At 48.6% G+C, this 72,089-nt stretch overlaps 1 protein-coding gene across 1 annotated transcript; it reads right to left on the bottom strand.

The window, feature by feature from the left end:
* Positions 1-42,316: 42,316 nt before the first annotated feature.
* LOC119953224 (galanin receptor 2b-like) lies at positions 42,317-71,420 on the bottom strand. The gene is made up of 2 exons (XM_038777252.1): positions 71,033-71,420; positions 42,317-43,135 (listed from the first exon to the last, which is right to left on the bottom strand). The coding sequence occupies exons 1-2, from the start codon at positions 71,383-71,385 to the stop codon at positions 42,388-42,390; spliced, it is 1,101 nt and encodes a 366-aa protein (XP_038633180.1). The 5' UTR covers positions 71,386-71,420; the 3' UTR covers positions 42,317-42,387.
* Positions 71,421-72,089: the final 669 nt, after the last annotated feature.

Genomic DNA, 72,089 nt, shown 5'->3' with positions numbered 1-72,089 from the left:
TAGACCAACCGCCTATATCCTTCTATACCCCGTCTGTTTTTGTGCCTATCCAGGTAAGTCTTAAAGATCGCTAACGTATCTGCCTCAGCTACCTCACTTGGCAGTGCATTCCAGGCACCATCACCCTCTGTGTAAAAAACTTCCCCCGCACATCTCCACGGAACCTCCCCCCCCCCCCCCCCCCCCCCCCCCCCCCCCGCCCCCCCCACCTTGAACCTGTGCGCCCTTGTAATTGTCATTTCCGCCCTGGGAAAAATCTTACAACTATTCACCCTATCTATACCCCTAATAATTTTATAAACTTCTATCAGCCCCTCAGCCTTTGTCTCTCTAGGGAGAACAATCCCAGTTTATTCAATCTTTCCTCATAGCTAATATCCTCCATACCAGACAGCATCCTGGTAAACCTTTTCTGTACTCTCTACAAAACCTCCATGTCCTTCTGGTAGTGCGGCGACCAGAATTGCTCACGGTTTTCCAAATGTGGCCTAACCAATGTTTTATATAAATGTAACATAATTTTCGAGCTTTTATACTCGATACCCCGTCCTATAAAGGCAAGCATGCCATATCTTTTCTTTGCCACCATTTCCACCTTTGCTGCCATTTTTAAGGATCTATGGACCTGCACACCCAGATCTCTCTGTGTCTCTATGCTCCTGATGGTCCTGCCATTTATTTTATAGCTCCCGCCTGAAATGGATCTACCAAAATGAATCATCTCGCATTTGTCAGGGTTAAGTTTCATCTGCCATTTCTCTGCCCAATTTTGCAGCCTATCTGTATCCTGTTATATTCTCTGACAATCTTCATCACTATCCGCAACTCCTGCAATCTTGTATTTTCCTTGCTAATCAGACTCACTACGTTTTCTTCTAAGTCATTTATATATATTACAAAGAGCAGAGGTCCCAGAATTGATCCCTGCGGAACACCACTAGTTACAGACCCTTCCACTGCTGCCCTCTGTCTTCTATGCTCAAGCCAGTTCTGGATCCATCCAGCTAGTTCACCCCTGACCCCATGTGATCTAATCTTTTGCACCAGCCTTCCATGAGGGACCTTATCAGATGCTTTACTGAAGTCCATGTAGACAACATCCACAGCCCTTCTCTCGTCAATCATTTTTGTCACCTCAGCAAAAAATTCGATCAAATTAGTGAGACATGACCTCCCTCGTACAAAACCATGCTGCCTGTCGCTATTTAAACCATTCACTTCAATATCACTGACGTCAAGCTCACTGGCCTATAACAACCCGGATTATCCTTGCAACCCTTCTTAAATAATGGTACAACATTGGCTATCCTCTGGGATCTCACCTGTGGCCAATGAGGACACAAAGATTTCTGTCGGAGGCCTGGCGATTTCATCTCCTGTGTTCCTCATTAATCTGGGATAGATGCCATCTGGACCTGGGGATTTCTCCACCTTAATGTTTTTTAACACACCTCCCTCCAAATAACGACCCATTCTAAAGTGTTTACACATCCCTCTGAGATGCCGGCCCATATCCCATCAAGAATAAGAAACAACAGGTACTCTCACCAGGCCATGTCCCTCAGGGAACTGAGAAAGCAGCTGTAATCACTAAACTGTTATTGAGATTGATCCTCTGACTATCGAGCACAACTCAATTTTGCTTCCGTTTCACTGCCAGTCTCCTGGGTTGCAGTCATCCATTCCGAATCGGCTTCCCAATTGCATGATAGCAGCCTGATTAACTTACGTTACTGACAGACTGCCTTGTCTCTCTGCAATGGGAATGTGGGACACCCCAATATCCACTACTGTAAAAACACAGTGGAGACAATGCTTGTGTCGATTTGGAGTTGTGTTTCACAGCTCTGACTGTTTAGCCATCCTCGGACCCTCTCCTGTCATTAAGGGGTTGCAATGTGACATGATAGTTAAACTCAAGATTGACAGGTTCAGTTTAGATTTGAGTCCCATTACTTTTAATAGGCTGCCTCCTCCGGGGGTGGTATCATTCACATTGTGCACTGCTCTGGGGGAGTAGTTTGCTTCCAACTAATAGCTTTAAGTATATAATTAATATGTCAAGATACTACTCAGTACATCACCTGTGAGACAGCAGCACAGAACTAAACATCAATGATAATAAATGGAGGGCACTCAGAGGGGGGAGCTTTACTTTTCTCTGCAATGATGAACTTGCTCCTTTTAAAATGTAGGAAAGAAGGAATGACCTTGACGGATTGACCCATTGGGATTATCATCAATGGCTGAGTGGCAGGAATTTACATTGTGACATTTTAAGACCACTTACACAAAAACAGCAATAACTTTCATTTCTATGGAACCTTTCACAATGTCATGGCTTTAAACGCCCTTCACAGCCAAGTACTTTGTACTCGACCCAACCATCTTCAGCTGCTTTATTAATGACCTTCCTTCATCAGAAGGTCAGAATTGGGGGTGGACACTGATGAGTGCACAATGTTCAGCGTTCAGCACCATTCGTGACTCCGCAAATACTGAAGCAGTCTATGTCCAAATGCATCAAGACCTGGACAATATCCAGGCTTGTGCTGACAAGTGGCAAGTAACATTCACATCACACATGTGCCAGGCAGTGACTATCTTCAACAAGAGAGAATCTAACCATCGCCCCTGTACATTCAATGGCATTACCATCGCTGAATCCCCCATTATGAACATCCTAGGGTTTACCATTGACTAGAAACTGAACTCGACAAGCCATATTAATACTGTGGCTACCAGAACAGGTCAAAGGCTACGAATCCTACGCTGAGTAACTCACCTCCTGACTCCCCAAAGCCTGTCCACCATCTATAAGGAACAAGTCAGGAGTGTAATGGAATGCTCTCTAGTTGCCTGGATGAGTGCAGCTCCAACAACAATCAAGAAGCTTAACAACATCCAGGACAAAGCAGCCCGCTTGATTGGCACCCCTTCCACAAACATTCAATCCCTCCACCACTGACAAACAAAATATATTGCAGCAACTCACCAAAGCTCCTCAGGTAGCGCCTTCCAAACCCACGACCACTACCATCTAGAAGGACAAAAACAGCAGATACTTGGGGACATCACTGTTATGACTCCGTGGGAAGTAAGGGAGTGTGCATCATCCATTTCCCATTAACTCATAACAAGTATGAACTCCCCTGGTAATTGGAGGTTGTGGAAGCAGATACATTAACGGCGTTCAAAAGGCACCTTGACAAACACATGGATAGGATGGCTATAGAGGGATACAGCACATGGCAAAGGTTGGTATTATGACCGGTACAGGCTTGGAAGGCTGAAGGGCCTGTTCCTGTGCTGTATTGTTCTTTGTTCTTTGTTAATCGGGAAGGATCCACAGTATAAAAACCCCGACCTGGATTCAGGTCGGGGAGGGTTACCCTTCAGGGCTTGGGGGTTTAGGGATATATCTTAATAAATCTCTAGGTTATATCCTGCCATGCGACACCACCCCACAGACCACCTCCAGTCAAGATACCACACAACAACTGTTAGAGATAGAGACCGAAACCCCCACCAGCAGCATGAGTGTAGTTTAGAAAGTTTAGTTAGAAACCAACTATTTTATATGTTATTTAAGTTAAAATGTTTTATATGGATCCGATTTTAGGAATGAAATAGCTATCAGTAGTGAATTGTTTTAATGAATGTATGTAATATTAATGAATTAGATAAAATTGTGCAATGAATTTCGGGCAGAGTAGAATAGGACCTGAACTGACTGACCAGTGCCGGCTTGATAAGGTAGACTATGGGATCAAGACTGTGATCCACCACGCTTCGCGTTCAGGATCAAGAGGACGGAATGTAGCCATGTAAAAAGGACAAAGACAGGTACACGGCCTCTGTGTATTGTGCAAAGAAACTAGACTTGGCTGAAACGTGTATCCATTAAGAGTTGATCACCATTTCCCCCAGGACAATAGAGATTGAATCAAGGAGTTACAACAGTAACAGACTAACCGGCGCCACCCCCCCCCCCCTTATTTGGAAAAGCCAACGGGCCTGGGACAATGATAGCTAGGACCCGCCCAGCTATCGATGTTTCCGCCCTCTAATTGGCTGAGATTGATGAGGGTGATTGAAAAACCTATCGATCCATTGGACCTGGAGTAAGGACCGCCCAAAAGGGCACAAAAAAGGAGAAGGATAAAAAAACCCTGCGCACTAGAGATCTGTCTCTTTTGGGACCAGCCTGTGTACAACCAACTGCAGCAGAACAACCAAGTTTAAGGACCCGCGACCATTCCTGAAGGATGAGCCCAGCTGAGACGAACCCAACCACTTCCAAACCGACCACGTGGACTCGGATAAAGGCCTTATCTCGCACAGTGTCAGTCACTCGAAGTTACGTAAAGGCCATCTTAGTCGTTAGGTGTAGTTTAGTACGGAGCCACGTGTGTTATTGCATGGAGATACATCTTGTGCTATTAATAAATTGTGTTTTTGAGCTAACATATTGGATGTGTGGTCATTTGGTCGATATAAGAAACAGCTTGTGGTTCACCCTAAAGTAAAGAAGGCAACATTTATTGGCGACTCTGACGGGACCTCGATGAGAAGTGACTTTTTTACTCCGAGGGATCCCACAACTTTGAATTAAATTGGGAAAGAGAACGAACCACAAGATAAGTTTCATATCGACCAAATAACCGATGTTCGGAAGTGTGCACTAACCGCATGTGTAACTAACAGGGAAGGGTAAGGTAAACCCGTCAGACTTGCATGCAAATCTAGAGGGATTGTGAACTGGAATAAAGCCGTAAGCCGTACCCGTTGTTCGATCGACTCCTTATTTCCCCCCTGTTCCAAATTATAAGTAGAGAAGAGATGGCAGCAGCAACCCGAGGTCGCAATAGCTGATAAATCAGAGCAGTGTCCCATATGGGAGGATGTGTTGAGAAAGTATTTAAAGGGGGAAGGATGGCCCCTTTGGTCGAATTTGTGTGCAAACACCGAGACAGGTCCAGGAAAGGTGTGACAGACTTGGTGGGAGAAGCTTTGTGAGATACAAGAAAAACGCAAAGTTTAGAAAGCCAATGGAAGTAGTGTGCTGCTTGGCAAAGTTGCGAGGCACCAAAGAACAAAGAACAAAGAAAATTACAGCACAGGAACAGGCCCTTCGGCCCTCCCAGCCTGCGCCGATCCAGATCCTTTATCTAAACCTGTCTCCTATTTTCCAAGGTCTACTTCCCTCTGTTCCCGTCCATTCATATACCTGTCTAGATGCTTCTTAAATTATGCTATCGTGCCCGCCTCTACCACCTCCGCTGGTAAAGCATTCCAGGCACCCACCACCCTCTGCGTAAAAAACTTTCCACGCACATCTCCCTTAAACTTTCCCCCTCTCACTTTGAAATCGTGACCCCTTGTAACTGACACCCCCACTCCAAGGAGGTCGTCGAGACGCTCCGCAGACAGTTAGCAGAGAAGGAGGAGGAGAATGAGGGAAACAGTAAAGAAAGTGAGAACATTATTGAGGAACCCCGGCAGAGGTTAGCCGCTAAAGACAGGGAAATTGCTGATGTTAAACGCGCCCACCAGTCTTGCATAGTACACCTTAGCAGCTTCCAGACCCAGTACGGCAAGGCCTATCAAGACAATAGCTCGCAGTCTTGATAAGGGAGGAGACTGAACACCAGGGCGCTCAATTAACAAAGAAATGTGCCGATTTACAGGCAGCTTTAAGAGCGCTCCACCAGTCCACTAAAGAACAAAGGCAGAGCACCGTTGACCATGTTAAATGCCAGTGAAAGATAGATAAACTCCAGTCATTACTTTCAGTTCAGAATGGTTTTATGTGTACCTTCAGGACAGATGAGACAGATGAGGAAGAGATAGCAGATTGGGAAGAGTTAACTGAAAGCATGCCAATGTATGTAAAAGGAATGGAGAGTCAAAAGTAGCCGCCACGCATCCCAAAAAGAAAGGCACCGGCAGCACCGGCTGCACAGGTCGCACCAACCCCCCACAGCTGCCCCAACACCCATGAATCTGGTCACCACGGAAAGAAGGATAAGGGATCAGGCAGGTCCAGATATCACCGACACCACCCCACTTTTGGTAACCCAGTTAAGGGACGCTTGCAATAAAATTACTCAATTTCAGCCCACCGCAGACCTGCATAGCTTCTTTGAGGAGGTGCCAACAAAAGGTCATGTACGGATTAGATGAGAGGGAGGAAATTAAATTGATAGTAATAAGCCTCAGCCAGTCGGTACGGTCAGCTTTGCCAGAACCCCAAAATGTAGGAGGAGGAACCCGAGAAGAAATGAAGACTGCAATATTAGATGCTATCGGATACAACAAAGGGGATCCGGTAGAGGGTTTGAACAAATGCAGGCAAAAAAAAGAGGAACATCCGACCGCCTTTGCCGGTCACATCTGGATACATTTCAAGGCAGTATATGGAAACTTAGACCGCACCCACCTTGATGAGGAAGATACCACTAAATGGTTCATTAGTTTCACATCCGACTGTTGGGGAGGTTTTAAACTAATTTGGCAGGGGGATGGGAACCAGATTAGGAAGTTAGAGGTCAGTAAAGAGGCAGCAACTAAAGCCAGTAAGGTACTAGATAATAAACTCAATGTGACGAAGGGGAAGAGTAGACAGGGAAGAGATGATGAACGCAAAGGGACAGGTGGTATGAGGTGCATTTGTTTTAATGCGAGAAGTGTAGCAGGTAAGGCAGATGAACTTAGGGCTTGGATCAGTACCTGGGAATATGATGTTATTGGTATTACTGAGACTTGGTTGAGGGAAGGGCAGGACTGGAAACTGAATATCCCAGGGTATAGATGCTTCAGGAGGGATAGAGAGGGAGGTAGAAGGGGTGGATGAGTTGCATTACTAGTCAGAGATGATATCACAGCTGTGATTAAGGAGGGCACTATGGAGGATTCGAGCACTGAGGCAATATGGGTAGAGCTAAGAAATAGGAAGGGTGCAGTAACATTGTTGGGACTTTACTACAGGCCTCCCAAAAGCGAGCATGAAGTAGAGGTACAAATATGCAGACAGATTATAGAAAAATGTAGGAGCAATAGGGTGGTTGTGATGGGAGAGTTTAACTTCCCCAACATTGAATGGGACTCGTGTAGTGTTGGAGGCGTAGATGGAGCAGAGTTTGTAAGGAGCATCCAGGAGAGTTTTTTAGAGCAGTATGTAAATAGTCCAACTCGGGAAGGGGCCATACTGGACCTGGTATTGGGGAATGATCCCGGCCAGGTGGTTGATGTTTCAGTTGGTGATTACTTTGGGAATAGCGATCACAATTCCGAAGTTTTAGAATACTCATAGACAAAGACGAGAGTGGTCCTAAAGGAAGAGTGCTAAATTGGGGAAAGGCAGAGTATAACAAAATTCGGCAGGAGCTAGGAAATGTGGACTGGGAGCAGCTGTTTAAGGGTAAATCCACATTTGAAATGTGGGAGTCTTTTAAGGAAAGGTTGATTAGAGTGCAGGATAGACATGTCCCTGTGAAAATGAGGGATAGAAATGGCAAGATTAGGGAACCATGGATGACGGGTGGAATTGTGAGACTAGCTAAAATGAAAAAGTAAGCATACATAAGATCGAAGCGACTCAAAACTGATGAAGCTTTGGAGGAATATCGGGAAAGTAGGACGAATCTCAAACGCGCAATAAAAGGGCTAAAAGGGGTCATGAAATATCTTTGGCTAACAGGGTTGAGGCCAGGGATGGATGTTTAAATACTCTAGGTAAAGTCGTCATATGGAAGGGGGAAGTTTTGGGTAGTCTAAAAGACATTAAAGTGGACAAGTGCCCAGGACCGGATGGGATCTATCCCAGGTTACTGAGGGAAGCGAGGGTTGAAATAGCTGGGGCCTTAACAGATATCTTTGCAACATCCTTGAGCACGGGTGAGATCCCGGAGGACTGGAGAATTGCTAATGTTGTCCCTTTGTTTAAGAAGGGTCGCAGGGATAATCCAGGGAATTATAGACCTGTGAGCTTGACGTCAGTGGTAGGCAAACTGTTGGAGAAGATACTGAGGGATAGGATCTATTCACATCTGGAAGAAAATAGACTTATCAGTGATAGGCAGCATGGTTTTGTGCAGGGAAGGTCATGTCTTACTAACCTAATAGAATTCTTTGAGGAAGTGACAAAGTTAATTGATGAGGGAAGGGCTGTAGATGTAATATACATGGACTTCAGTAAGGCCTTTGATAAAGTTTCCCATGGAAGGTTGATGTAAAAAGTGAAGTCGTATGGGGTTCAGGGTGTACTAGCTAGATGGATAAAGAACTGGCTGGGCAACAGGAGACAGAGAGTAGTGGTGGAAGGGAGTGTCTCAAAATGGAGAAGGGTGACTAGTGGTGTTCCACAGAGATCCGTGCTCGGACCACTGTTGTTTGTGATATACGTAAATGATCTGGAGGAAGGTATAGGTGGTCTGATTAGCAAGTTTGCAGATGATACTAAGATTGGTGGAGTTGCAGATAGCGAGGAGGACTGTCAGAGAATACAACAATATATAGATAGATTGGAGAGTTGGGCAGAGAAATGGCAGATGGAGTTCCATGCGAGGTGATGCATTTTGGAAGATCTAATTCAAGAGCGGACTATATGGTCAATGGAAGAGTCCTGGGGGAAATTGATGTACAGAGAGATCTGGGACTTCAGGTCCATTGTACCCTGAAGGTGGCAACGCAGGTTGATAGAGTGGTCAAGAAGGCATACAGCATGCTTGCCTTCATCGGATGGGGTATTGAGTACAAGAGTCGGCAGGTCATGTTACAGTTGTATAGGACTTTGGTTAGGCCACATTTGGAATACTGCATGCAGTTCTGGTCGCCACATCCTGTATGCTTCAACCGATGCCAATGCTTATGTAGTTACATTGCATATCTTGTGTTGCCCTATTATGTATTCTCATGTATTTTCTTGAATTGTTTAATTCCCTTTTCTTCCATGTACTGAATGATCTGTTGAGCTGCTTGCAGAAAAATACTTTTCACTGTACCTCGGTACATGTGACAATAAACAAATCCAATCCAATCCATCCAATCCATTACCAGAAGGATGTGGATGCTTTGGAGAGGGTGCAGAGGAGGTTCACCGGGATGTTGCCTGCTATGGAGGGTGCTAGCTATGAAGAAAGGTTGAGTAGATTAGGATTGTTTTCATTGGAAAGACGGAGGTTGAGGGGGGACCTGATTGAGGTCTACAAAATTATGAGAGGTATGGACAGGGTGGATAGCAACAAGCTTTTTCCAAGATTGGGGGTGTCAATTACAAGGGGTCACGATTTCAAGGTGAGAGGGGGAAAGTTTAAGGGAGATGTGCGTGGAAAGTTTTTTACGCAGAGGGTGGTGGGTGCCTGGAACGCTTTGCCAGCGGAGGTGGTAGAGGCGGACATGATAGCATCATTTAAGATGCATCTAGACAGATATGAACGGGTGGGGAACAGAGGGAAGTAGACCTTGGAAAATAGGGGACAGGTTTAGATAAAGGATCTGGATCGGCGCAGGCTGGGAGGGCTGAAAGGCCTGTTCATGTGCTGTAATTTTCTTTGTTCTTTGTTCACTGAAGCAGGTAAAAGGGCTTGCGCGAATTATGACCCAGCAGATACCACGCATAATGAGATTTGGGTACTTGGATGGCTATCCAGGGCATGGGAACAGTCACTTCAGAATCAGATGGACCAGAATGCAGTAGAAGCCACAATGTAACCCAGTCAGAACCAGGCAGGAACCCGCATGGATAAATGAAGGCAGAAAAGAGGAACATTTCCCTCGAGAACAGTATCCCAGAGCACAAGCCCCAGGCCACACACCACAAGGTTCATGTCACACTTGTGGATAAGTGGAACATTTTGCCTGCGATTGCAGACAAAATCCCCCACACCACCAACGACCCCAACAGCCCAACCCCCACCCAGAAACAATAGGCCAGACCACGATCGCCAGCCGTGACAGCTAGAAGGCAACACTCGCCCCGTGTATAATGTAAACGCCTGTTCAGATAACCTCGCTTATAACTCCCTAGATTGACGGTGTCCTGAGTCTCCAACATGGGTCTGTGACACGTGCTGGGACAACGTAGGAAGCCCGGTAGTCACAAGCACAGTCCAGGAACAAGCAGTTAATTTTCTTTGGGAGACAGGAGGATCCCGAACCACACTAAACTCCGCAAACCTATTCCAAAAAACACCCTGGCCCACCACAGATACCATCCACTCAGTGGATTCACAGGCCACACGTAAGAGGGACACATTACAGCCCCTATATCTGTCCAAATAGGAAACGTAACCACTACCCACCCCATTGTTCTAGTAGACCTACCCCCGACGAAGATAGGTCTACGAGTAGTTCCCGACCCCGCCTTGCCCTACGCCATAGAAGTAGCAACGACTGACCGAACCCTATCAGCAGTGCTCCTACAGTAACGCCACAACCGATTAGGCCCAGTAGCCTATGCCTCTAGAGTTTTAGACCCAGAAGAACAAGGATTTTCTGCTTGTGAACGACACTTGCTTGCAGTCTTTTGGGCAGTTCAGTACTTTGCCTACATTACAGGCCTCAACCCAGTCATGATATTAACCGAGCACACCCCCACCCAACTGTTGTTAGACAGCAAACTAAAGGATGGTTCAGTTAGCCAGATGAGAGCAGCTCACTGGACATTCTTATTACAAAGCAGGGATATTTCTGTGAAATGCACCAAGACCCACAGGCTCTTAGCAGACAATTTACAATACGCAGGGACCCCACACGAATGGCAGATAATTGCAGCCATACACCCCACAGGACCCTTTATTCCCGAATCGTTACAACCACGTGTAAACGGTGAGACACAAAGTTCCCAAGACACAGGGGACACAGTAAAGATCTATGTAGAAGGCTCCTCCACTGTTGAGGCTGGAGTAAGAATCGCAGGATGCGGGATTTACATGGAGGACTCACAGGGACGCCCAGTAGAAGAGGTATCTTCAAAATTACCCGGCCACTTGGGTTCGCAGGCAGTCGAACTGGCAGCCATAGTTTATGTAATTGACCACCCAGACTCCTTTCCAACGCTGCGGACATACACTCCGACAGCTTGTATGTCTGCAACAGTCTAACAGAATTCCTTCCCCTATGGGAATCTCGAGGTTTTGTATCCGCTGACGGAAAACCAGTACCATCCGCACCTCTCCTTCTTAAGAAAGCCGCCGGCCGCACATACGGCATTATTGAAGTAAAGAGCCATCACCACACCTCCCCCCCCCCCCCCCCCCCCCCCCCCCCCCCCCCCCCGGAATCGCAAGGCCGACGCCTTAGCTAAAGCTGGATCACGCACTGGTCACTTCTGGCAACCCCCCGGAGTGTGAACGGATACGTTCAATCCAGGGGCGAAATTCTCCAACCCCCAGCAGGGTCGGAGAATCGTCCGGGGCCGCCGAAAATCCCGCCCCCGCCATGTCCAGAATTCTCCCACCCGCAAAATGTCGGCATGCCGCCAATCCTGCCGCCCACCTCGGAGAATGGCGGGGGCCGGCGGGAGGCTACGGGTTTCTGTGCTGCCGTTATTCTCCAGCCCGGATGGGCCGAAGTCCCGCAGCTGAGAGGCCTCTCCCGCCGCCGTGGTTTGAACCACCTCTGTGCTGGCGGGATCGGCCGCGCGAGAGGGCCCCCGGGGTCCTGGGGGGGGGGGGGGGTGCGGGGCGATCGGACCCCGGTGGGTGCCCCCACGGTGGCCAGACCCGCGATCGGGGCCCACCGATCGGCGGGCGGACCAGTGCCGTGGGGGCACTCTTTTTCTTCCGCTGCCACCACGGCCTCCACCATGGCGGAGGCGGAAGAGGCGGAGGCGGAAGAGAATCCCCCAGCACGCATGCGCCGGTGGTGACGTCAGCGGCAGCTGATGCACCGGCGCATGCGCGAACCAGCGAAGGCCTTTCGGCCAGCCCGGGCGGCGGGCGTCAAAGGCCGTTGTTGCCGGTTTTGGCGCCAGTTGGTGTGGTGCCAACCGCTCCGGCGCGGGCCTAGCCCTTCAATGTGAGGGGTTGGCCCCATTCTCTACACCTTTGGGGAGGCCCGACACCGGAGTAGTTGGCGCCACTCCGCTACGCCGGGACCCCCCGCCCCGCCGGGTAGGGGAGAATTTCGCCCCAGGTCTCCCAAACCAATATTGAGGATTTATCTCAGGTACAGAAAACAGATGACTCCCTGAAACAGGTACTGAAGGGCACCGACCCAGCCCCCTATGATAAATGGAAGGACACACTCACAGTACAGGATGGAATAGTGGTAAAGGATGGAACTTATGTGGTCCCCACCCAAGACAGAAACCAGTTAATCTACCAATTCCATGACGGACATCAGGGGATAGACACAACCATTGCCCATTTAATACCCTTGTGCTGGTGGCCCGATTTAAAAAGCGATGTCACAAATTATGTAGACAATTGCCTCATTTGCACCCAGAACAATCCGGAACATTCTACAAAGAAGGGACAATTAAGACACACCCGACCTGTAGAAGCCCCCTGGACAAATCTGCAAATTGATTACATTGGTCCCCTCCCCGCCCTGCAGAAATGGTTTCAAGTACGTGCTAGTTGTCATCGATATATTTACAAAATGGGTCGAGGCATTCCCCACACGTTCAAACACGGCAAAGGCCACCGCTAAAATTTTGACCCAACAGATATTTACGGGCTGGGGTCTTCCAAGCAGCATTGAGTCAGATCAAGGTTCCCACTTCACCGGCAGAGTAATAGAACATAGAACATAGAACAGTACAGCACAGAACAGGCCCTTCGGCCCTCGATGTTGTGCCGAGCAATGATCACCCTACTTAAACCCACGTAACCCGTATACCCGTAACCCAACAATCCCCCCATTAACCTTACACTACGGGCAATTTAGCATGGCCAATCCACCTAACCCGCACATCTTTGGACTGTGGGAGGAAACCGGAGCACCCGGAGGAAACCCACGCACACACGGGGAGGACGTGCAGACTCCACACAGACAGTGACCCAGCCGGGAATTGAACCTGGGACCCTGGAGCTGTGAAGCATTGATGCTAACCACCATGCTACCGTGAGGCCCTAAAGTAATGCAAAACGTTATGACCATTTTCAGTATCAAACAAAAACTCCACATGGCATACCACCCCCAGTCCAGCGGCATAGTGGAGCACATGAACCGCACTTTAAAAATGACCATCAGAAAAAAGGTACAGCAGAACAATTGCACTTGGAACAAGGTACTACCCTTTGCTCTCATATTTATCAGGAACACAGTTTCCAGTTCCACAGGTTTCACCCCCCACACCTTTATGACAGGGAGACCCATGAAAAGCATTGAATATTTATTAGGGGCTAGATTTGGCGAATCCTGCCGTAACTGCGCTCCAATAGGTCACAGAAAACATTAAAGCGGCATAATCAGCTGCTGCTGTCCGACTAGGCGCTGGGAAAAAGCAGAGTAAAGCCAGCTTTGACAAAGAAGTTCACCCCATAGAGTATACAGTCGGCCAGCAAGTTATGATCTTGTTGTACAACCCCAGCTCCTCCCTGGCCCCTAAATTCGCAGGCCCCTACTCCATCTCTGACAAAGTAAGCCCCTCTGTGTACAAGATAGTGTCCCCCAACGGTAAGACTGGTTGATTCCACATCAACCAACTCAACCTCTGTGGATCACAACGTAGCCATGCCCACCACTTAGCCTTGGTTATGGAAGAGGATGATGCTCTGCCCACTAATGATTCAGTCCGATGCCACTCCAATCCTCCCCCCATCAGGGCAACACTCTCCCCTCGACTCTGTCCATACTCACAGGTTTCAACCTTGAACTTGACTCTGATGATAGCCTCCCGGACTTGACTACCATCCCCAGCGACCTCTCCACCATCAGCTACCCTAGCCCCCGGAACAACGCCTTGGATTTTCTCGACCCCTTGTACGACCGTCTCCGGCCAACGACTCTTCCTACGCCCGCTCCCGACAATGTTGCTTCCTCTTCCAGTCCACCAGTTCCTGGCTACACACTGCCACACAACAACCCCGATACTCCCTTTTGGCACCGTGACAATTCCTACAGGTTGGTAAGACATGACAAATCGAACCACCCACAAGCCTATGCAGCTACCACCCAGAATCTGCAGACATGAGTTTGGCAACCAGGAGAAGGTGATGATTTAAGCGATGAGCCGCTTCTGGGAAATGATTTAACGGAACTGATGTACGCCAATATCTGAGGTGTCCAGATGATGAGAAACGGACAGTCTAAGAATTAAGGTGTCCAAAATTTCTGATGTTTTAACCTCCTCTTCTCTCCAACACATGGTTTTAATCTATGTCGGTATGACACTCAGTAATACAGTCATAATTACTCCTCTGATTCAACCGTCAGACGCGGTCTACTGACCAATGGCAGTTGAAGGCGCTACAATATGACTACAAATTCTTCCTGTTCATCCCGGTCATCCAGGTAGGGAGTCACGGCACTGATCCCCACCCTACCTGAGGGCCCCAAAATTAACCGGTCAACCACACTCGGGTAGTGGAGTAAAGGCACTAACCCCCACCCTACCCGGGAATCCCACCCATTCTTGTCCCGCAGCGGCACACAAGCACCCCACGATTCACATCATACTCTCTGCAATGATTTACTACACCATTTTGCTGCTTTGGGCAGGTCTTGAATCTCCCTTTCCGATCCAAATCTGAACCCTTCTTTCTTCTACTGTTCTTTCAGACCCCTTTGGGTCACCTCAAATGCTATTTACACTTAAAAACAAAACGGTTGCTGATCGCTGTTGCTACCTCTGCGCCCCTGGGATGAAACTCTATAAAACTGGCTGCCCTGAAATTTGGCTGGTTAAGCAAAGCCTCAACCTCCTTGGTTGCTAGTAAAGATGGAAAATGGTCGAAGAAAGCATCCGCCCACTCCTCGCATCGACCATACAAGCTGTCAGACACTTGCATACTTGAATTGAGACACTTGGATTAGGGTCTAGGACAACTCATCGCCAGCCCAACTCATCGCCAGCCCAACTCATCGCCAGCCCAACTCATCGCCGCCGACTCATCGCCAGCCAACTCATCGCCAGCCCAACTCATCGCCAGCCCAACTCATCGCCAGCCCAACTCATCGCCAGCCCAAAATAATAATAAAAACAGTACAGTCAACAGACTTCTTAACAGCGCTCTGGAGTGAATGGAATCTATTTAAACAATTTAAACCTATAGAAAACAAAGGACATTTTAACATATTTTTCAGTAAATTGACTCTATTTAAAAAGTGCCCAATATAAAAACGATTGTATTTAACCAGAGACGGACGGAAAACACAATACAAAAAACAGTAACTTACAATTAACAGCGTCTATTTCAATAGAGCCCTACAGTAAACAGTCAACTGACCAAATCTGAACCTAATCAATTTCACATTTGTCGCTTGCATGTTCCATAACCCTGGTGTTTGTTAATTTCAGCTATTCAGACGAAAAGCACAAAATTATATGTGGCAGGTGCGAATATACATTGAGCAACTTTGTGAGTTGCAAAGTGCACTCTGGTAAAAGTCAGCTGATATATGCCACTGGTTTCATGCTAATAAGTTTCTTTGAGATGCCACGATTGATAACCCTATGCAGGTGTGTGTGTGTGGATGCGTTTGCGTGGATAGATGTGGGAGGATTATCATGTTAATAAATATATATGCTTCTAACATCACAGACAGCAGTAGGCCATTCCTACTCATCCTAGCTGTGCATTTCATTTCAGCACATGACCTTTAAGAGCCCCTTTATTCACATTTAAAGAAGAAAATCTGTGAACAGCCTCAAAATAATTATGTTGTGTAATGGACCAGCTTTTTTCTACAAAGCACCATGAGTATTTCGCCAAACCTTGCAGTGTGACAGAAATCTTTATTAAATTCTACCTCTCAAACCATAAATTTCTCATTGTATCTGATTTGTATTGGAGTGTCTGTCTCAGCCAACCAGTGGTAAAATGCAGTTTAGATGCATTTTTCCGTCCGTCTCTGGTTAAATACAATCGTTTTTATATTGGGCACTTTTTAAATAGAGTCAATTTACTGAAAAATATGTTAAAATGTCCTTTGTTTTCTATAGGTTTAAATTGTTTAAATAGATTCCATTCACTCCAGAGCGCTGTTAAGAAGTCTGTTGGTTTAAATAGATTCCATTCACTCCAGAGCGCTGTTAGGAAGTCTGTTGACTGTACTGTTTTTATTATTATTTTGGGCTGGCGATGAGTTGGGCTGGCGATGAGTTGGGCTGGCGATGAGTTGGGCTGGCGATGAGTTGGGCTGGCGATGAGTTGGGCTGGCGATGAGTTGGGCTGGCGATGAGTCGGCGGCGATGAGTCGGCGGCGATGAGTCGGCGGCGATGAGTTGTCCCATTCCCCTTGGATTAGTACCTCTCCAAAAAAAAATTTTTCAACAAAATGGGGGAGTCACACATGGTGACAATCAGAATGGGGAATTGGAACTAAGAGAGAGAGACGAACACAAACAGATATTAACCAACAATACTGACATGATACTATGCTTGATTCACTCAGATTACATGGAAACCTGACACCGCAGGATAAACCCAGCCCCCATGATCTTCATATGGATAGTTGCTGTACTTACCGGACTCCGAGCACAAGTTTCCACAACCCGGCGGTCTGTGGTACCGTCCCCCAGATCCAGGGGAATGTGAGAGTGGCACCCTATGGGTGCACAAGAACAGAAGCATCATATTTAGGTGCAATAACCAATGGACAATTTACAGAAAGCCCAATGGGTCCACATCAGAATGTTACATTAGCACAACCGGAACAGAAGCTGGCATTTCTAGAGCGGTTTGGAATTGGACCCAGATTTGTGGACTGGGTAAAGCTATTATATAAGGAGCCGAGTGCCATTGTCCGCACAAATAACATCAGCTCAGAATAGTTTCCTCTCCACCGTAGGACTAGGCAGGGATGTCCTATGTCTCCCCTGCTGTTTGCACTCGTAATTGAGCCATTGGCCATCACATTAAAAAGTTTGGGGGTTTGGAAAGGGATAGTGCGGGGGACGATAGAGCATAGGGTGTCCGTACCAGCCTCCCCGGACAGGCGCCGGAATGTGGCGACTAGGGGCTTTTCACAGTAACTTCATTGAAGCCTACTCGTGACACTAAGCGATTTTCATTTCATTTCATTTCATATATGCCAATGACTTGTTATTCTACGTGTCGGAACCAAGTGTGTCATTTAGGGGGAATACTGGAGCTGCTTCGGGTATTTGGGTCTTTCTCGGGGTACAAATTAAATCTCAACAAGAGTGAATATTTTTTGGTGTGTCAGCCGGGGGTGGGGGCAGGGGTGAGGGGGTTTGCCATTCCATAGGGCAGGGACTCACTTTAGTTACCTGGGGGGTGCACGTTTCTCGAGATTGCGGGGGGCTCCGTAGGTACAACATTTCTAGTTTGGGGGGAGGGTGAAAGCTGATCTGGCAAGGTGCAATGGTCTCCCTCTGTCACTGACGGGTCGAGCACAGGCGGTTAAAATGAATGCGCTGTTTCTTTTTCAGTGCCTGACGATTTTCCTGCCAAAGGCATTTTTTAGAGCGATTGAAGGGATGATTACCTCGTTCATATGGGGAGGGAAGATGGCCAGAATTAAGCAGGTGCTACTACAGAGAGGAAGGCAGGCAGGGGGGTTGGGTCTTCTGAACCTGATGGATTATTAGTGGGAGGCGAATTTGTAGAAGGTACCGAGCTGGGTCAGAGGAGTTGACTCCCAATGGGTCAGAATGGAGGAGAGTTTGGGAAAGAGGCCGGGATTGAAGGAGCTAGCGAACAGCGCCGCTCCCGACGGCCCCGGGGAAATACTCAGGGAGTCCGGTAGTAATAGCTTCGTTGAGAATTAGCGGGCAGTTTCGACAGCACTTCGGTTTGGGGGCAGGGTCAAGGGAAATGCCGATTCAGGGGAACCATAGATTTGAGTCAGGGAAGTGGGATGGAAATTTTTGAAGATGGGAGGAGAAAGGAATTAGGACACTGAAAGATTTGTTTCTTGGGGGCCTTTTTGCGGGATTGAAGGAGCTGGTAGTGAAGAATGGGCTGGAGCAGGGAGAAATGTTTAGATACATACAGGTTTGCCAGAAAGGAGATACAGAGCTTCCCAGTAGAGCCGGCCTCCACATTGCTGGAGGAGGTGCTGACGACAGGAGGATTGGAGAAGGGTGTAGTGTCAGCGGTTTACGGGGCTATTTTGGAAGAGGAGAAAGTGCCGCTAGAAGGGATCAAGGAAAAGTGGGAGGAAGAGTTGGGAGAAGGTATGGAGGAGGGGTTCTGGTGTGAGGTGCTCCGGAGGGTGAATGCCTCCACCTTGTGTGCGAGGTTGGGGCTGATACAGCTGAAGGTCGTGTATAGAGCGCACCTTACAAGGGCGAGGATGAGCCGGCTCTTTGAGGGGGGTAGAAGATGTGTGTGAACATTGCGGGGTGGTGCCCCGCAAACCACGCTCATATAATTTGGTCCTGTCTATAGCTGGAGGATTACTGGAAGGAGGTGTTTAGGGTAATCTCTAATCTCTAAAGTGGTGCACATGAAACTAGACCCCAGCCCTCATGAGGCCATATTCGGGGTGTCGGACCAGCTGGGGTAGGAAACGGGTGCGGAGGCAGATATTGTAGCCTTCGCCTGGTTGATCGCCCGAAGGCGGATCCTGTTAGGGTGGAGATCAACCTCTTCACCCTGTGCCACACTACCAGCTTTGGAGAGGGTACAGAAGCGGTTTACTAGGATGTTGCCTGGTTTGGAGGGCACTAGCCTTCTAGCCACTAGTATGGAGGGTTAGATAAACTCAGTCTGTTCTCACTAGAATGACGGCGGTTGAACATAAGAATTTCAAAACTAGGAGCAGGAGTAGGCCATCTGGCCCCTCGAGCCTGCTCTGCCATTCAATGAGATCAGGCGCTGGAATGTGGCAACTAGGGGCTTTCCACAGTAACTTCATTTGAAGCCTACTTGTGACAATAAGCGATTTTCTTTTCATTTTCATTTTCATTTCATTTCATGGCTGATCTTTTGTGGACGCAGCTCCACTTTCCCGCCCGAACACCATAACCCTTAATCCCTTTATTCGTCAAAAAACTATCTATCTTTATCTTAAAAACATTTAATGAAGGAGCCTCAACTGCTTCACTGGGCAAGGAATTCCATAGATTCACAACCATTTGAGTGAAACAGTTCCTCCTAAACTCAGTCCTAAATCTACTTCCCCTTATTTTGAGGCGATGCCCCCTAGTTCTGCTTTCACCCGCCAGTGGAAACAACCGGCCCGCATCTATCCTATCTATTCCCTTCATAATTTTATATGTTTCTATAAGATCCCCCCCTTATCCTTCTAAATTCCAACGAGTACAGTCCCAGTCTACTCAACCTCTCCTTGTAATCCAACCCCCTCAGCTCTGAGATTAACCTAGTGAATCTCCTCTGCTCTCCCTCCAGTGCCAGTACGTCCTTTCTCAGGTAGGGAGACCAAAACTGCACAGAATACTCCAGGTGTGACCTCACTAACATAACCTCCTTAGTCTTAAACTCCATCCCTCTAGCAATGAAGGACAAAATTCCATTCATCTCTTAATCACCGAGGTTTAAGATGCATGGGGAAAAGTTTAGGACAGATGTGCGAGGCAAGTTTTTACACAGAGGGTGGTAAATATATGGAACACGCTGGCTGGGGAGGTAGTGGGAGCAGGTACGATAGCGGCATTTAAGGGACATCTAGACACATATATGAATAGGTGGGAATGAAAGGATACGGACTCTGTAAGTGCAGACGGTTTTAGTTTAGGCAGGTACCATGGTTGGCACAGGCTTGGAGGGCCGAAGGGCCTGTTCCTGTGCTGTATTGTTCTTTGTTCTTTTCATCCTAACTTCCCCTCGACTGCGAACCACTAACTCAGTACAGGTCAAGAGTAACCCTAATGATCCAGCATGAACTGCAGTAACACATGAGGTATAGGAGCAGAATGAGGCCATTCGGCCTGTGGAGGGAAAATATACAGCTATTTGACTGTAGTGTACTTCACCCTCACTCTCATGAGAGACAAGACAAAGACTCTTGGAGTTAAAAACTAGTCTTTATTTACAAGCTTGCAGCATTTTAATTAGGACACCAAAAGTCCAAATTCAAGAATGTTACAGACAGTTATACTCTGAGACTCAATTACAAGAAATTAGCATATACCAATCATTTGTTACTAGTTATCTATGTCATGACTATTGATTAAGATTACATCACGCATAGTATATATGAGAATAATTAACCAATCACATTCAAGGCTTGCTTGTTTAATTGAGCTATCCAATCATTACAAAGGCACGTATGTTGTCTTGTAATTAGTGATATTGCTGGTCCAATATCTGGATGTAGCCATTAACTCATGTCCCTTTCAGGTGGAGCCATCACAATGGTACCTTGAATTGTGACGTATGCCTGAAAACTGGCTTTTCAGAGACATTGCAGTGTCCTTATAATAATAATAAATAAATAATAAAATATGTATCAAACACAGCAATTCCATAGACTGAAATTGAAGAATTCAACTTCTCCAGTAAAATGGTGGAACGGTAGGTTTTAAATCGCCTCTGGCTCCGCCCCCAGGAAACGGTATATAAGATGAGGCTCACTCGGCAGCATGTGATGAGCACACTTCTCGGCTGCTGTTCAGTTCTCTGATGATTAAAGCCTTTGAATTACCTATCTTCTCTCCTGTGTCGTAATTGAGGGTATCTCATCCCCGTAACCCCTGATCCCCATATTAATCAACAACCTATCTATCTCTGTCTTAAAGACACTCGGTGACTTGGCCACCCCAGCTGGAACAATTCCACGGTTGAAACACATGCCAATCTTTTTATGAAATGAATGCAAAAATGCTGCCCTTCCTGACCTCTGTTTCCAGCTGAACTCTGGTCTCCCAGCCACATGTTTTCCGACAGCAGGAGGTAGCACTGTTAATGGGATTTCCCATTGAAAGCACCTCACACGCTGTCAGGAAACTCACCGGAGGCAATTTGCTGCTGGCGGGACCAGAGAATCCCGCCACCAGCGAATGGCCAGAGAATTGCGGCCACCAGCGAATGGCCAGAGAATTCCGGCCACAATTGCAGTGAGAGGAAAAAGCTGAGTGGAATTTTCCCAGCTCACCCGCGGCTGGGATTCTCCAGTCCCGCTGCAGGGAATGCATTTTGGTTGAGCGCAGAATTTTCCGTTCCCGCTGGAAGTGGTGGCGGGTGGACTCAGTCAGGAGAATCTCGGCCACCATCTGAAGGAAGCAAAAATGAGGTTTGGTGAGAGTGATTAATGCTCGGTTTATTGGAGTCCACTCAATCAATAGACAATTAAATTCCCTGATGGAACCAATAGACGTGTCACAGAAGAGCGCAGCCACTGGTATTTTATTGCAACAAAGAACAAAGAAGTTTATTGCTCAGCGAGCGGTAATGAACTGGAATTTGCTGCCCACAAGGGTGAAGAAAATGGAAACGATGAATAATTTCAAAGGAAATCGGATGGGCGTTTGACGGACAATTAAAGGCGACCAGGGGAATGGGACTGTTTAGCTTGCTCTGCCAAGAGTTGGCATGGACTTGATGGGCTGAATGGCCTCCTTTTGTGCCATGAGTGACCCTGTGGTCCTAGCAATCCAACATATATAATCTTTTGTAATCTTTATTAGTGTCACAAGTAGGCTTACATTAACACTATAATGAGGTTACGGTGAAAATCCCCTAGTCGCCACACTCTGGTGCCTCTTCGGGTACACTGAGGAAGAATTTGGAATATCCAATTCACCGAACAAGCACGTCTTTCGGGACTTGTGGGAGGAAACCGGAGCAACCGGAGGAAACCCACGCAGACACGGGGAGAACATGCCGACTCCACACAGAGTGTGACACAAACCGGGAATCGAACCCGGGTCCCTGGTGCTGTAAAACAACAGTGCTAACCACTGTGCTACCACATCATCCCAGCCCCCAGCTTGGGTAAATGGGGAGGGTTAGGGCCAAGAAGAGCACCTGACTGTAAAACCACCGGCCAAATCCAAAACTGATAGTTGATGTGAATGGTGCTCAACCAGCATTGTAGCAACCCCATGTAACACGGGAAGGAGACGGAAGAGAGAGAGGGAGATGGAATCATAAACCCTTACAGCTTGGAAAGTGTTGACTTGGTTCATTCTATCCATGCTAGTTCTTTGCTAGAACTGTCCAAAACTTATTTCGCTTCACTGCTCAAGCCCAGTTGTATCTGTGTCTGCTTCAAATAATTATGGAATTTCCCTTCAAACATGTAATGGTCTCTACCTCAACCATCCCCTGTGCTGAAGCATGCCATGCAACTAGAATCTCTGTGGAAAGACTGTTTCCTACTCACTCTCTTAGTGACAGTTTTACATTGATGAGACTATATCATTGACTCAAGAACCAGGGGAAGTTCCATTTCCTTATTCACACCATTAAAAATGTTCAAGATGGAAGAATCATAGATTCCTCCGGAAAGATAATTTGGTTGGAGCAAATGGCCTTCCTGATCTGTGGTTGTCTCTGATCTTCGTGGCTAACTCCTGAGGCATTTGTGTCAGGTCATGAAAATAAATTTGCCCCGATAACTCAAAGCAAGCGGATCATTCAATTGACTCGATTCTTTGAAATCTAATGTAACTTGTTGAAGCTTTGAACGGAAAGTGAGGTGAGACATTCAGAACTGTGAAGTGGCTCTGGCCCCTCTGGTCAGCCTTGGCCTAGTTGGTAGCACTTTTGTTTCTCAGTTCAGGTCCATTCCTTGGACTTGAGCACAAAAGCCAGGCTGACACTCGAGTGCAGTACCCAGAAGGTGTTCCATGTGGATGATCCATTAACCCTAAGGCCCCATCTTCCATCTCAGGAGAACATAAAAGATCCCGTGGCAATATTTCAAAGAGCAATGGAATTACCATGACCTCCAAGCTGGGGGGGTCAACCCTGGTTCAATGAAGAGTGCAGGAGGGCATTCCAGGAGCAGCACCAGGCTTATCTAAAAATGAGGTGTCAACTTGGTGAAGCCTAAACACAGGATTACTTGTGTGCCAAACAGCAGAAGCAGAGGTTAGAGAGCTAAATTATCCCACAACCAATGGATCAGATCTAAGCTCTGTAATCCTGCCACATCCAGCTGTGAATGGACAATTAAACAATTCACTGGAGGAGGAGGCTGCACAAATATCCCCATCCTCAATGATGGGGGAGCCCAGCACATCAGTGCAAAATACAAGGCTGAAGCATTCGCAACAATCTTCGGCCAGAATTGCCGAATGGATGATTCAGTAAGATTCACACATGAGCAGTTGGGAGAGACATAAGAACTAGGAGCAGGAGTAGGCCATCTGGCCCCTCGAGCCTGCTCCACCATTCAATGAGATCATGGCTGATCTTTTGTGGACTCAGCTCCACTTTCCGGCCTGAGCACCATAACCCTTAATCCCTTTATTCTTCAAAAACTATCTATCTTTATCTTAAAAACATTTAATGAAGGAGCCTCAACTTCTTCACTGGGCAAGGAATTCCATAGATTCACAACCCTTTGGGTGAAGAAGTTCCTCCTAAACTCAGTCCTAAATCTACTTCCCCTTATTTTGAGGCTATGCCCCCTAGTTCTGCTTTCAGCCGCCAGTGGAAACAACCTGCCCGCATCTATCCTATCTACTCTCTTCATAACTTTATATGTTTCTATAAGATCCCCCCTCATCCTTCTAAATTCCAACGAGTACAGTCCTAGTCTACTCAACCTCTCCTCGTAATCCAACCCCTTCAGCTCTGGGATTAACCTAGTGAATCTCCTCTGCACACCCTCCAGTGCCAGTACATCCTTTCTCAAGTAACGAGACCAAAACTTAACACAATACTCCAGGTGTGGCCTCACTAACACCTTATACAATTACAGCATAACCTCCCTAGTCTTAAACTCCATTCCTCTAGCAATGAAGGACAAAGTTCCATTCGCCTTCTTAATCACCTGTTGCACCTGTAAACCAACTTTCTGTGACTCATGCACTAGCACACCCAGGTATCTCTGCACAGCTTCATGCTTTAATATTTTATAATTTAAATAATACCGTTTGTGGTTATTCCTACCAAAATGGATAACCTCACATTTGTCAACATTGTATTCCATCTGCCAGACCCTAGCCCATTCACTTAACCTATCCAAATCCCTCTGCAGACTTCCAGTATCCTCTGCACTTTTTGCTTTACCACTCATCTTAGTGTCATTTGCAAATTTGGACACATTGCCCAAGTCCAAGTCCCCAACTCCAAATCATCCACGTAAATTGTGAACAATTATGGGCCCAACACGGATCCCTGAGGGACACCACTAGATACTGATTGCCAACCAGAGAAAGACCCATTAATCCCCACTCTTTGCTTTCTATTAATTGACCAATCCTCTATCCATGCTACTTCTTTACCCTGAATGCCATGCATCTTTATCTTATGCAGCAACCTTTTGTGTGGCACCTTGTCAAAGGCTTTCTGGAAATCCAGATATACCACCTCCATTGGCTCCCCGTTATCTACTGCACTGGTAATGTCCTCAAAAAATTCCACTAAATTAGTTAGGCACAACCTGCCCTTTATGAACCCATGCTGCGTCTGCCCAATGGGACAATTTCTATCCGGATGCCTCGCTATTTCTTCCTTGATGATAGATTCCAGCATCTTCCCTACTACTGAAGTTAAGCTCACTGACCCATAATTACCCGCTCTCTGCCTACCTCCAATAATTTTTTCCAATTAAGGGGCAATTTAGCATGGCCAATCCACCTACTCTGCACATTTTTGGGTTGTGGGGGCGAAACCCACGCAGACACGGGGAGAATGTGCAAACTCCACACGGAAAGTGCTACCTCCTTTTTTAAACAGTGGTGTCACGTTTGCTAATTTCCAATCCACTGGGACCACCCCAGAGTCTAGTGAATTTTGGTAAATTATCACTAGTGTATTTGCAATTTCCCTAGCCATCTCTTTTAGCACTCTGGGATGCATTCCATCAGGGCCAGGAGACTTGTCCACCTTTATCCCCATTAGCGTGCCCATCACTACCTCCTTAGTGATAACAATCCTCTCAAGGTCCTCACCTGTCATAGCCTCATTTCTATCAGTCACTGACATGTTATTTGTGTCTTCCACTGTGAAGACTGACCCAAAAAACCTGTTCAGTTCCTCAGCCATTTCCTCATCTCCGATAATTAAAACACCCTTCTCATCCTCTAAAGGACCAATATTTACCTTAGCCACTCTTTTTTGTTTTATATATTTGGAGAAACTTTTACTGTCTGTTTTTATATTCTGAGCAAGTTTACTCTCATAATCTATCTTACTCTTCTTTATAGCTTTTTTAGTAGCTTTCTGTTGCCCCCTAAAGATTTCCCAGTCCTCTAGTCTCCCACCAATCTCTGCCACTTTGTATGCTTTTTCCTTCAATTTGATACTCTCCCTTATTTCCTCAGATATAGGGCAGCACGGTGGTCTAGTGGTTAGCACAACCGCCTCACGGCGCTGAGGTCCCAGGTTCGATTCTGGATCACTGTCCGTGTGGAGTTTGCACATTCTCCCCGTGCCTGCGTGGGTTTCGCCCCCACAACCCAAAAATGTGCAGAGTAGGTGGATTGGCCATGCTAAATTGCCCCTTAATTGGAAAAAATAATTGGGTAATCTAAATTTTAAAAAAAAAATTTCCTCAGATATCCACGGTCGATTTTCCCTCTTTCTACCGTCCTTCCTTTTTGTTGGTATAAATCTTTGCTGAGCACTGTGAAAAATCGCTTGGAAGGTTCTCCACTGTTCCTCAACTGTTCCACCATAAAGTCTTTGCTCCCAGTTTACCTTAGCTAGTTCTTCTCTCATCCCATTGTAATCTCCTTTGTTTAAGCACAAAACATTAGTGTTTGATTTTACCTTCTCACCTTCCATCTGTATTAAAAATTCCACCATATTATGATTGCTCCATCTGAGAGGATCCCTAACTATGAGATCATTAATTAACCCTGTCTCATTACACAGGACAAGATCTAGGACCGCTTGTTCCCTCGTAGGTTCCATTACATACTGTTCTAGGAAACTATCGCGGATACATTCTATAAACTCCTCCTCAAGGCTGCCTTGACCGACCTGGTTAAACCAATCGACATGTAGATTAAAATCCCCCATGATAACTGCCGTACCATTTCTACATGCATCAGTTATTTCTTTGTTTATTGCCTGCCCCACCATAACATTACTATTTGGTGGCCTATAGACTACCCCATCAGTGACTTTTTCGCCTTACTATTCCTGATTTCCACCCAAATGGATTCAACCTTATCCTCCATAGCACCCTTACTATTGCCCGGATGTCATCCTTAGAGCTACACCACCTCCCTTACCATCCACTCTATCCTTCCGAATAGTTTGATACCATCGGATATTTAACTCCCAGTCGTGACCATCCTTTAACCATGTTTCAGTAATGGCCACTAAATCATAGTCATTCACGATGATTTGCGCCATCAACTCATTTACTCTATTCCGAATACTATGAGCATTCAGGTAAAGTACACTTATGTTTTTTTTTTACCTCTGTTTTGAATCTTAACATCTCCAGTTTTATTCCTTTTAGTATTACTCGGCCTATTCACTGAGCTCCCCTCAGTCACTGTACCTTGTACTGTCGCCCTTTTTGATTTAAAAAAAAATAAATTTAGAGTACCCAATTAATTTCTTCCAATTAAGGGGCAATTTAGCATGGCCAATCCACCTACTCTGCACATCTTTGGGTTGTGGGGGCGAAACCCACGCAAACACGGGGAGAATGTGCAAACTCCACACAGACAGTGACCCAGAGCCAGGATTGAACCTGGGACCTCGGCGCCGTGAGACTACAGGGCTATCCCACTGCGCCACCGTGCTGCTCCGCCCTTTTTGATTTTTGACTTTGGCATCTTTGCCTTAGACTTTCCCCCTTACTTCCTTTTGCTTCTGTCCCTGTTTTACTACCTTCCAACTTCCTGCATCGGTTCCCATCCCCCTGCCACATTAGTTTAAACCCTCCCCAACAGCTCTAGCAAACACCCCTCTAGGACATTGGTTCCAGTCCTGCCCAGGTGCAGACCGTCCGGTTTGTACTGGTCCCACCTCCCCCAGAACTGGTTCCAATGCCCCAGGAATTTGAATCCCTTCCTCTTGCACCATCTCTTGAGCCACGCATTCATCCTATATATCCTGACATTCCTACTCTGACTAGCTCGTGGCACTGGTAGCAATCCTGAGATTACTACCTTTGAGGTCCTACTTTTTAGTTTATCTCCTAACTCCCTGAATTCAGCTTGTTGGACCTCATCCCGTTTTTTACCTATATCGTTGGTGCCTATGTGCACCACGACAGCTGGCTGTTCACCCTCCCCGCCCAGAATGTCCTGCAGCCGCTCCGAGACATCCTTGACCCTTGCACCAGGGAGGCAACATACCATCCTGGAGTCTCGATAGCGTCCACAGAACCGCCTGTCTATTCCCCTTACGATTGAGTCCCCTATCACTATAGCCCTGCCATTTTTCTTCCTGCCCTGCTGCGCAGCAGAGCCAGCCATGGTGCCATGAACCTGGCTGCTGCTGCCTTCCCCTGGTGAGCCCTCTCCCTCAACAGTATCCAAAGCGGTATATCTGTTTTGCAGGGAGATGACCGCAGGGCACAACTGCACTGCCTTCCTACTCTTGCTCTGTCTTTTGGACACCCATTTTCTATCTCCCTCAGTAACTTTCACCTGCTGTGTGACCAACTCGCTAAACGTGCTATCCACGACCTCCTCAGCATCGCGGATGCACCAAAGTGAGTCCATCCGCAGCTCCAGAGCCGTCAAGCGGTCTAACAGGAGCTGCAACTGAACACACGTCTTGCACGTGAAGGAGCCAGGGACAGTGGACGTATCCCTGAGCTCCCACATCACACACGAGGAGCACGACACGGGTCTGGGATCTCCTGCCATGTCTTAAACCTTAGGTAAACTTATACAACTACAATTTTAAAAAATGAAAGAAAAATAAATAAATTAGACAATGAAAAGAAAACTACTTACCAGTCACTTACCAGGGTTAAAAGCACCTCCTCCCCACCCAGCTTCGAATTCCCACCTAGCTTCAAATTCCCAAACTCACTCTTGGGGCGAAATTCTCCGACCCCCAGCAGGATCGGAGAATCGCATGGGGCCGCCGAAAATCCTGCCCCCGCCGTGGCAGAGATTCTCCGCCACCCAGGAATTGGCGGGGGCGGGAATCTTGCCACTCCGATCGGCGAGGCCCCTGCGGCGATTCTCCGGCCCGTAATGGGCTGAAGTCCCGCCGCTGGGAGGCCTCTCCCGCCACCGAGGTTTGAACCACCTCTGGTGGCGGCGGGATCGGCGGCGCAAGTGGGCCCCCGGGGACCTGGGGGGGGGCGGGGGGGCGATCGGACCCCGGGGGGTGCCCCCACGGTGGCCAGGCCCGCGATCGGGGCCCCCCTATCAGGAGGCGGGCCAGTGTCCTAGGGGCACTCTTTCTCCTCCGCCACTGCCACGGCCTCCGCCATGGCGGAAGCGGAAGAGAAACCCACAGGGCGCATGCGCCGGTGGTGACGTCAGCAGCAGCTGGCCGCTGACATCACCGCCGGCGCATGCGCGAACCGGCGAAAGCCTTTTGGATAGCCCCGCTGCCGGGCGGCGGGCCTGAAAGGCCGCTGGCGCTGGTTTTTGCGCCAGTCGGCGTGGTGCCAACCGCTCCGGCGCGGGCCTAGCCCCCAAAGGTGCGGAGAATTCCGCACCTTTGGGGAGGCCCGACCCCGGAGTGGTTGGCGCCACTCCCCTACGCCGGGACCCCCCGTCCTGCTGGGTAGGGGAGAATCCCGCCCCAGGTTGTGCCTCACTCTGGCTGTGACTTCTCTAGCTCACTCGGAGAACTCACTCAGGGTCTCAGATGCTTCCTGGTTCTCTCCCTGCAGATTAAAAGTTACAGGCCAGAATAAAGAGAGAGAACAAAACAGTAGGGAACAAGCAACTTCTCCCACTCTGCACTGAATTACCTCACTGCACCAAATTACCAAGTTCCTACTTCCCACTCTGGATGTGCCTCACTCCGGCTGTGTCTTCTCGACTTTCGCAAAGCTTACTGAGTGCGCTTTCTGTCTGTCTTTTATACAGACCTCGGCTAACCAGGGTGACTCACATTGCCTAAACTTCAAAGAGAAGAATACAATGTGCACCTTTGTGCCCCTAAACAGGCCTCAGGTGACTGACAGATAACTGCTTCTCAGCAATTAGGGTGGGGGCAGCTTCAGCCAATCAGACACTAATCTACACACTGCACTTTTAACTGTAAAACAGCAGAATTAGATTTACCACTTACCTTTCCAGATTACCTCACTGCACCAAATTACCAAGTTCCAACTTCCCACTCTGGATGCGCCTCATTCCGGCTGTGTCTTCTCGACTTGCGCAAAGCTTCACCTGATTGTGTCACAATCAGAGTTAGTATATTTGGGAATTTGGAGCAAAGTAGGAATTCGACACAGAGGGGAAAGAGATGCTCTTTTGCTTTCTAACTTTCTCATCTTCAGAAAATGGACTTGCCCCGCTGAAGGAGTAAGGCCACAAGGGAGGAATGTGAATGGTTAGTAGTGGCTAAATTGTTATTCTCCAATTTAAAGCTCCATGAAGTGTTAGGATACTGGACCAAGCCCCAACATTTGTTAGGATACCGAAAGAGAACCCCAAACAATTTGCAATTTGTAAAACTGTGAGGAAAGGATATTTCACCTCAGGAGTGATGACTCTGACCAATAGGTATCTTTATGTTAGAACAACCTTTAATTTAAACACAGAATTAACCACATTAACATCAAAGAAAATAGTTTTACAATGCACAGTTAAACAGTTAGAACATAGACATAGAACAGTACAGCACAGAACAGGCCCTTCGGCCCTTCGGCCCTCAATGTTGTGCCGAGCCATGATCACCCTACTCAAACCCACATATCCACCCTATACCCGTAACCCAACAACCCCCCCCTTAACCTTACTTTTTTATTAGGACATTACGGGCAATTTATCATGGCCAATCCACCTAACAGTTCTTAAATAAAAGCAAAATCTTTAACTTACTATCTACATCTGCCAGTATATATATTGCAACTAAGCAACAGTTCAAAATCCACTCATAAATAAAGTTAGAAATTAGGGTTACTTGTTGTTTTTAGTAGCCTTTGGAGGGAGATCCTTTCAGGAACAATCTGAAAATCCTTCTGTCTTGTCAGACCAAATCCGATGGCAAACTGCCAAAAACTACAGTCATCTGTATCCCACTAAGATGTCCCATGACCTGCTTAGCTAGGGCTAAATACAATCCTTCAGATTATCTACATCCCAGGGACCTCCTTTCTATGCACAATATTCTATTATCCATCGCTCTGTACACAAGTAAATTGGGCTGGATTTTTCGCTGCCTTCCGCCGGTAGTGGAGTTCCCAAGGCAATGGAGAATCCAATTTCGGGGAAAAAATGGGATCAGCACCAGCTGCCGATCTGTTCCTCATCCTCCGGAACCCCCCCACCCCTTGGCGCCGGAATCGGGGTTCACACCCGACAAGGCAGGAGGATGAAAATATGTCAAATTGACCCATTTTCACCCTATTAACGGACTTGGTACCGGATTATCCAGACCGCCATGATTTTCCAGCCCTCTGGGTCGGAGTTCACATGGACGTGGATTAGCACAAGTATTTCCCAGCTTGACCCTGATGCGGTGGGCCAAGGTGATAAGTATTTAAGGTAGATGCCCCCCCAAGTTATTTGGCACTCCCCCTCCACCCCACAATACAAATCCTGCCCCACCCCAGAGACAGTGAAAAAAGATCACTACTTGAAAACTCATCTGTCCCTAACACCTGCTGCCTTGGGCAGAGGAAGTAGCAGCTGTAACTTCATGGAAAGCAAATAAACCACATCAGCAGGATTTAAATCCCCTCAGATCCTTTGATCTGTAAGGCTTCTATGCACTTCAAAGAGAAAAGGCTTTTCCCAGGTTGTAATTGACAGCTTCCAGGAAGCCAGATGTCTGGATTGTTTAGTTTTATTTCCCTTGAATGGGTCTCAAGAACCCTGTTTTGTACCTGACCGCAATGTTTCTAAACATCTCAGAGTTAATTGCTTTAACTAAGGGCGGCACAGTGGCACAGTGGTTAGCACTACTGTCTCACAGCGTCAAGGCCTCAGGTGACTGTGTGGAGTTTGCACTTTTTCCCCTTGTCTGCGTGGGTTTCCTCCGGGTGCTCCGGTTTCCTCCCACCGTCCAAAGATAGAACATAGAACATAGAACGATACAGCGCAGTACAGGCCCTTCGGCCCACGATGTTGCACCGACATGGGAAGTCAAAAACTAAAGGCCAGATGTGTAGATTGAGTGGATGGCCATGCTAAATTGCCCTTAGAGTCTAAAAAGGTTAGGTAGGGTTACGGGAATGGGGTGAGGGCATGGAACTAAGTAGGGTGTTCTTTCCAATTGTCAGTGCAGACTCGATGGGCTGAATGGCCTCCTTCTGCACTGTAGTGATTCTATGATTCTACTTCCTCTTTTTTCAGCAGAAAACACTGACCTGCTTTCTATGTGGTCATGAGCTGTCAATCATAGCTGAATGATTATAAACATTGCGGTTAGTTTCACAGCAGTGTACCTGAGATGAATTGAGGGTGTTGATTTTCACATGGGAGTATGATATCATTGCTATCACAGAGACATGGCTGAGGGAGGAGTAGGACTGCCAGCTGACTATTCCAGGGTACAGAATCTTCAGGCGATAAGGGTGATGGGGTGCGATGGCGGGGGGATGGTAAAAGAGGAGGAAATGTCACAATATTGATCAAGGAGTCAATTACTGTAGTGAGGAGGGATGGTATTTTGGCAGGATCCTCAATTGAGGTCATATGGATGGAACATCAAAACGAAAAGGGGGTACTCACATTGCTGAGAGGGTACTATAGGCTCCCAAATGTCACCACATTCCCAGAGGACCATGAGGTGCTCTCCCCTTTTGAATGAGAGCTGCTGTTTGGCTGGGTGGCTGGTTCATGATGCAGAGTGACGTCAACGTCAACGGCGTGGGTTTAAATCCCATTTCAGCTGAGAATATTCAACCTCGCCTTCTCAACCTGGCCTGAGGTGTGGTGACCCTCGGGTTAAATCACAACCAGTCATCTCTCTCTCTCAAAAGGGGAGAGCAGCCTATGGTCCTCAGGGATTATGGCAACTTTCATAGGCCCCCAAATAGGGTGAGCGAGAAGAGCAGGTGAGTAGGCAAATCTCAATGAAGTGTAAAAACAATAGGATAATGATAGTAGGGAATTTCAAGTTCTCCAGTAATAATTAGAATAGGCAAAGTGTGAAAAGCTTAGAGGGGACAGAATTTTTAAAGTTCATCCAGGGAAGCTTTGTGAGCCAGCATAAAGAAAGCCCTACAAGAGAGGGTACGGTACTGGGCCTAATATTAGGGAATTAAGCAAGGCAGGTGGTCGAAGTGTCAGCGGGGGAGCATTTTAATGATAGTGACAATAACTCAGTAAGATTTAAAATAGTTATGGAAACAGACAAAGATAGACTTTATGAATTGGGGGAAGGTTGATTTTAATAGGATAAAACATGGTCTGGCCAAAGTGGATGGGGAGCTGCTACTTGTAGGAAAAGCAACATCAGAGCAGTGAGAGCCATTCAGAAAGGAAATAGAGAGAGTAGAGGGCCAGCATATTCCTGTAAAGGTAAAGGGTGGGACAAAAGAGAACCCTGGGGGTGAGATTCACCAGCCGCATTTGCCCGCCAACTAGAAAATCCCGCCTGAGGTCAATGGATTTTTCCATTCTATGCGGCTCGCCCATGGCGTCCTTGCAGCAGACAGGGTGGGATAATCCAGCCCTGGATGTCAAGAAATATATAAGATTGGATAAGTAAAAAAGGGAGGTTTATGGCATATACAGGGATCTGGACCAGGCGGCGTATATCTGGAAGGCGAACGCCGCTTCTGACTGGAATGTTGATGCACTATCTGAGGCTGTTTCAGTGCTTGTTTCCAATTGAAGACATCCAACACCCGGGTCTCCATGTCAGAATTCGTGTCCACAATCTCTCATTTTGGCTCTAACCTCTACTGATATTTGATTTGGCTTGACTGTAACTTTCCTCTTCCGAGGACCATTAGAACTGGTCGTCTGGACTGTCAGTGATCGAGGTGCTTTCTCATGACGCGACCTTGTGCCTGAACGTAATGTACCGGCCCTGTCTGGCGCATTGTTCCTGAGATCCACTGGGTGCCACCTGAAAAGTTTTGAACATAAACTGCGTCACAAATGGTCTGGGTGGTTTGTGTCGAATATGGCAAAGCCCTTCCAGCTCCTGGCTGTCTTGTACATTTCCGCCTACATCAGGGAAAGCCACTCTAAAACGGGTTTGAAGCCTCCGGCCTATTAGCAATTCAGCCGGCACCACCCCAGCCACAACATTCGGAGTGGTCCTACAGCAGAACAAGAAGCTGGCCGGTCTTGTATCATCGACCTAAAAGAATGCTTTTTCAGCCCTCGTTTGAAAGTTTGGACCGTCCATTCCGCCAGTCCGTTGGAAGCTGCGTGATACAGGTCCATATGGATGTGATGTACCCCGTTAGCCTTCAGGAATCCCGAGAACACCTCACTGAGAAAAGGCATTCTATTGTATAAAAAATATATAAAATATGTAGAGGGACTTCGGTAAGGTATTCCCTCGGGATGATTTGGTCCTTGACCAATGGACCTTGCCCTTACGGTACTCGGTCCAGGGCAGGGTATCAGTCCTGGAGGGGGTTGGGGGCTCACCGGTGGGGGGCACATCTTAGGGTTTACCTCCATCCTATCTCTGCACTCCTCTCTCAGCGCTTATACGGGAAAACAAAGTTTGTTCAGCCCGCTGTAGATCTAGGGATGGTTCGGCTAGCAACTTCCTTTCAGTAGCCATGTTATTTAAGGCGGAGACCAAACGGTTGAGCAGCTTTCGGAAAGGGAAGTTCCATATTCACAATATTTGACGAGTTTTCATAGCCTCATCAAAAACTCGGTTACAGACTCTTAAGGGGTCCTCTTTGCCGTATTAACACGGTACCTCTGCATTATAACGGATGTTGAAGTATTGCACCACTAGGGTTACCAATTGCTCAAGCGTTTTAGTGTCCTGAGCTGCAGGATATGTAAAGCGTTTTATCACGCTATATGTACGAGCTCCACAGACAGTCAGCAATATCACGGTCTGTCAATCATCATCTGTGATCGTATTTGCCCGGAATAAGTAACGCATGCATTCTGCGTCCTGTGTCCAATCCTCTAAGTTTGCATCAAACACGTCCTATCTTCCAAACAAAGGCATATTTGTGAGAAAAAAATTCTCCAACCTTAGTCCAGCACAGTAAAGGAGGTGGTTCACTGACAGTGTAGCAGAATCAACTGTAATCCACTTGTAATCCAAAATCCTGAGAAACTGGAGAAGGAGCCCAGAATCTCAAAGCAGGAAAAGCTAAAGAAACTGAAACCGTGACCTGAACAAAATGTACCAAAGGTGAGTGATCGCCTAAAAATAAATTCCATTGTAGACATGGAGGCCATATGTAGGCCCACTGCCTGACCTGATCAAACATAGAGTCAAGGAACCTAGCTAGATCATAAAAGATTGAGCAAAATTCAAAAACATTAGTGGGAAAGGCTGAAATTCAGCAGTGTCACTGGGCAGAGGAACAGAAGAGCCTGAGTGCACAGTCAAGAAACATAGCCAGATCACAAGAAGGGTGAGCAAAATACAGTTGAAAAACTGAAATAACCTTTTAAAAAGCACAGCAATAGGGCAGCACGGTGGCACAGTGGGTTAGCCCTGCTGCCTCACGGCGCCGAGGTCCCAGGTTCGATCCTGGCTCTGGGTCACTGTTCGTGTGGAGTTTGCACATTCTCCTCGTGTTTGCGTGGGTTTCGCCCCCACAACCCAAAGATGTGCAGGATAGGTGGATTGAACACGATAAATTGCCCCTTAATTGGAAAAAAAATTAATTGGGTACATTAAAAAAAAATTTTTTTTAAAGCACAGCAATGAGGATCAGCACATCCAGAGGGTAACTGCAATAAAGCTGCGGTAATGGCTCCACAGCTGGCACCATAACATGTTGTTGCCAGGCTGGACTGAAGAGAAAAAAAGTTTTTAATGACGGTGTGGTGATATGCATCACTGTCCAATGGGCATTCACGATACACACAGAGGTGACACTACCACAGGGGGGCATTACACCAACCCATATATAAAGGACACGGCACAAATGATCTTCCTTTTTCCAGTGGAGACACTCAGTAAGTACACAAGGTTGATTTGAAACACATCACACCCACCACCTGGATTGTAGCAGACTGGTTCGTCAGTCTGATTGGCTATAGCAGGATTAACAGGAGAGTCGAATCCAAGTAGGAGAATTCGTAGCAGTTTAATAAACGTGTTAAAGCTATCTCCAAGTCTGAACCTTCCTTTATCAGAGTGCACATCAAGGAAGCAGCTTAAGCTACGTCAAGAGCATAACAAAATAGACGGCAGACATTCCTTCCAGTTGATTTCAAGCATTGACAGGGCAGATAGCTGGCTGAAACAATTTGTTTTACCATATCCTGGAGAATGGATTATTTTGAAAAAAACAACTCTGTTGGTGCAGTGGGAACACAAGGAATGTGGGAAGCCACAAAGTACAGGAATACCAAATGTGGTCAGGGTCCATAATGAGCAAATGATCAAAACATGCTAAAACTGTTGAACTCGAAACTTCCTGTATTCATTGGTTTTTTTTTAGCCAGAGGTTTTGGTACAGAGCCTGTTATTTGCAGAAGGAAAAAAATATGTGCGTACATTGCATCTATTTCAACTAAACATAATTAGTGACAGCCATTCGCTGGTTCATGCTCCAGGGAATTGCCTTGATCAATCAGAGTCAACCTGCTTGGTTTGAATTTGAACCAAGCTTGGCAGTTAACTGTCAGTTATCACTTAACTGGTGCATTCTCCATGGCAACAACTTTACCAATCAGAGTCCACTTGCTAACCAATTAATACTTGCTTCTCATGAAGTGTAAATTGTTGTTCCCTTTCCATTTGGTATTCTTGCAATTTGTCCTGCTGAGTGCAAGGTGAAAAGCTTTGACAATATGTGTCTTTTTTTAAGCTGTACTCAAGTTCTATACTACCAAACAAATGTAAGTTGGGGAAAATGCAGTCAAAGTTGCAACCAACATCTTCCCAACTGGACACTCAAAGCACACACTGTAGTATCCAAGTCAGATCACACTTTTATTATAGCCCAGCTTGCATTTGGAATTTTCTGTTTAAAATTCCCTACTTTGGCGGTTTCGTTCCTACTCATGCCAATTGTCTGGTGACACAGAAATACGGCCATCTTTCCGTGAGGTTGGTCATCAGGAAATATTATCGTCGATTTGACTCCTTAATGGAGTCCTGTATACTGAAAAGTTAGAACCAGCCGAAGCATTTGTGGGCCCACTCCCCCAACTTTGATTGACATCCACCTCTGGTGTGCTGAGGCGGAGGGTGGGGTCTGAGACTGAGGGATGCCCCACACTTAGGACGATTTAAGTATTGGAAAGAAATTACACATAGTCCTTTCACAACTTCAGGATGTTCCAAAGCACTTTATAGTTGTCGGGAATGCAGCAGCCAATTTGCACACATCAAACTCTCACAAACAGCAATGTCATCATAAGCAGATAACTTGTGCAATACGAAAACAGAAAATGTTGTAAATGCTCAGGGGATCAGGCTAAGAAACAGTTAATATTCTCTCCACAGATGCTGCCTGACCGTCTGAGCATTTCCGGCATTTTTATTTCAGATTTCCAGCATCTGCAGTACTTTGCCTTTGTATCGGTAATATGATTTTGGTTGAGAGATGACTTGGGTGAAGTATAAGGTATCAGGTCTTGTATTATGGGTTCTTTACATGTCTCAATGATGAAATTGTGAGAATTGTATGTTTACACATGAACATTTTATTGTTAGTCTTTAGCTATTTACATATCCCAGGTTATTGGCATGCATGGGTGCTGCTGCCATGCAGGTAGACTGCTTCCACCGTGATCTCTCAACACTGTTTTCTCAGTCTGTTACCATGTGACTCTACACATCATACCGTGGGTGGTGCTATTTTTCAGTTCCATGTTATCTTTTGCTCTACTGAACAACTTTACATTCTAATGGTGTGCTGGAACATCTGGGATCTACCATACTTTTCAGGAAATGGGGGGGGGGGGGGGGGTGTTACAGGACAGCAGCTAGGAGCAGGAACCCTGGATAGACTTATTGCTCTCTAAACCAGGGCCTCCAGAGCCAGTTGTAATGCATCTTTAATGCGAACCTGGTGGGATGAGAATGCAAGTCAAACCTGTGCTCCCAAAGGCCTATACAAAAGGGCTACCAGAGATTAGATTTGATCCTTTGAGCAGGTAGAAGTTATTCCTGTTGTCAGTGTGCAAGACAATCTTGGAGAAGAGAACCTTTTTATCCATAGTATATTTATTCAAAACATAGAAGACATTTAACTGATACACAGCATTCCCTTGAACAAATGCAGATCGTTGAATTGACTGATCCAAGTTTTTCACTGTATTCGAGAGTGACATTAGGCAAAACAATTACCTCAAACAGCACATCACAACTAGCATCATACACAATAACTGATGAGCCCCTATTCGGGCACAGCCAGGTCTGGGTATGGACAAAACAGCAACAGGATTGCAAAGACAGAGCTAACACTATAGTGATCGAACCTCACACACAATAACCATTGTGGCATATTCTAAGCATTCCCTCCAATGATAATCAATCCCATACAGTATTTCCTTTCGCCTTTATGTTCCCAGGTCTAACTGAGTGTTTTATCTTAGCTTCCTACCTTTGAGGTCCATTATTCAAACAGCTGTACAGTTCTACAGGCACCAATTCACTTCTGCAACATCTATATACGCATGTGTAGACTGGCAATTGAACCAGGGGGAGGAGGTGGTGACCGCTCACAGTTAAATGCAAGCTTGTCACGACTGAGGTCACCCAGGTCTTATCTGATTCTCATATAAGCCATCAATCATCCCTCAGCCAGGTCCTATCTAATATAGATACTCACCCTCAATCCCCAGCCATGAGATCTGATGCCATTAACTTAAATGCCCTCTCCATTGTAACATTCAATGGCCTACCTTAATGTTGAATCAAAACAGATTTGTGCCCGAATTTATATTGTCGATGAACTTCCACAGCCCAAGTAGATCATCCCCATAGAAATCGGGCATGTCAAGAGCAAAATATTTGTTTCTTTACAGGCTGTAAGCTCTATACCTTGTCTAGGTGGAATTTGACTTCTCCCCATTTTCCCTTTGGGACACTGTTATCTTTCCTCAATTAATTATGTGTTCCACTTATATCCAGTCTTCCACATATATCCAGTCTTTTCAGTAGGAAGTAACTGAATACTGTTTGGTAAAGAAACTCCAGCTGATTCACTCCCAGGGTCACCTGGACTTTATTCACATCGACTCAGAATTAAACAGGGACTGAACTTGACAATTTGCTGATCTGCATGGTGTAGTGTATTTTACATTGGAAAGTTCATTTACCATCTAAACAATGTGGACATCGTGCCACTTATCAAAGGTATGTACAGGCCCTTGATGACTCACATATCAACTTAGCTCTTGCATTTTAAAAAATAAATTTAGTGTACCCAATTATTCTTTTCCAATTAAGGGGCAATTTAGCGTGACCAATCCACCTAACGTGCACATCTTTGGGTTGTGGGGACGAAACCCATGCAAACATGGGGAGAATGTGCAAACTCCACACGGACTGTGACCCAGAGCCGGGATCGAACCTGGGACCTCGGCACCATGAGGCTGCAGGGCTAACCCACTGTGCCACTGTGCTGCCCTTGGCTCTTGCATTCTTGACTAAGAGTCACATGATTGTGGGATCAAGTCCCAATCCAGCATACAATCTAATCTAGCCCAGCAAATAGTACAGTACCGAGGGAATTCTCATCCTTCTGTGGCGATATCTGTCTGGCTGTTCATGTGGTGCTATTTGAACAAGAACAAAGAACAATATCACACAGGAACAGGCCCTTCGGCCCTCCAAGCCTGTACCAGTCATGATACCCACCTTTGCCAAAACCCTCAGCATTTCCTAGTGCCGTATCTCTCTCTACCCATCCTATCCATCTATTTGTCAAGATGCCTTTTGAACGCCGTTAATGTATCTGCTTCCACAACCTCCCTGGCAACGTGTTTCAGGCACTCACCACCCTCTGTGTAAAAAACCTGCCAGCAAATCTCTTCTAAACTTTGCCCCACAGACCTTAAAACTATGCCTCCTGGTGATTGACCCCTGCACCCTGGAAACGAATGCCAGCCCATGCACTCAATCCATGTCCCTCATAATCTTATAAACCTCTATCAGGTCACCCCTCAACCTCCGTTGTGCTCATGACAACAGTCAGTCTATTCAGCCTCTCCGCCTAGCTAGCACCCTCCAGACCGGGCAACATCCTGGTAAACCTCCTCTGCACCCTCTCCAAAACCTCCCCATCCTTCTGGTAGTGTGGTGACCAGAATTGTGTGCAATATTCCAAGTGCGGCCTTACCAATGTATATAGAACTGTACAGCACAGAACAGGCCCTTCGGCCCTCAATGTTGTGCCGAGCCATGATCACCCTACTCAAACCCACGTATCCACCCTATACCCATAACCCAACAACCCCCCCCTTAACCTTACTTTTATTAGGACACTACGGGCAATTTAGCATGGCCAATCCACCTAACCCGCACATCTTTGGACTGTGGGAGGAAACCGGAGCACCCGGAGAAAACCCACGCACACAGGGGGAGGACGTGCAGACTCCACACAGACAGTGACCCAGCCGGGAATCGAACCTGGGACCCTGGAGCTGTGAAGCATTTATGCTAACCACCATGCTACCCTGCTGCCCCTATGGGGAGGATATTTTTCCATTAGACTGATTAGAATTCCTCCCTTTTCCAATACCACCCAGAACAAGATAACTGGATAACTTGTCATCCATCGCATTATTGTTTATGCGGTTATGCACCAAACAGTCTCCATGTTTACTCACATGACATCAAGCACTACACTGCAGTGTTATTCACTTTGGGATGTTTGAGAGCTACGGGTAGGACCTAGATAAATGCAAGCACGTTCTTTGTCCTGACCAGCCAATGGAGTGTGGGGGTCAGATAATCCTTTGCAAGGCAGGTGCTGTCAAGTAACATAAGCAAAGCTAGGTCAACTGATCTGAGGAAACCAGGAACAGGAGAAGGCCCACAGGCTAATCAGCCATTCAATCTGATCTAAGCTGATCTGTGGCTCAACTCCATTCACCTGCCCTTGCTTCAAATCACAATGAAACTCTTTCCCAGCAAAAATATATTCTCTGCCTTGAAAATTCTAATTCTCCCACAGAATCTAGAGGGCGGAATTCTCCGCAGGGGGCCGAATTCGTGAAGGCTGTCGTGAACTCGGCCGAGGTTCACGACGGCCTAGGAGCCCGCTCCCCGCACCTAATTCACCCCCACCCGGGGGACTAGGAGCGGGACTCCGTCTTTCTCGGCAGCGACCTCGTCACGCCGAGAATGTGAAGTCATCCGCACATGCGCGGGTTGCCGGTTCCAACCCGCGCATGCGCGGATGACTTCATCGCGCAGACGGCACGAACACGCGCATGCGCGGTGGACGTCTTTCTCCTCTCGCCCGGCAAGACGTGGCGGCTTGATCTTGCCAGGCGGCGGAGGGGAAAGAGTGCGTCTGTTTTCGACGCTGGCCCGATGATCGGTGGGCACCGATCCTGGGCCTGTCCCCTCCCGAGCACAGTCGAGGTGCTCCCGTCCCAATCGGGCCCCTAGATGCCCCAAACGTGCATCTGGCGCCCGTTTCACGAATGCAGCAAACAGGTGTGGTTGCTGCCGTGTTGAAACGGGCGTGAATGGCCGGCCGCTCGGCCCACCGGGCTCGGAGAATCACTGTTCGCCGTGAAAAACGGCGAACGAGCGCAGATTTTTCCGAGCGGGGGGGGGGGGGGGGGGGGGGGGGGGGGAATCGCTGGGGGCGCCAGGGGAGTATAAAAAATGTCGGGAGGCCCTCCCACGGTTCTCCCACGCCACGCGGGGAGCGGAGAATTCCGCCCATAATCTTTTGGGGTAAGAGAGTTTCTACTTCCCTTTGGGAAAAAGGTGCATCTTGGGGCAGCACGGTAGCATTGTGGATAGCACAATTGCGTCATAGCTCCAGAGTCCCAGGTTCTATTCCGGCTCGGGTCACTGTCTCTGCGGAGTCTACACTTCCTCCCCGTGTCTGCGTGGGTTTCCTCCGGGTGCTCTGGTTTCCTCCCACAGTCCAAAGATGTGCAGGTTAGGTGGATTGGCCATGATTAATTGCCCTTATTGTCCAAAATTGCCCTTAGTGTTGGGTGGGGTTACTAGGTTATGGAGATAGGGTGGAGGTGTTGACCTTGGGTAGGGTGCTCTTTCCAAGAGCCGGTGCAGACTCGATGGGCCGAGTGGCCTCATTCTGCACTGTAAATTCTATGATAATCTATGATTAACTCAATCTCAGTTTGTCCAATAGAGGGAATAATTTTTTTCTATTTACCCAATCAAAATCTGCTAATATTATGAGGTGATCAGATCACCTCGATCTTCTAAAGTCAAGAGAATACAAGCTAAATTTGACAAACTGCCCTGGTAATTTAACACTCAAAGCTTAAGTGCGTTGTGTTTGTTTTGTGCCACTGGCTGCTATTTGATAGAGTGGGAGTCCGCAGACAAAATCCATCAATCAACCAATAGCATTTCACAGCTATCCCCATGCCAGTAAACTCTGCTCTGTGCCATAGCTGTAGCTTCATCGTTCTGGTGCTGAATAGATAATAATAAAATCATGTGTGCTATTTCTGAAGATTCGCACACACTTAACATTCAGAACAGGGACTTTTGACTGGGTCCATATCCCAAACGATGTCTGCATTTTTAAATGTTTTCACAGCTCATGTGACAAGCCACCTTTTATCTGCTTTACAATCTCTCTCTATTAATAATACCCGGACTAGTTTTGTTTTTTGTTTGACTCTTCAGTTGCAAATTGCTCTTTTTCATTTTTGCATGTTCTCTGCATGGGAGATTTTAGAAACACAAAGCAATCCACCTAATCAGGTCAATCTTTCGCTGGCTCATTTCCAGGGTCTTAGGTCACATTGAAGGCCAGGAAGGTTCTTGGTGGTGACACCTTGTGCCCTTCAGGGCGCGGCTGGTTCCACTGCCGGCTGCTTGTTGGGTTGTTGTGTTCACTGATGTGCAATGCCTCTGTCGAGCCTGCCTCTGTGTGGGCCACCTGCACCACATGCACTTTATTGACAACTGTTTTCTGCAGCAGGCAATTGAAGACTTTCTTGAAGCCTTTGCGGAAATGTTTAGAGACCAAGGCATAGACAATGGGATTGAGGCAGGAGTTGGCATAGGACATGCAGTGTGATAGGAGCCTGAAGACATAGGTGGCCTGGTTGAGTGGGAAGTGGCCAAACCAGAAACACAAGATAACCAGGTGATGGGGCAACCAGCAGAGGCAGAACAGGACAGCCACAATGATAATCATCTTAGTGACCTTACGCTTGGCTTTCTTTGACTCAGACATGTCTTCAATAGGATCTACGGCAGTCCAGAGATACCTGATGGTCCTGGTATAGGCCAAGCTCAGGATCAACACTGGGATGATGTACCCAAAGATGAAGGTGGAAAGGTCCATAATCTTGCGTCTGTAGTCATCCCAGACTGGGAAGCAGAGCGTCATGTCTCTGTAATGGACCACTTGGTAGTAGCTGAGGTAAGGGCCCGCAAACAGAAGTGACATTCCCCAGATGATGCAGATGGCAGTCAGAGCATTTCGAGGAGTCCGTAGCTCCCGAGAGCGCAGTGGGTAGCGAATCGCCAAATACCTGCAAGATAGGAGGTCAGAAACCATGGGTTTAATCAAACTAGAATTTTACACAAAATACTATCGTGACAGATTTAAGGGATTCAATTTGCATTGGTTGCTAACAAAGAGGCCAATAGTGAATTGACATTCAGTTTTCCACTGTAACACAAGACAAATTTCACCCTCTTATAGTGGAAACAGCCTGTGGCGGAACCAGGGAATTGTGTTAAATACATTCCTGATAGTGCACCATGCACAATATTACAAATCTGGTCCAGTTAAATTCCAGTTAATTCAGAACTCGGCATTCCAAGGTCTCTCCCACCAGTCCTGTACCATTGCCCTTGCCAAACTCCATTGAGTTTCATGTGCCCTTGTAAATTGATTGCCCTTGTCTTCAAATACCCCCATCCCCACACTCCACCATTTCTCAATGAAGTTCTCAAAGGACGGCATGGCGACATAGTGGTTAGCACTGCTGTCTCACAGCTCCAGGGACCCAAGTTCAATTCCGGCCTCGGGTGACTGTGTGGAGTTTGTACATTCTCCGTGTTAATAAAGAACAAAGAACTTTTCCCCAGGGTAGAGGGGTGAATTACTAGGGGGCATAGGTTTAAGGTGCGAGGGGGAAGGTTCAGAGGAGATGTACGAGGCAAGTTCTTTACACAGAGGGTAGTGGGTGCCTGGAACTCGCTGCTGGAGGAGGTGGTGGAAGCAGAGACGACAGTGAGATTTAAGGGGCATCTTGACAAATACATGAATAGGATGGGAATAGAGGGATACGGACCCAGGAAGTGTAGAAGATTGTAGTTTAGTCGGGCAGCATGGTCGGCACGGGTTTGGAGGGCCGAAGGGACTGTTCCTGTGCTGTACTTTTTTTGTTCTTTGTTCTTTGTTCGAATACAGCACAGGAACAGGCCCTTCGGCCCTCCAAGCTGCGCCAACCATGGTACCTGCCTAAACTGAAACAGTCTGCACTTACGGAGTCCGTATCCTTCCATTTCCACCCTCTTCATATATATGTTTAGATGTCCCTTAAAAGCCACTATCGTATCTGTTCCCACCACCTCCCCAGACAGCGCGTTCCATACATTTACCACCTTCTGTGTAAAAAACCTGTTCTAAACTTTTTCCTGTGCACTTTAAACCTATGACCCCGAGTACTTGACTCTCCTACCCTAGGAAAAAGCATCTGACTATCCCCTCTGTCCATGCCATTCATAATCTTGTAGACCTCGATCAGGTTGGCTCTCAACCTCCGTCATTCCAGTGAGAACAGACCGAGTTTATCTAACCTCTCCTCATAGCTACTGCCCTCCAGACCAGGCAACATCCTAGTTAAACGCTTCTGTACCCTCTCCAAAGCATCCACAGTTTCTGGTAGTGTGGCGATCAGAATTGTACACAATATTCCAAATGAGGCCTAACTAAGGTCCTGTACAACTACAACATGACTTGCCAATATTTCTATTCAATGCCCTGACCAATGAAGGCCAGTATGCCGTATGCCTTCTTGACCACCTTATCCACATGCGTTGCCACTTTCAGTGATCGGTGGACATGCATGCTCAAATCTCATTGCCTGTCAGTATTCGCAAGAGTTCTACCATTTATTGTGTAATTCCTACGTGCATTGGACCTTCCAAAATGCATTACCTCACACTTGTCGGATTAAACTCCATCTGCCATTTTTCCGCCCAAGACTCCAACCAGTTTATATCCTGCTGTACCTTCTGACAATCCTCTTCACTATCTGCAACTCCACCAATTTTTTTAATTGAAAAAACTGAAATTGAAAATTGCTTATTGTCACGAGTAGGCTTCAATGAAGTTACTGTGAAAAGCCCCTAGTCGCCACATTCCGGCACCTGTTCGGGGAGGCTGGTACGGGAATCGAACCATGCTGTGTCATCTTTGTACTTACTAATCAGACCAGCTACATTTTCTTCCAAATCATTTAGATACACTACGATCAACAAAGGCCCCAGAGCTGATCCCTGTGGAACACCGCTAGTCACAGCTTTACATTCAGAAAATCACTAATGATAGAGTTTTTCGAAGAGGTCACAAAGATGATTGATGCAGGTAGGGCAGTGGATGTTGTGTTTATGGACTTTAGTAAGGCCTTTGACAAGGTCCCTCATGGCAGACTGGTACAAAAGGCGAAGTCACATGGGATCAGGGGTGAGCTGGCAAGATGGATACAGAACTGGCTAGGTCATAGAAGGCAGAGAGTAGCAATGGAAGGGTGCTTTTCTGATTGGAGGGCTGTGACTAGTAATGGGTTGCAGGATTTCACTAATATCCCAAAGTGAAAATTAGTCTGAACCTTAGTCTTATTGTCCAAAGGGCTGTGTGGGGTTACGGGAATAGAGCACGGGGAGTGAGCCTAGGTAGGGTGCTCTTTCAGAGGGTCAGTGCAGACTCGATGGGCCGAATAAACTCCTTCTGCACTGTAGGGATTCTTTGATTCCTGAAACCACCTAAAGAGGCAAGTGATTCAGAAGGGAAACCAAGACAACAAAACATTGTGTTGGGCTGAATCGTGTCTCGGGCATCTGATATTTTCCGATGAGATCTGTTTTGCTGAAATCAAGCTGTGCTCAATTAGAAGCAGATACTGCAATGTTTTATTAGTGTCAAAAGGAGAAACTTTCAGGCATCTTCACGATGCACGTTGATGATATGGGGGCTACTGGGGAATTTGAGAAATGTGTTATTAATAAGATTAAAGTGGAATTGAAGATTGGATATAACGACCTTCAGGGCTTTCAAATATACTGGTTTAGATATTAAGCAGGTCTGAAGTTAATAAAAACAGAAAATGCTGGACAATCACAGCAGGTCTGGCAGCATCTGTGAGAGAGGGGGGGGAGATAAAATTTTGAGCCTGGATGACTCTGTCAAAGCTCTGACGAAGATTCATCCAGACTCGAAACGTTAGCTCCCTTCTCTCTCCACAGAGGCTCTCAGACCTACTGAGATTTCCCAGTATTTTCTGTTTTTGTTTCAGATTCCAGCATTCACAGTGATTTGCTTTTATCTAGGTCTGGAGTAACATGGAATCAGTGATCCAATTAAGAAAATGTTACTTTGATCCCAATTAATCGAGCCAGGACATCACAGAAAGATAATGTCAAGTCGGAAGAAGTTGTGAAGCCTGATTGGTTACGCGCTAAGACAAAGTCCTGAAAGATGTGCTTGTTAGGTGAATTGGACAATCTGAATTCTCCCTCCGTGTACCCGAACGGGTGCCGGAGTGTGACGACGAGGAGATTTTCACAGTAACTTCATTGCAAAACTTTATTTTCTCCCCTCTTTCATACAATGGGTGGGCAGCACGGTAGCACAGTGGTTATCACAGTTGCTTCACAGCTCCAGGGTCCCAGGTTCGATTCCCGGCTGGCTCACTGTCTGTGCGGAGTCTACACATTCTCCCCGTGTCTGCTTGGGTTTCCTCCGGGTGCAGGTTAGGTGGATTGGCCATGCTAAATTGGTCTTAGTGTCCAGAAAATGTTAAGTGGGGGTTACTGGGTTAAGGAGACAGGATAGATACATGGGCTTCAGTAGGTGCTCTTTGTAAGGGCCGGTGCAGACTCGATGGGCCGAACGGCCTCCTTCTGCACTGTAAATTCTATGATTGCAGTGTTAATGTAAGCCTAATTGTGGCACTAATAAAGATTATTATTATTATAAGGCCAATTTTGGAACTAAATATGACAGTGATGGCACCACAAAGTTGAGGATGTTTTAAGGGCAAATAATTAATTAAAAAAATTAAGTATGGAGAAATGTTTCTATCCTTGGTGATTCAAAGAACATGATATGAGTTAATTTCAGTGATGCCTCTCATGCTATTTTCTGCTCTTGGTGATATTCAAGTGCAACAGGATTGCTAATATGAATTTGTTAACAGATTAGGCCACTATTCACTACAACAGGGAAGATTAAAGGATGGGTGGGGGGGATTCTAAGAGAGACTTCCAAAATTACAAAATTGTTTTGAGAACGAAAATGAGAGGTCTTCGCACCGGTCAGCAAAAACAAAAGGGACTTAGACTCAGAATTATTACAAGAAGGGGTTGGAGTGAATGTGCACTCCTAGGGTACTGTTTGTTCAGAAAGGAGACAGAATCACCTGTTATCTCAGGGACACAGTGGGGAAGGGGCTGAGTGTAAATGAACATAAGAACGTGAGAACTAGGAGCAGGAGTGGGCCATCTGGCCCCTCGAGCCTGCTCCGCCATTCAGTAAGATCATGGCTGATCGTTTTGTGGACTCACCTCCACTTACCCACCCGCACACCATAACCCCTAATTCCTTTACTGTTCAAAGATCAATCTAGCTTTGCCTTAAAAACAATCAATGAAGGAGCCTCAACTGCTTCACTGGGCAGGGAATTCCACAGATTTACAACCCTTTGGGTGAAGAGGTTTCTTCTCAACTCAGTCCTAAATCTGCTCACCCTTTTTTTGAGCTATGCCCCCTAGTTCCAGTTTCACCCTCCATTGGAAGCAACCTCCCTGCTCGTATCCTATCTATTCCCTTTATAATTTTATTTGTTTCTATCAGATTCCCCCCCCATTCTTCTAAATTCCAATGAGTATCGTCTCAGTCTACTCAGTCTCTCCTCATAAGTTAATCATCTCAACTCCAGAATCATCCTAGTGAATCTCCTCTGAACTCTCTCCAGTGTCAATATATTTTTTCTCAAGTAAGGAGACCAAAACTGTGCAAGTGTGGCTGGAGTTGACCTCATGGGTGGGAGACAGCTACAAAATGGTTAAACATCTCAAATGCAAGAAGATCCAAGCGAATATAGGTCTGCTATAGAGCACCGTAGACAGACAAGTAGGAGGACAATTTATTGCAAAGGGTGTGTGAGAGCAGCAAGATTGCTTTACAGGGATATTTTAATCAACCAAATATAAACCCAAGTGAGTTCAGTCAGAGTTAATTAACATATTGCCTGACTGCTCAGTGTGTAAAGAAAGGCAGGAGAAGCAATGTTCATCCTCATGCGGTATTTGTTAATGACATTGAAAATGGAAAGGAATTAGAAACTGGAGTATCGCAGGAGACCAGAACAGCAAAATCATCCAGTTTTATCACGATCCAAATTCCCAGGAGACCTGTTTGTAACTTTAAAAGGGCTAAGTTCAATGAAGTGAGTGTGCAGATAGTATCACAGAATGGTTACACCAGAAAAAGAGGCCATGGGCAGCACGGTGGCACAGTGTCTAGCACTGCCGCCTCACGGCACCGAGGTCCCAGGTTCGATCCCGGCTCTGGGTCACTGTCCGTGTGGAGTTTGCACATTCTCCTCGTGTCTGCGTGGGTTTCGCCCCCACAACCCAAAGATGTGCAGGGTAGGTGAATTGGCCACGCTAAATTGCCGCTTAATTGGAAAAAAAATGAATTGGGTTCTCTAAATTTATTTTAAAAAGAGAAAAAAAAGAGGCCATTCGTTATTTTGTGTCTGTGCCAGCTCCCTGCCAGACCAACTCACAACTGACTGAAGTTATGATGATTATATTTACGTGGGAACTTCATGACTAAGAGACGGAGTAGACTGTGGTCTGGTCTGCCCGTCATTCCGTTAGTTGGATTGGCCATGATAAATTGCCCTTAGTGACCAAAAAGATTAGGAGGGGTTATTGGGTTACGGGGATAGGGTGGAAGTGAGGGCTTAAGTGTGTCGGTGCAGACGCGATGGGCCAAATGGCCTCCTTCTGTACTATATGTACTATGTTCATTCAGTACACTCATGGCTCATCTTCTGCCACAGCTCCGCTCTCCCATCTGGTCCCCTTGGATCCCTAAGAGACCAAGGGCGGAATTCTCCGCTCCCCACGTGGCGTGAGAGAATTGTGGGAGGGCCTCCCGACATATTTTATGCCCCCCTGGCGCCCCCAGCGATTCTCCTCCCCCTGCTCGGAAAAATCGCTGCTCGCCATTTTCTACGGCGAACGGCGATTCTCAGAGCCCGATGGGCCAAGCGGCCAGCCCTTCACGCCCGTTTCACCACGGCAGCAACCACACCTGGTCGCTGCATTCGTGAAACGGGCGCCAGATGCCCGTTTGGGGCATCTAGGGGCCCGATTGGCACGGGAGCATCACGACTGTGCTCGGGAGGGGACAGGCCCGCGATCGGTGCCCACCAATCGTCGGGCCAGCGTCCAAAACGGACGCACTCTTTCCCCTCCGCCGCCCAGCAAGATCAAGCCGCCACGTCTTGCCGGGCGGCTGAGGAGAAAGACGGCCACTGCGCATGTGCGGGTTCGTGCCGTCTGCGTGATGAAGTCATCCGCGCATGCGCGGGTTGGAACTGGCAACCCGCGCATGCGCGGATGACTTCACATTCTCGGCGTGACGAGGTCGCTGCCGAGAAAGACGGAGGCCCACTCCTAGTCCCCCGGGTGGGGGTGAATTAGGTGCGGGGAGCGAGCTCCGAGGCCGTCGTGAACCTCGGCCGAGTTCACGACGGCCTTCACGAATTCGGTCCCCTGCGGAGAATACGGCCCATATTTCAGCCTTGAGTATACTCCAGGATGGAGCACCATGGGCGGAAATCTCCGCAGGGGGCCGAAGTCGTGAAGGCCGTCGTGAACTCGGCCGAGGTTCACGTCGGCCTCGGAGCCCGCCCCCCGCACCTAATTCACCCCCACCCGGGGTGCTAGGAGCGGGCCCCCGTCATTCCCGGCCGCGACCTCGTCACGCCGCGAATGTGAAGTCATCCGCGCATGCGTGGGTTGCCCGGTTTCAACCCGGGCATGCGCGGATGACTTCATCGCGCAGACGGCGCGAACCGCGCATGCGCGGTGGCCGTCTTTCTCCTCAGCCGCCCGGCAAGACGTGGCGGCTTGATCTTGCCGGGCGACGGAGGGGAAAGAGTGCGTCCATTTTGAACGCTGGCCCGACGATCGGTGGGTACCGATCGTGGGCCTGTCCCCTCCCGAGCACAGTCGTGGTGCTCCCGTGCCAATCGGGCCCCTAGATGCCCCAAATGGGCATCTGGCACCCATTTCACGAATGCAGCGACCAGGTGTGGTTGCTGCTGTGTTGAAATGGGTGTGAAGGGCCGGGCGCTTGGCCCACCGGGCTCGGAGTTTTGCCGTAAAAAACGGCGAGCGGTGATTTTTCCGAGCCCGGTGGGGGGGGGGGGGGGGGGGGGGGGGGGGGGGTAGAATCGCTGGGGGCGCCAGGGGAACGTGAAAAATGTCGGGAGGCCCTCCCACGATTCTCCCACGCCACGAGGGGAGCGGAGAATTCCGCCCCATAACCTTTCTGGTAGAGAATTCCAAACATTCATAACCCTGACAGTGAGGAAATGTCTCCTACTCTCAATCCTAAATTAATCGACAACCTCTCATTTCATTGCAGCGTTAACATAAGCCTACTCGTGACACTAATAAAGATTATTAGATTATTAGTGTCTAACCCCTTAGGAATCGTGAATGTTTCCCTGAGAACACCTCTCATTCTGCTAAACTCAAGAGAGTATAGGCCCAATTTACTCTGTCTCTCAACCATCTCATCCCAGGAGCGAAGCTAGTGAACCTTTGATGTATTGCCTCCAATGTGTATCCTGCTTTAAATATGGAAACCAAGCCGCACACAACAATCCAGGTATGGTCTCACTAAAGCCCTACACAATTGGAGCAAGACTTCTTTATCCTTGTACTTCAATCCCCGTCCAGTCAAGACCAACACGTCTATTGCTTTCCGAATTGCTTATTGGGTTTCATGTACATGCAAGTCTTTCTGAATATCAACATTTTGAAGATTCATGTCTTTTAAAATATATTGGGCGGTATTTCTCCCCCCCCCCCCACTCTGGGTGGGAGAATTGCCGGGGTGCCGTGCGAATCGCGCCATGTCGTCCCGGCCTCCACACGCGATTCTCCCACCCTCACCCCCCCCCCGAAACCAACGCTGCGCAAATCGCCCCGGGCCGCTCGGAGAATCGCCGCAAACGGCGAGCGGTGATTCTCTGGCCCGGTTGGGCCGAGTGGCCTCTCCGACACGACAGCTTCACGCCGACGTGGTCCACCCCTGGTCGCTGCCGGCGGGAACTGTGCGGAAATGCTGGGAAGGGGGGGGGGGGGGGCTACTTCACCGGGGGGGGAGCCTCCAATGGGGTCTGGCCTGCGATCGGGGCCCACCGATCGACGGGCCGGCCTCTTCCCCCCCCCGGGCCTACCTCCTTCCGCGGCTGGCCCCAGAACACCGGCGCCATGTTAGTGAGGGGCCGGTGCACATAAGAAGTTCCCCGCGCATGCGCGGGATGGCGCGGCCCAACTGCGCATGCGCAGGATTGATCTGCCCCAACTGCACATGCGTGGGTTGGCGTGGCGCCCATTTGGCACCGTGTAGGGACGCTGGAGTGGCGTGAACCACTCCAGCGCCGTGCTGGGCCCCTGTGGGGGCCAGAATAGGTTGTGCTGGGGACCTGTTTGCGCCATCGTGAAACGCGATGGCGTTTACGATGGCGCGGGCACTTAGTCCCGGGAGCGGAGAGTACCGCCCATTATGCTTTTCCATTCTTACCCCCGAAGTACTACTTTCACACTTCCCCACATAATACTCCATCTGCCATCTTCTTTTCATCTCACTTCTACATCTCTTTCCAGCTTCTTTGTGTCCTCCTCATGCTTACAGTCCAACCTAGCTTCAACAACACTGCAGTTATGCACAAGTGGAATGAATGCATTTAAGGAATGTTGCTGAGGGGAGCTGGAAGTGCATACCAAAAACCAGCAACTGCAAACTAAACACAAATGTGATTTCCTCGTGCGCAATCACAAAAAGCTAGCATGCATGTTCAGCAGGTAATAGAGAAGACAAACGGAATGTTGGCCTTTATTTCAAAGGGAATGGACATTAAAAATAGAGAAGTCCTGCTAAAATTGTACAAGGCACGACCACAGTGTGAATACTGTGAAAATTTTTGATCTTATCTAAGGAAACATATCATCAGATGCAGTTCAGAGAAGGTTCACTAGGTTGACCCCAAGTATGGAGGGATCTTCTTATGAGGAGAGATTGAATAGCGGAGCAGATACGATGGGCCGAGTGGCCTACTACTGCCCCTGCATCTTATGGTCTTATGGGCTTGGTATGTTGACAAATGTGAGGTTATCCATTTTGGTAGGAATAACAGCAAACGGGGTTATTATTTAAACAATAAAATATTAAAGCATGCCGCTGTGCAGAGAGACCTGGGTGTGCTCGTGCATGAGTCACAGAAAGTTGGTTTACAGGTGCAACAGGTGATTAAGAAGGCAAATGGAATTTTGTCCTTCATTGCTCGAGGGATGGAGTTTAAGACTAGGGAGGTTATGTTGCAATTGTATAAGGTGTTAGTGAGGCCACACCTGGAGTATTGTGTTCAGTTTTGGTCTCCTTACTTGAGAAAGGATGTACTGGCACTGGAGGGTGTGCAGAGGAGATCCACTAGGTTAATCCCAGAGCTGAAGGGGTTGGATTATGAGGAGAGGTTGAGTAGACTGGGACTGTACTCGTTGGAATTTAGAAGGATGAGGGGGGAACTTATAGAAACATTTAAAATTATGAAGGGAATAGATAGGATAGATGCGGGCAGGTTGTTTCCACTGGCGGGTGACAGCAGAACTAGGGGACATAGCCTCAAAATAAGGGGAAGTAGATTTAGGACTGAGTTTAGGCAGAACTTCTTCACCCAAAGGGTTGTGAATCTATGGAATTCCTTGCCCAGTGAAGCAGTTGAGGCTCCTTCATTAAATGTTTTTAAGGTAAAGATAGATAGTTTTTTGAAGAATAAAGGGATTAAGGGTTATGGTGTTCGGGACGGAAAGTGAAGCTGAGTACACATAAGATCAGCCATGATCTCATTGAATGGCGGAGCAGGCTCGAGGGGCCAGATGGCCTACTCCTGCTCCTAGTTCTTATGTTCTTATGTATCATTCTGGTATCGGGTGACTGTGTGGAGTTTGCAGGTTCTCCTCGTGTCTGTGTGGCTTTCCTCCGGGTACTCCAGTTTCCTCCACAGTCCAAAGATGTGTCGTTTAGGTGTGTCATAATATACACACAATTATATGATGGTGCACAAACAGACATTGATTGACACACAGGATGACCAATGAACACACAGAACACAGCAACCAATCAACAGACAGGACACGGCCACTATAAAGCCAGAGGGCACTAGTTTTCCCGCTCTCTTGGGACGCAGCCTCTGAGACAGCCAGAGCCCGTGAGCAACAACTAGAACATCCACCATGTGGTAGTAAGGTAGTCTGGTCAGGTTACCTCAGGTCTCCAGTCAACTCAGCATAGTGTCAACCCACTGTTAAAATAAAAGTTCAATAAAATAGAGTAGCAGTTCTCCAAGTGTTGGAAGCCTGTCTCTCTCACCGCTATGGTAAACGCAGTCCTCACAGACCCAGCATACCCAACACATCATGGTACCAGTGCGTGATGTTAGAGTTTGACGGACCTACCTTGAGATAATCTGCCTCTGACCAGCGATCAGCCATCCAGTAACATGGAAAGCGTCCGCCCACCCCCGCAGCTCCGCATCGCAGGCAACCTCAGTACCAACTGGAAGATTTTCAAGCAGAAGTTCCAGCTGTATCTTGAAGCCACTGACCACGAAGCCGCATCGGATGCCAGGAAGATCGCTCTCTTCCTCTCTACAGCCAGGGACCACGCTATCCACATTTTTTACTCCCTCACCTTTGCTGAAGGTGAGGACAAGACAAAGTTCAAAACAGTCCTTCTGAAGTTCGACGCCACTGTGACATCGAAGTAAACAAGAGCTTTGAACGTTATTTGTTCCAACAGAGGCTTCAGGGTAAGGGTGAACCTTTTCAGTCCTTCTCAACCCATCTCTGTCTCCTCGCGCAATCCTGTAACTACGGCTCCACCTCCGACTCCATGATCCGCGACCTGATCGTTTTCGGGGTCCCCTTCGCCAGCAGCTCCTTAAAGTGAAGCAGTTCACCCTCACCATGGCCATCGAGACCTGCGTCCTACATGAGCACGCTACTAACCGATACTCCCATATCAAGGCGGCAGAGACAGCGCGGAGCGGATGCAGGCCGTAAAACAGCTCCAGGGCCTGAGTCTGGATGAGGGCAGCCATTTTGCGCGCTTTTCCCGGGCTCCTAAGCATGCGCGCAACGACTGAGGGGACGGCGAGGCCGAGGACTGAACTGCGCAGGTGCGCACATTGTTCGACCGCACCGCGCATGCGCGGTGGCGCACGGAGCATCCTGACGTCAGCGCCATGACATGCAACAACTGTGGCTCCTCCCACTTAAAGTGGCAATGTTCCGCAAAATCTTGACACTGTCTCCAGTGTGGCAAGCTTGGCCACTACGCAGCCCTGTGCAGAGCTGCTCAACTGCCCACCACACATCGATCCCAGCAGCAGCGCAGGAACGTCCGGTCAGTGCAGCAAACCGTTGCAGACTCCGATTTCGACATTGTTCCAGATCCCGACACTGAGGATCTCACATCCCCATTCCGGGTGGGCATCATCACCAAGCGTAGGACGCTTTCCTCAAAAAAGGCCAAGCCCCTCCCAGTGATGAGGCCATCTGGCCCCTCGAGCCTGCTCCGCCATTCAATGAGATCATGGCTGATCTTTTGTGGACTCAGCTCCACTTTCCGGCCCGAACACCATAACCCTTAATCCCTTTATTCTTCAAAAAACTATCTATCTTTACCTTAAAAATAATTAATGAAGGAGCCTCAACTGCTTCACTGGGCAAGGAATTCCATAGATTCGCAACCCTTTGGGTGAAGAAGTTCCGCCTAAACTCAGTCCTAAATCTACTTCTCCTTATTTTGAGGCTATGTCCCCTAGTTCTGCTTTCATCCGCCAGTGGAAACAACCTGCCCGCATCTATCCTATCTATTCCCTTCATAAGGGTCAACAATAGTCCAGCTTCAGGCTGGACAGCGGCGCTTCAGCTAATCTCATTTCGCAGTCTGACCTGGATAACATCCACGTCAAGCCGAACATCCTTCCATTGGCCTGCCAGCTTCTCGACTACAATGGCGATGCCATTGTGCCAGTGGCACATGCCAGCTTCTGGTATAGCACCGTTCATTGAGAGCCACGCTACGTTTCAAAATTGTAGGGTCCAACAAAGCTTCCTTGCTCGGTGCTCAGGCCTGCAAGATCCTGAATCTTGTGCAGCGGGTTCACTCCATGTCGCCCACTGAGGCACCAGCCTTGCCAGATGCCAACTTCCAAATCCAGTTAAATGACATCATTGCACGATGCCACAGCATCTTCGAGGGTATGGGCACACTCCCCTACACTTACAAGATTCTTTTGAAGCCGAATGCCACACCTGTGGTTCATGCACTGCGTCGGGTGCCGGCACCCCTTAAGGACCACCTCAAGCAGCAGCTGCAAGACCTCCCGGACCAGGGCGTCATTTCTAAGGTCACGGAACCCACGGACTGGGTTAGCTCCATGGTTTGTGTCAAAAAACTGTCAGGGGAACTGCGCATTTGTATCGACCCCAAAGATTTGAACTGTAACATCATGAGGGAAAACTACCCTATCCCTAAGCGCGAAGAGCTCACCAGCGAAATGGCTCACGCCAAGTTTTTCACGAAGCTGGATGCCTCCAAGGGGTTTTGGCAAATACAGCTGGACGCGTCCAGTTGAAAGCTGTGCACATTTAACACCCAGTTCGGTTGTTACTGTTACAACCGGATGTCCTTTGGCACCATCTCCGCCTCAGAGGTGTTCCACCGAATAATGGAGCAAATGATGGAGGGCATCGAGGGGGGTGCGAGTGTACGCTGATGACATCATTTTCTGGTCCACGACTCCGCAGGAACACATTGATCGCCTCAAGCAGGTGTTCCAGAGGAGTCACGAGCATGGCCTCCGACTCAACAGAGCCAAATGCTCGTTCGGTCAAGCAGAAATAAAGTTCCTCGGCGACCATATTTCGCTTTTCGGTGTGCAGCCAGATGCAGATAAGGTGTCGCCGATCAATGCTATGAAGACACCGGAGGACAAGAAGGTGGTCCTCCGCTTCCTGGGGATGGTCAACTTCCTTGGGAAGTTTATCTACAACGTTGCATCTCACACCACAGCTCTCCGCAATCTTGTAAAGAAAACCACCAACTTCCAGTGGCTCCCTGCTCATGAGCGAGAGTGGCGTGAACTCAGGGCGAAACTCACCAAGGCTCCGGTACTGGCATTCTTCAACCCCGCCAAGGAGACGAAGATCTCCACCTACGCGAGCCAGGCTGGCATTGGGGCAGTACTCCTCCAGCGCGACGAATCCTCCTCCTGGGCCCCAGTCGCATATGCATCTAGAGCCATGACACCTACTGAGCAGCGCTATGCTCAAATCTAGAAAGAGTGCCTGGGCCTCCTCACAGGGATTGACAAATTCCATGACTACGTGTATGGACTCCCCAAATTTACGGTCGAAACGGACAACAGGCCACTGGTTCACATCATACAGAAGGACCTCAACGATATGACGCCAAGCCTACAATGCATCCTCCTCAAACTCCGACGCTATGATTTTGACCTGGTCTACACCCCGGGCAAGGAGCTCATTGTGGCCGATGCGCTCTCTCGCTCCATCACCACGCAGTGCAAGCAGTCGGACTTCGTCTGCCAGATCGACGCCCATGTTGAAATCTGCGCATCCAACTTTCCGGCCACTGACGAAAGGGTCGTACAGATTCGTCAAGAAATGGCCAAGGATCCTCTACTCCAACGGGTTATGCGCCATCTCTCAGACGGGTGGCAAAAGGGCCAGTGCCCACAGTTCTACAATATAAAAGATGATCTGGCAGTGGTCGATGGCATACTAATGAAACTGGACAGGATAGTAATACCACAGAGTATGCAAGAGCTCGTCCTTGGCCAGCTCCACAAGGGTCACCTGGGGGTGGAAAAGTATCGCCGGCGAGCCCGAGAGGCAGTATACTGGCCTGGCATCAATCAGGACATCGGCAACACTGTCCTCAATTGCCCAACGTGCCAACGGTTCCAGCCGGCTCAGCCAAAAGAGACTTTGCAGCTGCATGAACTGGTGTCGTCCCCATGGACCAAGGTTGGCATTGATCTCTTTCACGCAAAAGGCCGGGACTACATCCTCATTGTGGATTATTACTCTAACTACCCCGAGGTGGTCAGACTGCATGACCTCACATCAGCGACAGTCATCAGGGTGTGCAAAGAAACCTTTGCCCGTCATGGCATTCCACTCACGGTCATGACTGATAATGGCCTGTGCTTCTTCAGTCAGGAGTGGACCGATTTTGCCCGACGATACAATTTCACGCACGTCACCTCGAGCCCCCACTACCCCCATTCAAATGAGAAAGCTGAAAAGTGGGTACACATTGTCAAACAACTGCTATGTAAAGCGGCTGATCCGGGTTTAGATTTTAACCTCGCACTGCTAGCCTGCAGGGCGACTCCCTTGTCCCCAGCACAGCTGCTAATGAACCGCACGCTCCGGACAACGGTGCCGGCTATCCACATCCTGGACCTTGACAATTTTCTGGTCCTGCAAAGAATGCAACAGTCTCAGGCCCAATGCAAGTCGGCCTATGATGCCCACACCACAGATCTCCCTGCTCTGGTCCCTGCTGACCGAGTTCATGTTCAGCTACCTGACGGTGGCTGGTCTGCCACAGCTGTGGTGGTCAAGCAAGTGGCCCCCAGATCATTTCTCATTCGCATGCATGGTGACTCTTTTCTTCGGCGTAATAGGCGGGCACTGCGGCTGCTTCCACGCTCGCCACCTGAACGTGATGTCCCACCTTGCCTGCTGATTCCTCAGGGCACACCCTTCCATGAGGTCACCGATCTGCCGCTTCTTCTGCCATCCTCTACATTGGAGGCAGCTCCGCCCATTGCAGAGCAGGCGGCCCCTGACCCTCCCTTGAGGCGGTCAACCAGAATTCGTCGCCCGCCACAGAGACTGAATTTATAGACTGAATGTTTCATTGCCTTGTGCTTCGTTAACACATCTGTACATATTGTTTCTTTCTCATTTGTTGTATGCACTCTATCTGCACTCGACACCTTCCGATGTAAATACGTTCACGTATTTTGTATGTATTCAGGCTCCTAATCATGTAAATACGCTCACATACATTGTACACAGTCAGGCACATTCACATACTCACTATTTATTGCCATATACACATTTTTAAAAAAGGGGATACCAGCCTCCCTGAACAGGCGCCGGAATGTGGCGACTAGGGGCTTTTCACAGTAACTTCATTTGAAGCCTACTTCTGACAGTAAGCGATTTTCATTCATTCATGTCATAATATACACACAAGTATATGATGGTGCACCGACAGACATTGATTGACTCACAGGATGACCAATGAACACACAGAACACAGCAGCCAATCACCAGACAGGACACGACCACTCTAAAGCCAGAGGGCACTAGTTCTCCCGCTCTCTTGGGATGCAGCCTCTGAGACAGCCAGAGCCTGTGAGCAACAACTCGAACATCCACCATGTGGTAATAAGATAGTCTGCTCAGGTTAGCCTCAGGTCTCCAGTCAACTCAGCATAGTGTCAACCCACAGTTGAAATGAAATGAAATGAAAATCGCTTATTGTCACGAGTAGTCTTCAATGAAGTTACTGTGAAAAGCCCCTAGTCGCCACATTCCGGGGCCTGTTCGGGGAGGCTGTTACGGGTTAACATAGAACATAGAACACTACAGCGCAGTACGGGCCCTTCGGCCCTCGATGTTGCGCCGACCTGTGAAACCATCTGAAGCCTATCTGACCTAAAGTATGTTTAATAGTTAAAGCGTTCAATAAAATAGAGTTGCATTCAAGTGTTAGAAGCCTGTCTCTCTCACTGCTATGGTAAACGCAGTCCTCGCAGATCCAGCTTACCCAACACATCAAGGTAGATTGGCCATGCTAAATTGCCCCTTAGTGTCGAGGGATGCGCAGGTTAGGTGGGGTGACAGGGATAGGGCGGGTCAGTGCAGGCTTGTTGGGCTGAATGGGCTCCTTCTGCACTGTGGATCTAGACAAATCCTCCACAACCCACACTCCAAACCCCAACCCTCACTCCAAACCCAACCCTCATTCCAAACCCCAAACCTCACTCCAAACCCAACCCTCATTCCAAACCCCAACCCTCACTCCAAACCCAACCCTCATTCCAAACCCCAAACCTCACTCCAAACCCAACCCTCATTCCAAACCCCAACCCTCACTCCAAACCCCAACCCTCACTCCAAACCCCAACCCTCACTCCAAACCCAACCCTCATTCCAAACCCCAAACCTCACTCCAAACCCAACCCTCATTCCAAACCCCAACCCTCACTCCAAACCCCAACCCTCACTCCAAACCCCAACCCTCACTCCATATCCAACCCTCTTTCCAAACCCCAAACCTCACTCCAAACCCAACCCTCATTCCAAACCCCAACCCTCACTCCAAACCCCAACCCTCACTCCAAACCCCAACCCTCACTCCAAATCCAACCCTCATTCCAAACCCCAACCCACACTCCAAACCTGACCCTCACTCCAAACCCGACCCTCACTCCAAACCCCAACCCTCACTCCAAACCCAACCCTCATTCCAAACCCCAACCCTCACTCCAAACCCAACCCTCATTCCAAACCCCAAACCTCACTCCAAACCCAACCCTCATTCCAAACCCCAACCCTCACTCCAAACCCCAACCCTCACTCCAAACCCCAACCCTCACTCCAAACCCAACCCTCATTCCAAACCCCAAACCTCACTCCAAACCCAACCCTCATTCCAAACCCCAACCCTCACTCCAAACCCCAACCCTCACTCCAAACCCCAACCCTCATTCCATATCTAACCCTCTTTCCAAACCCCAAACCTCACTCCAAACCCAACCCTCATTCCAAACCCCAACCCTCACTCCAAACCCCAACCCTCACTCCAAACCCCAACCCTCAGTCCAAATCCAACCCTCATTCCAAACCCCAACCCACACTCCAAACCTGACCCTCACTCCAAACCCGACCCTCACTCCAAACCCCAACCCTCACTCCAAACCCAACCCTCATTCCAAACCCCAACCCTCACTCCAAACCCCAACCCTCACTCCAAACCCAACCCTCATTCCAAACCCCAACCCTCACTCCAAACCCAACCCTCATTCCAAACCCCAACCCTCACTCCAAACCCCAACCCTCACTCCAAACCCAACCCTCATTCCAAACCCCAACTCTCAATCCAAACCCCGACCCTCACTCCAAACCCCAACCCTCACTCCAAACCCCAACCCTCATTCCAAACCCCAAACCTCACTCCAAACCCAACCCTCATTCCAAACCCCAACCCTCACTCCAAACCCCAACCCTCGCTCCAAACCCCAACCCTCACTCCAAACCCCAACCCTCATTCCAAACCCCAAACCTCACTCCAAACCCAACCCTCATTCCAAACCCCAACCATCACTCCAAACCCCAACCCTCACTCCAAACCCCAACCCTCACTCCAAATCCAACCCTCATTCCAAACCCCAACCCTCACTCCAAACCTGACCCTCACTCCAAACCCGACCCTCACTCCAAGCCCCAACCCTCACTCCAAACCCAACCCTCATTCCAAACCCCAACCCTCACTCCAAACCCAACCCTCATTCCAAACCCCAACTCTCACTCCAAACCCAACCCTCATTCCAAGCCCGAACCCTCACTCCAAACTCCAACCCTCACTCCAAACCCCAACCCTCACTCCAAACCGCAACCCTCACTCCAACCCCAACCATCACTCAAAACCCAAACTCTCAACAAACTGTAGTCCATAAGGGGCACTCAACAGACAATTTTAAGTCCAGACCCTCCAAAATCCTCATTCCAACCCCAAACCCTCCATACCCTCACTCCACACTCAAAACCTCCACAATCCTCAATCCAAACCCCAAACCTCACTGCAAAAATCCAATCCTCACTCAAAACCCCAACCCTCACTTCAAACCCCAACCCTCACTTCAAACCCCAACCCTCACTCCAACCCCAACCCTCACCAAACTCCAAATCTCAATCTAAACCCCGACCCTCACTCCAAACCCCAACCTTCACTCCAAACTCGACCCTCACTCCAAACCCCAAATCTCACTCCAAACCCCAACCCTCACGCCAAACTCCAACCCTCAAACCAAACCCCAACCCTCACTCCAAACTCCAATCCTCACTCCAAACCCCAATCCTCACTCCAAAACCAACCCTCACTCCAAACCCAACCCTCACTCCAAACCCCAACCCTCACTCCAAATGCCAACCCTCACTTCAACCCAAACCCTCACTCCAAACCCCAACCCTCACTCGAAACCCCAACCCTCACTCCAAATCCAACCCTCATTCCAAACCCCAACCATCACTCCAAACCCCAACCCTCACTCCAAAGCCCAACCCTCACTCCAAACCCCAACCCTCACTCCAACCCCAACCATCACTCAAAACCCAAACTCTCAACAAACTGTAGTCCATAAGGGGCACTCAACAGACAATTTTAAGTCCAGACCCTCCAAAATCCTCATTCCAACCCCAAACCCTCCATACCCTCACTCCACACTCAAAACCTCCACAATCCTCAATCCAAACCCCAAACCTCACTGCAAAAATCCAATCCTCACTCAAAACCCCAACCCTCACTTCAAACCCCAACCCTCACTTCAAACCCCAACCCTCACTCCAACCCCAACCCTCACCAAACTCCAAATCTCAATCCAAACCCCGACCCTCACTCCAAACCCCAACCCTCACTCCAAACCCGACCCTCACTCCAAACCCCAAATCTCACTCCAAACCCCAACCCTCACGCCAAACTCCAACCCTCAAACCAAACCCCAACCCTCACTCCAAACTCCAATCCTCACTCCAAACCCCAACCCTCACTCCAAAACCCAACCCTCACTCCAAAACCCCAACCCTCACTCCAAACCACAACCCTCACTCCAAATGCCAACCCTCACTTCAACCCAAACCCTCACTCCAAACCCCAACCCTCACTCGAAACCCCAACCCTCACTACAAACTCCAACCCTCACTCCAAACCCAAACCCTCACACACCCCAACCCTCACTCCAAACCTCAACCCTCACTCCAAACCCCAACCCTCACTCCAAAACCTCAACCCTCACTCCAAACCCCAACCCTCACTCCAAACCCAAACCCTCCCTCCAAAACCTCAACCCTCACTCCAAAACCCCAACCCTCACTCCAAACCCTAACCCTCACTCCAAACCCCAACCCTCACTCCAAACCCGACCCTCACTCCAAGCCCCAACCCTCACTCCAAACCCCAATCGTCGCTCCAAACCCCAACCCTCACTCCAAATCCCACGCGCACACGATCGGTGGGGTGGCAGTATCAAATCATTGGGGATTTATGGAAAGGATTATAACAAATTACATCCAGTTCCTTGTTATAATTACTTGTACTTTATTAGTTTAGATCCATCTGAATGAGAAAATAGCCTGGGGAGGGGTTAAAACATGGTGAAAGGAAAGAATCTGCAAATCTGTGCAGATTACAGAGTTTAAAAAGGGATTGGAAAAGATAGTGATGCGGACAGTGTATGAAGAAACATGTGCCTTGGGGTGTGGGTAGTTATATAAGATGATATATTAATAGTGGTAATTACAGTACAATGAACAGAAATAAATTACTGTACTGGTAGATACAGTTCTGACACAAGTACGAAGGTTTTAGATTTCTGTATTTAAATATCAATAAATAAATGACAGTGTACAATGAGAGGAAAGAACAAATTCAGTGCGGTGCTAGAGATATGTCCAGATGATTGCCCCATTAATGTTGATGCAATAGAATTCAGAATATTGCTAACACCAGACAATATAAAGCATTGATCTACAGCCAAATCCTCCACAACCCACACTCCAAACCCCAACCCTCACTCCAAACCCCAACCCTCACTCCAAACCCCCTCACTCCAAACCCCAACCCTCACTCCAAACTCCAACCCTCACTCCAAACCCCAACGCTCACTCCAGACACCAACCCTCACTCCAAACACCAAAACTTCACTCCCAACCCACAATACTCACTCCAAACCCCAACCCTCACTCCAAACCCCAACCCTCACTCCAAACCCCAACCCTCACTCCAAACTCAAACCTCACTCCAAACCCTAACCCTCACTCCAAAACCCCAACCCTCACTCCAAACTCCAACCTTCATTCCAAACCCAACCTTCACTCCAACACCAACCCTCACTCCAAACGCCAACCTTCACTCCCAACCCACAATCCTCACTCCAAACCCCAAACCTCACTACAAACCCTAACCCTCACTCCAAAACCCCAACCCTCACTCCAAACTCCAACCCTCACTCCAAACCCCAACCCTCACTCCAAATGCCAACCCTCACTTCAACCCCAACCCTCACTCCAAACCCCAACCCTCACTCCAAACCCCAAGCCTCACTACAAACTCCAAACCTCACTCTAAACTCCAATCGTCACTCCAAACTGAAACCCTCACTCCAAACCCCAACCCTCACTCCAAAACCCCAACCCTCACTCAGCACCGAAAACCTCCACAATCCTCATTTCAAACCAAAAATCTCTGCACTCCTCACTCCAACCCCAACCCTCACTCCAAACTGAAACCCTCACTCCAAACCCCAACCCTCACTCCAAACCCCAAGCCTCACTGTAAAATCCCAACCATCACTCCAAACCCCAACCCTCACTCCACACCCAAAACTTCCACAATCCTCATTTCAAACCCAAAATCTCCGCACTCCTGACTCCAATGTCCAGCTCCCCACAACCCCCACTCCACACTCAAACCCTCCACAACCCTCCGTCCACAAACAGAATCATTCGCAACCCACACTCGAAATCCTCCAGAGCTCTCACTCCAAATCCCAACCCTCACTCCAAAACCCAACCCTCACTCCAAACCCCAACCCTCACTCCAAACCCCAATCCTCACTCCAAAACCCAACCGTCCACAACATTCACTTCAAAAACGATACCCTCCATAACCCTCACTCCACAACCAGAATCCTTCGCAACCCACATTCTAAACCCTCCATAGCTCGCACTCCAAACCCCAACCCTCACTCCAAACTCCAATCCTCACTCCAAACCCCAATCCTCACTCCAAAACCAACCCTCACTCAAAAACCCAACCCTCACTCCAAACCCCAACCCTCACTCCAAATGCCAACCCTCACTTCAACCCAAACCCTCACTCCAAACCCCAACCCTCACTCAAAACCCCAACCCTCACTACAAACTCCAACCCTCACTCCAAACCCAAACCCTCACACCAAACCCCAACCCTCACTCCAAACCTCAACCCTCACTCCAAACCCCAACCCTCACTCCAAAACCCCAACCCTCACTCCAAACCCCAACCCTCACTCCAAACCCAAACCCTCCCTCCAAAACGTCAACCCTCACTCCAAAACCCCAACCCTCACTCCAAACCCCAACCCTCACTCCAAACCCAAACCCTCCCTCCAAAACCTCAACCCTCACTCCAAAACCCCAACCCTCACTCCAAACCCTAACTCCAAACCCCAACCCTCACTCCAAACCCCAACCCTCACTCCACACCCAAAACCAACAATCTCCGCACTCGTCACTCCAAAGTCCAACTCTCCACAACTCTCACCCCAAAACCCAACCCTCACTCCAAACTCTAACCCACCACAACTCCCACTCCACACTCAAACCCTCCAGAACCCTCAGTCCACAACCAAAATCCTCGCAACCCACACACAAAATCCTCCAGAGCTCTTACGCCAAACCCCAAACCTCACTCCAAACCCCAACCCTCACTCCAAACCCCAACCCTCACTCCTAACCCCAGCCCTCACTCCAAACCCCAGCCCTCACTCCAAAGCCCAGCCCTCACTCCAAAGCCCAGCCCTCACTCCAAAGCCCAGCCCTCACTCCAAACTCCGACCCTCACTCCAAACTCCGACCCTCACTCCAAACCCCAACCCTCACTCCAAACCACGACCCTCACTCCAAACCCCGACCCTCACTCCAAAACCCTAACCCTCACTCCAAACCCCAACCCTCCACAACCCTCACTTCAAACACAATACCCTCCACCGCCTCCACTCGAGACCCCAACCCTCCAAAACACTCACTCCATACCCCAGCCCTCCACAACCCTCCTCCACATTCAAACCCTCCACAACCCACAGTCCACAACCAGAAGCCTTCGCAACCCACACTCGGAATCCTCCATAACTCTCACTCCAAACCTCAACCTCACTCCATACCCCAACCCTCACTCCAAACCCCAACTGTCACTCCAAACCCCAACCCTCACTACAAACCCCAACACTCACTCCAAACACTAACCCTCACTGCAAACCCTCCGAAACCCACTTTCCAAAACCAAACCCTCACACCTCTCACTCCAAACCCAAACTCTCAACAAACTGTAGTCCATAAGGGGCGCTCAACAGACAGTTTTAAGTCCAAAATCAAAATTCCAACACCAAACTCCCATACCCTCACTCCACACTCAAAACCTCCACAATGCTCACTCCATGGTGGTTAGCATAAATGCTTCACAGCTCCAGGGTCCCAGGTTCGATTCTTGGCTGGGTCACTGTCTGTGCGGAGTCTGCACGTCCTCCCCGTGTGTGCGTGGGTTTCCTCCGGGTTCTCCGGTTTCCTCCCACAGTCCACAGATGTGCGGGTTAGGTGGATTGGCCATGCTAAATTGCCCATAGTGTCCTTAAAAAGTAAGGTTAAGTGGGGGGTTGTTGGGTTACGGGTATAGGGTGGATACGTGGGTTTGAGTAGGGTGATCATGGCTCGGCACAACATCAAGGGCCGAAGAGCCTGTTCTGTGCTGTACTGTTCTATGTTCTATGTTCTAAAACCCAACCCTCACTGCAAAAATCCAATCCTCACTCAAAACACCAACCCTCACTCCAAACACCAACCCTCACTCCAACCCCAACCCTCACCAAACTCCAAATCTCAATCCAAACCCCGACTCTCACTCCAAACCCCAACGCTCACTCCAAACCCGACCCTCACTCCAAACCCCAAATCTCACTCCAAACCCCAACCCTCACTCAAAACCTCAACCCTCAAGCCAAACTCCAACCCTCACACCAAACCCCAACCTTCACTCCAAACTCCAATCCTCACTCCAAACCCCAATCCTCACTCCAAACCCAAAACCTCACTCCAAACCTCAACCCTCGCTCCAAACCCCAACCCTCACTCCAAAACCCCAACCCTCACTCCAAACCCTAACCCTCACTCCAAACCCCAACCCTCACTCCAAACCTCAACCCTCACTCCAAACCCCAACCCTCACTCCAAACCCCAACCCTCACTCCAATCCCCAACCCTCACTCCAAACCCCAACACTCACTCCAAACCCCAACCCTCACTCCAAACCCCAACCCTCACTCCAAACCCCAACCCTCACTCCAAACCCCAACCCTCACTCCAAACCCCAACTCTCACTCCAATCCCCAACCCTCACTCCAAAACCCCAACCCTCACTCCAAACCCCAAACCTTACTCCAAACCCCAACCCTCCCTCCAAAATATCAACCCTCACTCCAAAACCCCAACCCTCACTCCAAACCCTAACCCTCACTCCTAACCCCAACCCTCACTCCAAACCCCAACCCTCACTCCAAACCCCAACCCTCACTCCATACACAAAATGAAAAATCTCCGTACTCGTCACTCCAAAGTCCAACTCTCCACAACCCTCACTCCAAAACCCAACACTCACTCCAAACTCTAACCCACCACAACTCCCACTCCACACTCAAACCCTCCACAACCGGGAAGCGTGCACACATGTGCATTGCCTTCACCTGGTGGTTGTACACGAGTTGTATGTTCAGGGAGTGGAATCCCTTTCTGTTAACGTAGGGAAATCCCAGATGGCCTGGTGAGTGCAGGGCGACATGCGTGGCATCTATTAACCTCGGGACCCGGGGCATCCCGGTGATGGCGGAGAAACCTGCTGTCCGGCACAAAAACAATGTAGTTTCCTGCCCAGGCATACAGGGCATCTGTAACTTATTGAATGCACCTGGGGGCTGTGGGCTGGAGGCTATGGCATGTGAGATTCACACAGGTCCCCACTGGAGCCCTGGAATGATCCTGAGTGTAAACGTTCAGGGCTGCGGTAACCTGGACAGTCACCAGGAGCGGGTGTCCTCCTCCTCCATGTGGTGCAAAGTCCACGAGGGCTTGGCACAGATGTCGCACTCCTTGGTGAGGCACACGCTGCCGGCATCTGCTCGAACAACCAGTGACACCTGTACACCTTGGACCCCCCTCTGGGCCCCTCACTGGCTTGATGGGCAGCCGGGTCCTCAGGGTGTGGGGCGGGGTCCAGCACATGGTCCGCTGTCTCGAGCATCTGCAGATGCTGCTGCCGTAGTCTCTGGCATCTGGTCGCCCGGCCTAGCAGCAGCACCACTAGAGCAAGTTCTGGGTCTAAAATCCCTGCCATAAGTTCAATATCTATAAGGCATTGGGAGAGGGTGTTAGACTGACAAACAGAAGTGGCTCCCACCCTGGGGACCTGCTATCCCACATTGACCCCTTGGAGCTGTGCCCCATCCCCTGGGTGTTTGGATGTTGGCTGCTGCCTGTGTTTTGGGGCCTCCCATAGTGTTTTGGCACAGTGTCCAGGCCTCAAGGAGTGATTGGGATGGTAGGCAATGACTCCCACATGCTACAAGGCCCGCCCATCCACAGGAATATGCTTGGGTCGTGTGAAATGCTCAATTAACCAAGATTGCCAATTCCCTATTAGTAATAGCCTCAGCCGCACAGCCAGAGGCCTCGGCAGTCGGTGGGGTCTATGTGTAGTCAGTGGGGTAGGGGGGCAGGGATAAGGGATGCCCCTGGAATGGGTACACATGATCCAGGGGTTAGTATGGTGGAGCTGCGAGCGGTTGCCCACCCCAACTGTCCCCATCCTCCCATGGCGGCCCACCCTGCGTGGGGTTCCCCATCCGAGGGTCCCACACCCCTCGCTGAGCACTGGGGTGGCAAGCCCATTGCGCCTGGGCTCTTTGCCTGTGAGCAGAGATGGCTACTCACCTCCTCGGCTGCCCACAGAAGCCCTTCCACCAGGTTCATGTTTTTCAAATGGAGTACTAATCGGTGCCAGCATGAGAGCTTGCTGGGAAGACTAATGAATGATGGGAGGGCGTTGGGTATGGGGTCGTTCCCATTAATTGTGTGAAAATAGGGCTTAAGTTTCTCGCTACGCTGGGATGAGTTCACAATTCTGCCTCCAGGAGCCGGGTAGGTTGCATCACAAACTGTTTGATGGCTGGTACGATCCTCGTTTTTGCCTCTCCCTTTATTCACTGGCCTCATTGCACTCTCGCCCGAACAGAGCGCAACAGGCCGTAGAATCGTGCCCTGTATTTAACCTGTTTAATTTCAGTCCAATGTAGGCAAACAATTAGCTAACATCTGCTGAAACCTACCATTAAACTACATTCGCCGTCACTCTCACCTGTATTACTGCCAGAGATACAAACTGCTCATTACCTGCACTGGCTAAATTCTGCTTTTGAGGCTTTAAGCATCGGTAAATGTACATTCCAAAGGAGGTGTTGGTGGTGCAGTGGGTGGTATTCCTTGTCTCTGAGGCAGAAGCTTCAATTCCAGGACTTGTTGGCCAAGCAAGGAGTATTGATGATTCAGTTCCATAGATTGCAGGTCAGAAAACCACCCCATTCCCCCGCAAAATGGGGAAATAAGTTGCAATGATAAGGAGCAAAAGGGAAACTGGTAGAAATAGTAGTTCTCAAACATCTGTTTGAACAAACCTGTACAGGGACTGTTCTCTCAACACCCTGTGCATTTCAAACTGCTTATGAATGAGCGACAGCATTCTGAGATTAAATTTGCTCTCGCATCTGCAATAACACAGCATCTATTCCGCCATTTCAACACTCTCTCTTCGTATAGGGAAGGCTTTGTTCTGATTGGCCAGTGGCTGAGAGTCTCTGGACTAGATAACGCCAATCTGGAACCAAAAGCTTAGGCTGGTATAGTTCCTTCCTTCAGGTTTGCACTGGGTGGTCTCAAGCTGACAGAATATACCCCAGAATACCGTCACTTCACTGTGGAGAGGTTAAATTCCCCTTAGTCTGACATAAAGGCAGGTGGATGTCAGTGCAAACAGCCCACAGATCCGAAATATCTGCAGAAGGACTTTGTTCACAGTCCTTCAAGGTGTTCACAGTTATCACGAGGAATTTTGATATAATTTATTCTGCTGCTCTGGCTCAGTTTGTTTTGTGAAATTGATTAAAACAATCAACCAGAGTTCAGTGCCGGGTGACAGACAACACAAAACAATTTGGGGTTCCAATTACCAAGAGCACAGATAAAGAACAGCACAGTGGTGCCTTAGATAGACAACCAGATTCTCACACAACCGGCCGGGTCAACCAGATTCTCACACAACTGGCCCAGTAAAACCAGATTCTCACACAACCGGCCGGGTCAACCAGATTCTCACACAACCGGCCGGGTCAACCAGGTTTTCACACAACTGGCCCGGTAAAACCAGATTCTCACACAACTGGCCTGGGTTAACCAGGTTCTCACACAACTGGCCTGGGTCAACCAGATTCTGACACAACTGGCCTGGGTTAACCAGGTTCTCACACAACTGGCCCGGTAAAACCAGATTCTCACACAACTGGCCCGGGTCAACCAGATTCTCACACAACTGGCCTGGGTCAACCAGATTCTCACACAAATGGCCCGGTTCAACCAGATTCTCAGACAACCGGCCGGGTCAACCAGATTCTCACACAACCGGCCGGGTCAACCAGATTCTCACACAAATGGCCTGGTAAAACCAGATTCTCACACAAATGGCCCGGTAAAACCAGATTCTCACACAAATGGCCCGGTAAAACCAGATTCTCACACAAATGGCCCGGTAAAACCAGATTCTCACACAACTGGCCCGGTTCAACCAGATTCTCAGACAACCGGCCTGGGTTAACCAGATTCTCACACAACCGGCCGGGTCAACCAGATTCTCACACAACTGGCCCGGTAAAACCAGGGGCGGGATTCTCCGACCCCCCGCCGTGCCGGAGAATCCGCGGGCGGGCCTGTGCCGTGAGGACACTCTTTCCCTCCGCGCCGGGCCGCTGTAAAGCTCCGCCATGGCCAGCGCAGAGAAGATACCCCCTGTGTATGCGCAGGAATCACGCCAGCGGTTCTGGGAACACGCTGGTGCTCCTGCTCCTGCGCCAACACGCGCCGGTCGGCGGAGGCCCTTCGGTGCCAGTTGGCATGGCGCCAACCACTCTAGCGCCAGCCTAGCCCCCGAAGGTGCAGAGGATTCCGCACCTTCCGGGTGTCCTGACGCCGGAGTGGTTCATGCCACCCTTTGGCGCTGGTACGGCCCGCCCGCCGGATACCGGAGAATCTCGCCCCAGATTCTCACACAACTGGCCTGGAACAACAAGTTACAATACTCCAAGGAGTCCAGGTTAATTTCATCAAACTAAAGACCTGGGCGGAGATAGACAAACTGAATCAGGACTTGAGTCGCCAGCCACGAGGGAACTGTAGCCATGGCTATTATCATCCACACAGCAACGGTATTTAGCTGACTGCCCAGCTCAGTTCTGTCAATGGCTCATTGACCAGGGTCTCCCCTCAGAGTGCCCCAGACACAGACCCAGTCCTTTCTGTTCCCAGTGACCCCAGAGCGCAATCAACTTTGCAAAACGAACGCCTCGCCTGAGAGCATGTCTCTGCCTCACTTTCAGGGGTAGTCCAGATCCATTCAGGTTGCTGCCCCAAGCCCCAGCTTGTTAAATCCCTCGCCCACCAGTTACCTCCCCCCCCCCCCCCCCACACCCACACACATACCTCTGCACACCCACCTGTCCACTGAAACTGCGGCCAAGGTGAAGCTGCTGGCATAGACTGTGAGGTAAATGAAGAAGTGGACAGCCTTGCACATGAAGGAGCCGAAGACCCAGGAATCCAGGGTGTAGATGGTGGCCTGGAAGGGCACACAGCAGAGGATGAAGCAGAGATCGGCCACACCCAGGTTGAGAATGAAGAGGTTGGTGGTGTTACTGTTCATCTGGCCGTTCCTCAGGAGGACGGCCAGGACCAGGCTGTTCCCTACCGTGCCGAGCAAGAAGATCAGGCAGAAGACCAGAGGCACGATCACACTCTCGGGTCTCACCTCCCAGACCAGGGAGGAATTCCAGTGCTGGCTCACATTCATCTTTCAGCTCTCTCCCAACCCCTTCCTCCAAACCCTTGAACCTCCCAAGGAAACAAAGTTTGGAGAGAGTGTGAAGCAGAGTTAGCTGTCCCCGGGCTGGCTGGCTGGGTGAGAGCTCCGCTGTCTCTCTCTATCTGCTGTCCATGGAGCTCTTTATATCTGCTACTTCTCTCATTGACTCGTTACCAAGACGACATCAATTCGCTTCCTCCTTGACGATGACGATTGATAACTGCCTCCCGCCCCCATTCCCAGGGGAGGGGGAGTTTGACAGACAGCATCCCAACATCGATTAAACTCCTGGGGAAGAGTCTGCTGCTGAAGTCCAGAGGCTGCATGTCCTGCTTGACAGATAACAGTATTTCTGACTTGAATATTGTCATGTGTGTTCCTCTATACATGCCGCTGAGTTTGTGTACATATGCCACTGTGTGGTGTGTATGTATACAGGCCACTGTATGTGTGAATACATGCCACTGTGTGTGTGTGTATACCATGTCACTGTGTGTGTATACACATGCTACTAGGTGCATGTGCGTGTGTATCAATGCCATTGTGTGTGTATACCATGTCACTCTGTGTATATATACATGTCACTGTGTGTATACGTGCCACTGTGTGTATATACATGCCAGTGTGTGTGCATATACATGCCATTATGCGTGTATACATGCCACTGTGTGTCTCTATAAATGCCACTATGT

This window comes from Scyliorhinus canicula, chromosome 18 (genome assembly GCF_902713615.1).
Source record: "Scyliorhinus canicula chromosome 18, sScyCan1.1, whole genome shotgun sequence".
In the NCBI taxonomy this organism is placed as follows: Eukaryota; Metazoa; Chordata; class Chondrichthyes; order Carcharhiniformes; family Scyliorhinidae; genus Scyliorhinus; species Scyliorhinus canicula.
The sequence above is the reverse complement of the archived record's forward strand: the minus strand, read 5'-3'. Positions and strand labels throughout refer to the sequence as shown.

Bases quoted from the DNA above. Each gene is read 5' to 3' on its own strand.
- LOC119953224 (XM_038777252.1), bottom strand. From the start codon at position 71,385: ATGAATGTGAGCCAGCACTGGAATTCCTCCCTGGTCTGGGAGGTGAGA. The intron at 43,136-71,032 runs GTGGGTGTGCAG...CCTATCTTGCAG, and splicing joins GCCGCAGTTTCAGTGGACAG to GTATTTGGCGATTCGCTACC.